This window comes from Dryobates pubescens, chromosome 32 (assembly GCF_014839835.1).
Source record: "Dryobates pubescens isolate bDryPub1 chromosome 32, bDryPub1.pri, whole genome shotgun sequence".
NCBI lineage: Eukaryota > Metazoa > Chordata > Aves > Piciformes > Picidae > Dryobates > Dryobates pubescens.
Window position 1 is genome coordinate 4,138,721 of NC_071643.1, and position 69,602 is coordinate 4,208,322.

At 51.3% G+C, this 69,602-nt stretch overlaps 1 protein-coding gene across 1 annotated transcript; it reads left to right on the plus strand.

The window, feature by feature from the left end:
* Positions 1 to 2,295: 2,295 nt before the first annotated feature.
* On the plus strand, positions 2,296 to 35,226 carry CCDC50 (coiled-coil domain containing 50). The gene is made up of 11 exons (XM_054175540.1): positions 2,296 to 2,368; positions 7,269 to 7,331; positions 10,407 to 10,530; positions 17,591 to 17,681; positions 20,334 to 20,442; positions 30,336 to 30,442; positions 30,979 to 31,023; positions 31,673 to 31,777; positions 32,629 to 32,708; positions 33,709 to 33,806; positions 34,734 to 35,226. Exons 1-11 carry the CDS (start codon positions 2,296 to 2,298, stop codon positions 34,751 to 34,753), a joined length of 915 nt encoding a protein of 304 aa, XP_054031515.1. The 3' UTR covers positions 34,754 to 35,226.
* Positions 35,227 to 69,602: the final 34,376 nt, after the last annotated feature.

The following is a 69,602-nucleotide window of genomic DNA, read 5'->3' on the forward strand; positions in this document are numbered from 1 at the left end:
CAGGATCCCTAAAACAAGCAAGCTCCCTCTTCCATGCTGCTACATGAAGTTTGCAGCCCCCCACTGCTGTGGAGGCCGATCCTTTCAGCCACACTTCTGCCCCCATCCTGCCCTGCTGGCGCATCTGCTGGTTCTGGCAGCAGCTGGGATTTCTTTTGCTGACATCTGTGGCAGAAGGACAAATCCCAGGCCTGCTCCCCACGGTGCTGGGGCAGACTGGCTTAATCAGACTATGGTAGGCTCGCTAATGTTTTGTGCTTCCCTGAGCTTGCCAATTGAAGCTGCACCCCTGCTGCTCGTTGGACTGTCCCATGGCTCACAGCCAGGGCTGGGGGATGGGAAGTCAAGCTGATCCACAGCAGTGAGTTGTTAATCTGACCTTTAATTTCTGGTTAAGGGATAAGGAAATAACTTGCTTTCCCTTTAAATGTGAAACCTCTTGGAGAGGAGGAGTGGTGACTCTCTGCTGTGTCACTGGGGCCATCCTGTTTCTCAGCACTACCCCAGTGCATGCAATACCTAGCAAGGAATGTGCTGGGCCCATGCTGAGGCTGGGCCAAGGGATGAGGTCTAGCACTGGTGAGGCTTTATTTCAGACCATGGCTGGGTGGTCCAGCTCTCCAGTTGCTCCACAGTGGCCTCGTTGGATGCATTGTCTGCAGGGATGGAGCATTGGTTTCTTTGGCCTCACTTGCAGCTGCAGTCGTGCTTGACTCATTGCCGTGGGTCTAGGCTGGAGGGAGTGCTCTGCACTTCCATCATCCCCAGACTTGTTGGGGAGCTGCAGGTGTGTATCTCCTGCAGGTGCAGGACATCTCTTGCCACCTGACCTGCTGACAGTGCAGCTTTGTCTTTGCAAAGGGATGTTCTCATCTTCCTTGGCACGTGGTGCTCGGGCTGGTGAGACTTGGGCACAACGTGCTCAGATGAGTTGGAGGAGGCCAGCCCTGCCAAGTTTCTGACAAAGGCAAAAGGTCTTCTTGTGCTGTCTGCCCTGCCAGCAGCTCCAGCAGCACAAAGCAAGGGCTGTGTGCTCGAGCTGCCCGTTGGTGGCTTTGTGAGAGCAGCTGAATGGGAGCAGAGGAGCAGCCAAGTGGCTTCTGCAGCAGCGCATGAATGAATCCAAACCTGTCAGCAAACCCAAGGCTTCCTGCAGCCCTGTCAGCCTCCTATGGAAGGTGTCTTCTGTGGGATGAGGCTGCTGTGGAGACCAGACACTGGGTGGCTTCCAGCATGTATATCATTACTAACTGGCCATCTTAGAATCATAGAAATGTTAGGGTTGGAAGGGTCCTCAAGGATCCTTAAGGACCCCCCCTGCCATGGGCAGGGACACCTCACACTACAGCAGGTTGCTCACAGCCACATCCAGCCTGGCCTTCAAAACCTCCAGGGATGATACCTCTACCACCTCCCTGGGCAACCTGTGCCAGTCTCTCACCACCCTCATGGGGAAGAACTTCTTCCTAACCTCCAATCTGAATCTGCTTATTTCTAGTGTTGTTCCATCCCCCCCAGTCCTATCACTCCCTGACACCTTCAAAAGTCCCTCCCCAGCTTTCTTGTATCCCCCTTAAGATATTGGAAGGCCACAATTAGGTCTCCTGGGAGCCTTCTCCACAGCAGAGCAGCTCCAGCCCTCTGTTCATCCTCGTGGCCCTTCTCTGGACACCTTCCAGCACCTCCAGATCGTTCTTTTAACAGGGGCTCCAGAACTGGGCCCTGTACTCCAGGTGGGCTCTCACCTCTCCCTCTCTCTGTACTGGATCTTGGTGGGATAATTATCACTGTTTTAAGACCCAGCCCCTGACTCATCCCTGGCTCTCCCCAGGGCATTATCCTTGCTTGCTTTGTCCCCATTTGTTTAGCTTTGGAGACCTGTGAACTGCTTCCAGCAGACCTCTGGAGGAGCAGCTGGAAGAAGCAGGCTCATCAATACAACACAACAGTGCAAGTTGCTTGGCCTTCTGATTTAAGGAATCTGCTCTTTCTCCTGCAAGTTTTTAGTGGCCCATCAATCAGAAAGGGTTAAACAACAATTGCTGCATTGTAGGGATGAAGCCCACCAGAGGAAATGGGACTTTTTTTGGGGGGGGGGGGGAGCTGCTGCAAGACTGCCAAGAGAAGAGCAGCAGTGCTCTCCCATGGCCCTCCCACTTTCTTGCCTGCGTGCCAAGCATGTTTCTGTCAACAGATTTCTTCCCAACCAGAGAAATGTGTCTGGTGTAGGTTGAATGGAGTAAAATAACCCAACAAACTCAAGTCCTTCCCTGCACATGTGCATCTCTGGGGAGGATGGAGCAAAAGTCTGCCGGCATCATCGTGACCAAGAGAGCGGAGCTGGAATGTCACAGGATCAGAGCAGGATGTGAGGAAAGCAGGGAGGGAGGGCTGGGATGCAGCTTCCTAAGGATTCCTTACTGCACTGATCTTTGTGCAAAAAAATAGCTCTGAAATGCTCTTCCTTGCCCTGTGCTGCCTGCCTTGTCTTGCTAGTAGAGCTGTTCAGGACTTGCTGAAGTCCAGGCAGACCACATCCGCAGCCTGCCCCACATCCACCAGGCAGTCACCTGGGCATAGAAGGAGATCAGGTTGGTCAGGCAGGACCTGCCCTTCCTGAATCCCTGCTGGCTGGACCTGAGCCCTTGGCCATCCTTCAGGTGCAGTTATTGCTGCCAGGATAATCTGCTCCATCACTTTCCCTGGCTCTGAGGTCAGGCTGCCAGGCCTGGAGTTTCCAGGTTCCTCCATCCGCCCCTTCTTGTGGCTGGGGATCACATTGGCCAGTTTCCAGTCATCTGGGTGAGCCAGGACTGGAGGAAAATGATAGAGAGCAGCTTGGCACATTCAGTGGAAAGCTGAGGGATTGTGGAGGTCAACCTCTGTTGGGTGGCTGGGGTCTGAGGAGGATTCTGCATGTTCTGCTTTTAATCCCAAGCTGTGTATTTGTGAATCCAGCTCCTCAGTCTGGTTCCCATCACTCAGTGTGGTCTGGGGCTTGTGTCACAGCCCCAGTGGTGATGGTGATGTAATTGCCCTCAGGGAGTTGTGTTGGATGTTGGTTTGGTATGTGTGTTTGTACATCTTTCCCTTGATTGTTATGATTTGCATTAAAGTAGTTTTGGTCTTCTTTTCCAGACTGTGAATCTCCCTCCCTTACTCCTGTTCCCTTCCCAAAGGGAAGGGAGAGGGATTAATAGAGAGCATCTGTCACTTGTCTAGTGGCTGACCCAGCTCTTGAGGCTGATGTAGTATTAGCAACCACAGAAATGAAATGTCTGTGGGCAAGAGCCCATAAAAATGTGTTAATGATCACCAAGCACCTGTGAGCAGTACTGCTACCTGCACCCCAGCTGGAGCTTGTCCAGATCTGTGGGAGCACCTCTGCTACAAGGACAGGCTGGGCTTGTTCAGCCTGGAGAGGAGAAGGCTCCAGGGAGACCTACCAGCAGCCTGCCAGTACCTGAAAGAGGCCTACAAGAAGGATGGGGAAAGTCTGTTTACAAAGGCCTGCAGTGACAGGACGAGGGACAATGGCTTTAAGCTGGAGAAGAGCAGGTTTAGATTGGATGTTAGGAATAAGTTCTTCACTATGAGGGTAATGGAACACTGGAACAGGTTGCCCAGGGAGGTGGTTGAGGCCCCATCCCTGGAAATACTCAAGGTGAGGCTGGACAGGGCTCTGTGTAGCCTGATCTAGTTGGGGAGGTCAGACTGGATGACCTGTGGAGGTCCCTTCCAGCCCAGACCACTCTGATTCCTGTATTTGCACACAGATGCCCTTCTGCAAGTGTTTCAGGGCTGTATGGTGTATTGTAGCCTCTTTCCTTCTATAAAAAGTTGCAGTTAAAAGAAAAAGACAACAAAAAAAAGCCTTAATTGCACCATCCAGGATTATCCAGCTGTAATCTTGATCCTCATCTCCACCCTGCTGCTGCTGCTTGCTCCCTTCCCTCCAGCCTTGAGGAGCTTCTGTGATCTGTAAGGCACCCTGCAATGCATAAAGACCTAAGTTGCATAAGCTCTATTGAATGCAACAGAGTTTCTGATGGGGAAAACTCTTAGTTCAGAAGATAGCTGGGCACTCCTCTAGATGGTTTGTGAAGCTGCCTTGGTGTTTCTTAATCTACATATTATCAATGGGTCACAAAATGGGCTGGGGTTGGAGCACCTCTGCTATGAGGACAGCCTGAGGGAGCTGGGGGTGTTCAGCCTGGAGAGGAGGAGACTCTGGGGGGACCTAATAGAGGCCTTCCAATACCTGAAGGGGACTACAAGAAGGAGGGAAAGGGACTGTTTCCAAAGACCTGTAGTGACAGGATGAGGGGCAATAGTTTCAAACTAGAGAGGGGTAGATTTAGGTTGGGTGTTAGGAGGAAGCTCTTTACCATGGTAGTGGAACACTGGAACAGGTTGCCCAGGGAGGTAGAATAGAATAGAATTAACCAGGTTGGAAAAGACCTTCGAGATCATCAAGTCCAACCTATCACCCAACACCATCTAAGCAACTAAACCATGGCACCAAGGGCCTCATCCAGGCTCTTCCTAAACACTTCCAGTGATGGTGACTCCACCACCTCCCTGGGCAGCACATTCCAATGGCCAATCTCTCTTTCTGGGAAGAACTTCTTCCTATCATCAGCCTAAACCACCCCTGGCACAGCTTGAGATTGTGTCCTCTTGTTCTGGTGCTGGTTGCCTGGGAGAAGAGACCAACCCCCACCTGGCTACAACCTCCCTTCAGGGAGTTGCAGAGAGCAAGAAGGTCTCCCCTGAGCCTCCTCTTCCCCAGGCTAAGCAACCCCAGCTCCCTCAGCCTCTCCTCACAGGGCTGTGCTCCAGACCCCTCCCCAGCTTTGTTGCCCTTCTCTGGACACCTTCCAGTTGAGTAGTTGAGGCCTCATCTCTGGAGATATTCAAAGTGAGGCTCAACAGGGCTCTGGGCAGCCTGATCCAGTGGAGGATGTCCCTGCTGGCTGCAGGGTGGTTGGACTGCATGACCTTTGGAGGCCCCTTCCCAACCCAGACCATTCAATGATTCTGTGATTCAGAAGGCAGGCTTGTGGGGCTGTGATTCATGAAGACCTCCTCATTTCCTGGTATTTCATAGTATCACAGTATCACCAAGGTTGGAAGAGGCCTCAAAGGTCATCAAGTCCAACCTGTCACCACAGACCTCATGACTAGACCATGGCACCAAGTGCATTTCCCACCCTTTGCAGTGCTGGAGGTGTTCTGCCTTCTCTTACTCTGAACCCTCTCATTTATGAGTTTCTTATCACTTCCCCTGGTAGTTTTGGTACTTTCTGGGAGTTTTGGGGTTACTTTCACTTTCTGCTGTAGATTGCTGCTGAGAGAAACCTTTGTCTTCCCCAGAGGTTTTTGCATGTGGAGTACATCAGGAGAGGTCTGTACCTCCTTCTGCAGCTCCAGAAGCACCTTGCAGCTCTCTGCTTTGTGTCGTGTGTTTCAAATGGGAGATCTTCCCCACCCTGGGTTCACAGGAAGCTGCTGAGCTTGTCACATTGAAGGGAAACCAAGTGACAGATGTCTCCAGTGTAAATTGTTCAGCACCCCTGCCTTTACCTGCCCTTGGAGCAGATGGGTTTCCTGTGTGTGGCAGCTCTGCAGAGTGAGTCCAAGTGCCGGGTGCTGCGCTTTGGCCACGGCAACCCCATGCAGAGCTACAGGCTGGGGTCAGAGTGGCTGAGAGCTGCCAGACAGAGAGGGACCTGGGGGTGATGATTGACACCTGCCTAAACATGAGCCAGCAGTGTGCCCAGGTGGCCAAGAGGGCCAATGGCATCTTGGCCTGTATTAGGAATAGTGTAGCCAGCAGGAGCAGGGAGGTCATTGTGCCCTGCACTCTGCATTGGTTAGGCCGCACCTTGAGTCCTGTGTCCAGTTCTGGGCCCCTCAGTTTAAGAAGGACATTGAGACACTTGAACATGTCCAGAGAAGGGCAACAACGCTGGGGAGAGGCCTTGAGCACAGCCCTGTGAGGAGAGGCTGAGGGAGCTGGGGTTGCTTAGCCTGGAGAAGAGAAGGCTCAGGGGTGACCTCATTGCCCTCTACAACTACCTGAAAGGTGGTTGTAGCCAGGTGGGGGTTGGTCTCTTCTCCCAGGCAACCAGCACCAGAACAAGAGGACACAGTCTCAAGCTGTGCCAGGGGAGGTTTAGACTCGAGGTGAGGAAAAAGTTCTTCACTGAGCGAGTCGTTCGTCATTGGGATGTGCTGCCCAGGGAGGTGGTGGAGTCACCGTCCCTGGAGGTGTTCGGGGGGAGATTGGATGTAGCACTTGGTGCCATGGTCTAGTTGTGAGGTCTGCTGGGACAGGTTGGACTTGATGATCCTTGGGGTCTCTTCCAACCTTGGTTATACTGTGAGACTGTGAGGCCTCATCCTGCAGCGTGGGGGCACAGGTCACTCTGTGCCCTTGGTTCACTGCGAAGCTGATGCGTCGCCAGCGCCGAGAGGCCGAGCCCTGCAGCTTGCCTTCTTGTTGCCCTCTTGTCTTTAACTTGCCTATCACAGCCAGTTAAAAATAAGCACTGATGTTTTTCTAGAGTGTGGGTAGAGCATTCCTTTGAAAGTTCAAGTGGGAAAGTGATAGGCATTGGCAAAACCCTGCTGCTTTCAGGCTGATGCTGAAGGCAGCTTGTTCCCTTCTCGTTTAGCTTGTCTCTGGGTCATCTTCAGAATCTTCTGAAGAAGCTGTGCTTTCCCCTGCCAGCTTTTCCCTGCAGTGGTTGATCCCATAGGTGGGGTCTAGCTACACATCCAGCACCTGCACTTGGAAAAAGTCAGTGGAGCTGACAAGAGACAACTGTAAAATGATCCCTGAGCTGGTTGAAATGCCCTGCAGTGAGAGCCCTGGAGCTCAGTCTGCTCAGCTCTGCAGAGGTGGTAATGTGCAGTGTGCCTTTGTGTGGAGAAGTTGCTATTCTTGGACTCTTTACCATGGCAAAGAAAGTCACAGTAAGCACAGATGCATGCTGTTGGTTCTGGGTGAACAAAGTCAGCATGGGCCTTAAAGACAGTGTAAGGGTGTTCAGAGGGGAGAGTGGAGAAAGCTTTCCATGAAGTGCAAAAATAGGCACAAGTGCAAGAGGGAAGGGGGAAAAAAATATGACACAAATCCAGGCCTTGGGTGGTAGGAAGTGTCTGAAGTCTCAGCATATTTATGCTGACAGCCTCTATAGCTCTCTTGCTGATTTGGTTTTGCTCTCAATGCTAACTCCTCTTTCCTTTGTCTCCCTGCTCAGTGTGTCGGGACTTTGCTGTTCTGGAAGATCACACCTTGGCTCATAACTTACAGGAGCAAGAGAGTAAGTAGCAAGGATCTCTGGAACAAAAGGAAGCAAATTTGGCCCAGCACACATCTGGCTTTATTTAGCTTTCCTAAGGAAAAATCCTGTCTGCTTTTATTTACATGAGCCCCCAGTGTGCACTTGCAGCCCAGAAAGCCAATCACATCCTGGGCTGCAGCAAGAGAAGGGTGGCCAGCAGGTCGAGGGAAGTGATTCTGCCCCTCTGCTCTGCTCTGGTGGACCTCACCTGGAGCACTGTGTCCAGTTCTGGAGCTTCTGTTACAGGAAGGATCTGGAGGTGCTGGAAGGTGTCCAGAGAAGGGCCACGAGGATGAGCAGAGGGCTGGAGCTGCTCTGCTATGGAGACAGCCTGAGAGAGCTGGGGTTGTGCAGGCTGGAGAAGAGAAGGCTCCCAGGAGACCTTCTTGTGGCCTTCCAGGATCTGCAGGGGGCTGCAAGAAAGCTGGGGAGGGACTTTTGAGGGTGTCAGGGAGGGATAGGACTGGGGGGGATGGAAGAATTTAGAAGTGGGTAGATTCAGATTGGATGTTAGGAAAAAGTTCTTCCCCATGAGGGTGATGAGAGACTGGCACAGGTTGCCCAGGGAGGTGGTAGAGGTACCATCCCTGGAGCTTTTGAAGGCCAGGCTGGATGTAGCTGTGAGCAACCTGACCTAGTGTGAGGTGTCCCTGCCCATGGCAGTGGGGTTGGAACTGGCTGAGCCTTGAGGTCCCTTCCAAACCCTAACAATTGTATGATTTCATTTGTTCTTTTTAATGGAATCTGGATTATTATTACTGTCTTCACTGTGCTTCATGCTACTCTGCATGCTGCCTCAGCTCATGTTCTAGCCTGGAGACAGCTGCACTTCAGGTTTCAATTATGTGCTCCCTTTTGGAGTGGAGTTTGTGCCATTTATGGCAAGTGCACGTAGGAGTGCACTTGAGGTTTTGGTGCTGTGCAAAGCTTTTAGAAATGACTGGCAATCTTGGGAGCTTCAAGTTTTATAGGCTGACTCGAGCTGCAACCAGCAGAGGTCTGTTTGTTTACTTCTTTCAGAATTACTAGCACCTGCCTTTTGAAAGGAGGCTTCCATTTAGGACCTTTTGAGGTGGAGCAGCTGTATGCTATAAGGATCACAGGATGTTAGGGGTTGGAAGGGAGCTCTGGAGATCTTCCAGTCCAGAGCAGGACCATAGAATCCAGCACAGCTCACACAGGAACACATCCAGACAGGGCTGGGAAGTCTCCAGAGAAGGAGACTCCACAACCTCTCTGGGACCCTTACAGTGAAGAAGTTCCTCCTCATGTTGAGGTGGAACCTCCTGTGCTGTAGTTCCCATACATTGCCCCTTGTCCTATCAAAAGCACAAGTGAGCAGAGCCTGTCCCTTCCTATTCGACTCCCAGCCCTCTAACATTTATTAGATCCCCTCTCCATCTTCTTCTCTCCAGACTAACCAGCCCCAGGGCTCTCAGCCTCTACTCACAAGGCAGTGCTCCAGTCCCTTCAGCATCCTTGTAGCCCTCTATTGGACTCTCTCCAGCAGATTCCTGTTCCTCTTGAACTGAGGAGCCCAGAACTGGATGCAGTATTCTAGGTGGGACCTCACTAGGGTAGAGTAGAGGAGGAGGAGAACCTCCCTGGCTCTGCTCCTCTGAATGCAGTCCAGGATCCCATTGGCCTTCTTGGCCACCAGGGCACATTGCTGACCCATGCAGAACTTGCTGGCCACCTGGACTCCCAGGTCCTTCTCTAGAGGGCTGCACTCCAGCAGATCACCTCCCAGCCTGTACTGCTGCAGTTTATTCTTCCTGCTCAGGTGCAGGACTCTGCCCTTATCCTTGTTGAACCTCATTAGGTTCCTCTCTGCCCAGCTCTCAGCCTGCCCAAGTCTCTGAATGGCTGCACAGCCTTCAGGTGTCTCAGCCAAGCCTCCCAGTTTGGTATTGTCAGCAAACTTGCTGTGCAGGCTCTGTCTGGCCCCTCATCAGTGTCATTGATGAAGATGTTGAACAGGACTGGTCCCAGCACTGATCCCTGGGGGACTCCACTAGTGACAGGTCTCCAGCTGGGCTTGGCACCATTGACTCTTTGCCCTGCTTACACAGCAGTTCCTAATCCATCTCACTGTGTGTTTTTTCTATCCCACACCTCCTGAGCTTGCTCACAGGGATCTTACAGGAGACAGTGTCAAAAAAAAGGCTTGCTAAGGTCAAGGTAGACTACATCCACTGCTCTCCCTGCATCTACCCAGTCAGTTATAGCATCATAGAATGCTCTCCTTAGGGAGAGAAAAAGTCCATCCAGGAGCTTCCAAGTGACTGGTGATTTTGAATTAATTAGTTTTCTTCTTTTTGCATGCCTCTCTGTTACTTTGTTTGCATTGCAGTTTCAGGTACAGTGGCCAATCTAATCTGCTTTGTTGGGGGCTCAGACCATTGGTGTCAGCCAGTGCTAAGTGCTAATACCGTGCCAGCTACAGCACCACGCATGCAGCTGGGGCTGGAGCTGTGCCCTTGCTGCTGGAACCTGAGAGCACTGAATCAAAGATGGCTTTCAGTTGCAGCTCATGGAGCTGCAGGCACTATCCATGTATGGGAAAGGACTTGCTGTAGTCCTCAGTTTCTAAATATAAAGGTAGGGAGATTCTGGGATGGATATGTTGAGAGGGAGAGGAATTCCCTCCGCTGGACGATCTTGAAGAGCAAATTAGGCAAGCAGCCATCAGAAGTGGTTTAGGTTCAGCTTAGACTTCCTGGCCTCTGGTGGTCCCTTCCAGACCCAATGTATTAAATCTAGGGTAATTTCCAGTGGCCAGCAAAGGAAATGCAGAGCCTGAAACCTGTGTGTGATTGTGATCTGCAGCTCTTGTTTTGGTAGCAGGCTCCATACACACAGCCCCCAGCCCCCTCAGTGCAGGCTGAAGCTGCTAGCTTCACTTCACTTCAGAACTTCCCCACCTTTGGAAATATTACATACTATTTCCCTGCCAAGAACTGGCCTGGAATCTCCCTCCCACTTGTTTTTTATCTTGCTTATACCACAAAGTTCTGATCTGGGGGCCTCTTATCTCTGTCTGTCTGTTTCCAGTTGAGCACCACTTGGCGACAAACGTTCAGCGTAATCGGCTGGTGCAGCATGACTTGAAGGTGGCCAAGAAGCTGCAAGAGGAGGAGGATCTGAAAGCACGTGCTCAGAAACACCAAAAGGACTTGTGAGTTTGTGTTGGAGCTGTTGAAATGCTGGCTGGGTTTGCTCAGAGCACTGAAGCCAGCTGCTTTGACTTGGTTGACTGGGGGGTTCAGGTCGATCAGCCTTTTGCTCTTGTTTCCTTTCTCCTTTGGGCTATCTGTTACCAGGGCTGGGCTGGCCACTAGACAAATGACACATGTTCTCTCTTAACTCCCCCCTCTTCCCAAGGTGAAGAGGAAGGGATGAGATGTCATCCAGAGGGACCTGAACAAGCTGGAGAGGTGTGGGCCCAGGTGAACCTCATGAGGTTCAACAAGAGCAAGTGCAGGGTCCTGCACCTGGGCCAGAACAATCTTCACTATCAGTACAGTGTGGGGGGAGGAGGTGATAGAAAGCAGCCCTGAGGAAAAGGACTTGGGAGTGCTGGTGGGGGGAGAAGCTGGACAGGAGCAGGCAGTGTAAGCTTGCAGCACAGAAGGCCAATGGCAGCCTGGGCTGCATCCAAAGCAGTGCTGTCAGCAGATCCAGAGAGCTGATTCTGGCACTTTGCTCTAGTGAGACCTCACCTGGAGTACTGTGTGCAGCTCTGGAGCCCTCAGCACAGGAAGGACCTGGACCTGATGGAGAGGGTCCAGAGGAGGGCCACAAAAATGATCATGGGGCTGGAGCACCTCTGCTACAAGGAGAGGCTGAGGGAGCTGGGGGTGTTCAGCCTGGAGAAGAGGAGGCTCAGGGGAGACCTTACTGCTCTGTACAACTACCTGAAGGGAGGTTGTAGCCAGGTGGGGGTTGGTCTCTTCTCCCAGGCAGCCTGTGACAGAAGGAGAGGACACAGTCTCAAGCTGTGCCAGGGGAGGTTTAGGCTGATGGTAGGAAGAAATTCTTCACAGACAGATTTGCCATTGGAATGTGCTGCCCAGGGAGGTGGTGGAGTCACCATCCCTGGAAGTGTTTAAGAGCAGACTGGATGAGCACTGCCTTCTGCAGGAGCTGTGGGAGGATGTGTAATGAATAATCCAGTTTGCATTGCAGGTCCCCTCAAGCATCACACATGACAGTTGCCACTGTGGCTTTCTGTGAGCTGTGGCTCCAAGATTAGGGAGGTGTTGCAGAAGTGCAGCATGGCAGTGCAGGGCAAAACAACCTGTGCTGCCCAGTCCGGATGTGACGTTGGTGGTTTGCTTTGGGTTGAGGGTTTTCTGGGTGCTGTTTGTTGCCTCCAGCTTAGTCTTTTGCAATGCAGAAGACACAGTACCAGTCAGGTTGTGTGACAGGGCTCAGTCAGATCCCAGTGATGAGACAGCAGGTTGGGGCTCCCTGCAAATGCAAGTTCTGCAGGACAGAATGCATCTCCCAGCAGCTTGTTTCCTGCTCTGTGATGCCACCCAGCCAGTACAGCCTGATGGTGGATCACAGACCCTGGGTGGCTCATCTGGCAGAGGCAGCAGTGGAGTAGAGCAGCTCTGCTTTGCAGATGTATGAGATACAGGACTGGCTTCAAAGGAGCTGCTCCTGAAAGATTTGAAGCTGGTGTGTGACAAACTGGCCACCCTCTGCAGTGCTCCCAGCATGTGCTGGCAGCACTGGGTTGGATCCATGTGTGTCTCTGAGCAGTCTGCTTTCCCTCAATGCTTTTGCCTTCATTGCCAATTAGAGATGTGAGCATGTAAGTGACAACAGCAGAATCAATTTTGTATGGTTCCTTTTGTTTCTGGGGGTGGCTTGCTGGGAGCTGGAAACAGTTTGCTGCTTGTGGGACTCTGTGAAATGGGATTGATGAACTTTGTGAGCCCAGTTACAGGCAGAGCTGCTGATGCAGAATGGTGTGTCAGCAGCACTTCTGCTCCTGAAAGCAAGAGAGGGGGGAGGAAACTGGACACATCCTTTTGTAATTGAATAGAATAAACCAGGTTGGAAGAGACCTTCAAGATCATTGTGTCCAACCCCTCAACCAATCCAACACCACCTAAACAACTAACCCATGGCACCAAGCACCCCATCCAGTCTCCTCCTGAACACCTCCAATGATGATGACTCCACCACCCCCCTGGGCAGCACATTCCAATGGCCAATCTCTCTTTCTGTGAAGAATTGCTTCCTAACATCCAGCCTAAACCTCCCCTGGTGCAGCTTGAGACTGTGTCCTCTTGTTCTGGTGCTGGCTGCCTGGGAGAAGAGACCAACCCCCACCTGGCTACAACCTCCCTTCAGGTAGTTGTAGAGAGTAATAAGGTCACCCCTGAGTCTCCTCTTCTCCAGGCTAAGCTCCCTCAGTCTCTCTTCACAGGGCTATGTTCCAAACCCCTCACCAATCTTGTTGCCCTTCTCTGGACTCATTCCAGCAAGTCAACCTCCTTCCTAACCTGAGGGGCCCAGAACTGGACACAGGACTCAAGGTGTGGCCTAAGCAGTGCAGTGTACAGGGGCAGAATGACCTCCCTGCTCCTGCTGGCCACACTGTTCCTGATGCAGGCCAGGATGCCCTTGGCCTCTTGGCTGCCTGGGCACACTGCACTGGATCATTTTAGTCACAGAATCACAGAATGTTAGGGATTGGAAAGGACCTCCAGAGATCATGGGGCCCAACCCCCCTGCCAGAGCAGGAGCACCTAGGGCAGGCCATGCAGGAACATGTCCTAATTGTGGCCTTCCAGTATCTGAAGGGGGCTCCAAGAAGGCTGGGGAGGGACTGCTCAGGATCTCAGGCAGTGATAGGACTAGGGGGAATGGAATGAAGCTGGAGGTGGGGAGAGTCAGGCTGGAGGTGAGGAGGAAGTTCTTCCCCATGAGAGTGGTGAAGCCCTGGAATGGGTTGTCCAGGGAGGTGGTTGGGGCCCTGTCTCTGGAGGTGTTTAAGCCCAGGCTGGCTGAGGCTCTGGCCAGCCTGATCTAGTGTGAGGTGTCCCTGCCCATGGCAGAGGGGTTGGAACTAGATGATGCTTGTGGTCCCTTCCAACCCTGACTGATACTATGATGTCCAGCTTAGCTTTGAAAGTCTGGAGAGAAGGAGACTCCACAACCCCTCTGGGCAGCCTGCTCCAGAGCTCCAGCACCCTCACAGTGAAGAAGTTTTTCCTCATGTTGAGGTGGAACTTCCTGTGGTCTAGCTTGTATCCATTATTCCTTGTCCTATCACCAGATGCCACTGAAAAGAGCCTGGCCCTTTCCTCTCAACACCCACCCCTCAGATATTAATAGACATTAATAAGATCTCCTCTCAGCCTTCTCTTCTCCAGACTAAGCAGTCCCAGGTCTCTCAGTCTTTTTTCACAGGGGAGATGATGAAGTCCCTTCAGCATCCTCACAGCTCTTTGTTGGACCCTCTCCAGCAGATCCCTGTCTTTCTTTGAATGCTTCCACTGTCTCCTTGTACAAGATCAGTGTGTTCTGGCTGCAGTGTTGCCCTCACTCTTGTTGCTTTCTGTATGGTCTAGGACAGTTTGACCCTGCAAGGCAATGGGAGGTGCAAAAGGGCAGAACTGGGTGGTCTTTAGAAAGAGGGCACACAGGCCATTCCTTTACAGGGCTGCTCTTTCTTCTCTAGTTCAAATCCTAGGTTCTCTCAGAAAGACTTTGTGAAGATAAATGAGAGAACAGAAAGAACTTTTCCCTTGTTAAGAGTTCAGGGAAGCACCAAGCCTTACTTTCATGTCAGGGGGACTGGAACTAGATGATCCTTGAGGCCCCTTCCAGCCCTGACAAATCTATGCTTCTATGATTTCAAAGCATCTTTTACACCTGCAGCCTGCACACTGCCAAGGATGGCAGCAAAGTTCTTTAACCTCTTTTCTTAAGCTCAGTCTAGTTGGGAAAGTATCTTATGTTGATTAACTACTCATGTCTCAGTATTTAATGGCCTCTGAGCAATAAACCCCCAAATCTAATCCTGTGTTGCTGTTGAGTAGTTCTTAGGGACTGACATGACATATTCCACGTTGTCCTGTGGAATCCTGCCTGTTGGCAGGAACAGTGTTCAGTCTGGAGAAGAGAAGGCTCTGAGGAGACCTTTGTAGCCTTCCAGTATCTGAAAGGGGCTACAAGAAAGCTGGGGAGGGACATTTTAGGGTGTCAGGGAGTGATAGGACTGGGGGGGCTGGAGCAAAACTAGGAGTGGGCAGATTCAGATTGGATGCTAGGAAGAAGTTCTTCCCTCTGAGGGTGGTGAGAGTCTGGCACAGGTTGCCCAGGGAGGTGGTGGAAGCCTCATCCCTGGAGGCTTTTAAGGCCAGGCTGGATGTGGCTGTGAGCAACCTGCTGTAGTGTGAGGTGTCCCTGCCCATGGCAGGGTTGTTGGGACTGGCTGAGCCTTGAGGTCCCTTCCAACCCTGACAATTCTATGATTGCTGCTTTTGCATCTCTGCTGCTGTGCTGTGCATGGAGCAGCAATGACCTTGCTGCTTAGGCTCTGAAGGATGATTAGCTGTTGCTGTGCCCTCTTTGCCTGCAATAAGATGTATTTTAAGCATTTAGCAAGTCAGTTGGTGCTGATGAACTTGGCACCCTCACTCTGTTCACAGGTGCTGGGGGAACTGGAGATGTGTGATGCCTTGATATGTCTGACCTTTAACTTATTTTCTACCTGGATTTGTGTCCTCTCAGACTGAGGTCATAGGAGATCCTCTATCTCAGGCCCCCTGCCAGCCTGCTCCCCAGGATTTGCATGTGCAGCTGTTGTTTTGCTGGGGACTGGTGTTCCCTGCTGGTGCCAGGTTTGCAAAGGTCCTTTTTTACATGCCAGGTTCCAGAGCTAGATGTGCTGCTGTCTGAGCTCATGTCCCTTTGAACAGATCTCTCTGTGGAGTCAAGTGAATGCAGCAGAGGCACGGTGCCAGGTTTTATTACCTGGCTGAAAGAAACTGATGTTTGACTTGTTGATAGCTCAGCCCTACAAACACTGACGTTCCTGAGTGCCTTCCAGGCTGTCTCTCCATGTGTGTCAGTTTATGGACAGTGTTTGCAAACCTGGTGGGCTGGGAAAGGGAAGGAACTGTCCTGTTGTGACACTGACTTGGGGGAAGGGGGTTTATAAATAACATGCAGTACCCAGTAGCAGGGTTTGACAAAAATGAAGAGCTTCCTTGCTGCTGCATCTTCCTTTTCCCTCCCTGTGACACAGTAGTTTTTTCTTGATGGCATTTGTCTTCTAAAGCCTCTCCCTTTGGTAGTGGCCCTCCTCACCCTAAACCATGTATCCATTTCTCTCATTCTTCTTTGCTTTCTGTAGAGAATAGAATAGAATTAACCAGGTTGGAAAAGACCTTCAAGATCATTGAGCCCAAGCTGTCACCCAACACCATCTGATCAACTAAACCATGGCACCAAGGGCCTCATCCAGTCTCCTCCTAAACACCTCCAGTGATGGTGACTCCACCACCCCCCTGGGCAGCACATTCCAATGGCCAATCTCTCTGTCTGGGAAGAACTTCTTCCTAACATCCAGCCTAAACTTCCCCTGGTGCAGCTTGAGACTGTGTCCTCTTGTTCTGGTGCTGGCTGCCTGGGAGAAGAGACCAACCCCCACCTGGCTACAACCTCCCTTCAGGGAGTTGGAGAGAGCAAGAAGGTGTTGGTGGATTTGCTCCTTCCCTTTCTTTTTTCCCTCTCTATTGGGAAGGAGGAGGGGGAAGCAGGGGAAGGGATTCTCAGCCTTGCCCTCATCTGAGCTTTTAAGTCCCAGTAGAGGCTCAAACCACCACACACCTTGAGTCCTGTGTCCAGTTCTGGGCCCCTCAGTTTAGGATGGATGTTGAGCTGCTGGAAGGTGTCCAGAGAAGGGCAACAAAGCTGGGGAGGGGTCTGGAGCACAGCCCTGTGAGGAGAGGCTGAAGGAGCTGGGGTTGCTTAGCCTCGAGAGGAGGAGGCTCAGGGGAGACCTTCTTGCTCTCTGCAACTCCCTGAAGGGAGGTTGTAGCCAGGTGGGGGTTGGTCTCTTCTCCCAGGCAGCCAGCAGCAGAACAAGAGGACAGAGTCTCAAGCTGTGCCAGGGGAGGTTCAGACTGGATGTTAGGAAGAAATTCTTCACAGAGAGTGATTGCCCATTGGAATGTGCTGCCCAGGGAGGTGGTGGAGTCACCAGCACTGGAAGTGTTTCAAAAGAGCCTGGATGAGGCCCTTGGTGCCATGGTTTAGTTGCTCAGATGGTGTTGGGTGGTAGGTTGGACTGACTTGATGACCTTGAAGGTCTTTTCCAACCTGGTTATTCCTGTATAATATTTCTTCTCAAGTCCCCCACTTCTTTTCTGGGTTGCCCTGAGGAACCCCTGGCCATAGTTCCAGCCTGCTTGCTGGGCAACAGGGCCTGTGGCTGAGTACAGCACAATTGCAGGTGCTCTCTATATGGCATTCCTGGGATGGGCCCTTCCCAGTCTGTCTGCACAGATGAAACACTCAGTCTGTGTCTCAATTACTCTGGTAATTGAGTGATCTCTTTGTCTGTCCCCAGTGAGCACACTATTGTATTGCTCTGGCACCTGCAGTGGGTGTTTGCTGCTCCCTCACCATCCCTCATTTTGATGTGTATTGCTCAGTTGCCTCCTGGCACTGGATCTGCTTTTCTGTCTTGTCCCACCTCAGTGTTATTTCTTACTTCTTGTTGAGCTGCCACCTCCAGCTTCCTCTTGGCCTGCATACTGTGCTTTGCTATCAGCATTTCTGCCCTTTCTCCTGTCTGGCTTTCCCATGGAGACCACTTCCCAGAAGTGCCTGCAAGAAGTGTTCCTCTAAACCCCTTCTTTGGCTCCAGGTGTACAAAAGCTCCCCAGAAGAATCTTGACTGTATAGAGACTCTTATGCAGTACCTTGGCTTGCCCCACCCTGAATCCTCCTTTCTTAGCAAACTGCCTAGGAATCTGTTTTCCTTTCCTTTGTTCTCTGAATGTTTTGGGACCTATTTGCTACATTTGGTCAGCAGTGAGTACAGAGAGTTCTGGGCCCTGGTGAGGATTCATAGGCTCTGAACTAACACCAAGTGGTAACTCTTCTGCGTGTGGCAGCTGGTTTTTCAGCTCTTTTTATCCCTTTCTGCAGGCTGACTGATGCCTTTGACTTCAGCTGCCTATAATCCTTGTCTCCTTGCCTTCTAGGGAGCGACAGGACTGTGAGATGGCTCAGGAAATCCAAGTGAAGTTGGTGTTTGAAGCGGAGCAGCGCCGCAGGCAAGAGGAGAAAGACGAGGTAACCTTTAAAGCTGCAGGGGTGGCAGGGCTATTTGTATCAGCCCTCTCAGTGCAGACATTTCTTGGTCATTAGCCACAGGAGCTGGCTTGCCTGGGGTGTCAGACCTTGTCCTCAGAGATCCTGGTATGCTCAGAGATTTTGGGGGGGTCCTGTTACAGGAATAGGATACAGTCCTCGAGCACAAGGTGCAAGGCTTGTTGATGCCAGTGGCCTTGCTAATGAAGAGGGCAAGTGGTGAGTGGGCTTATACAGAACCAGCTGGGAGAGACTTTCAAGCTCATCCAGTCAACCTTCAACCCAGCACTGAAGGGTCAACACCAAACCATGTCCCTAAGTGCTAGGATCACAGGCTGCTTAAACCCCTCCAGGGATGGTGACTCCAGCACTGCCCTGGGCAGAGCATTCCAATGTTTGAGAACCCTTTCACTGAAGAAATACTTCCTAGCATCCAGCCTCAACCTCCCCATGTGCAGCACGTGGCTGTGTTTCCTGGAAGAGCCTGAAAGAAGGATTAAGTTGTTTGTGTGAGACCTCATTTTCTTAAACCACTGAGTCCAGGCAGATGCTGAAAGGCTGCCCAGGTAGGTGTGGAAGCTCTTCCAAGAGGAGCTTATGGCAATGAGAGTGGAAGGAAGTCTCAAGGATTTGTGCTGCAGATGTGAAACTTCTGTCTCATTTCAATCAGGAAGGTGAAGGGGATACAATGCTACTCATGTTGGCTGTGGGGACTGCACCTTTCCTTCCTGCTTTAGGTAGGGGGCTACTGGCATGTCAGCAGCCTGACAACAGGGCCCTGCAACCTGTCAAACCATTGTGCTGACCATCTCCTGCTGGGCTAGTTATAGAATCACAGAATTGTTAGGGTTGATAGGGACCTCAAGGGTCAGCCAGTTCCAACCCCCCTGCCATGGGCAGGGACACCTCACACTAGGTCAGGTTGCTCACAGCCACATCCAGCCTGGCCTTAAAAATGTCTAGGGATGAGGCTTCCACCACCTCCCTGGGCAACCTGTGCCAGGCTCTCACCACCCTCGTGGGGAAGAACTTCTTCCTAACATCCAATCTGAATCTAACCACTTCTATTTTTTTTTCCATTCCCCCCCAGTCCTGTCACTCCCTGACACCCTCAAAAGTCCCTCCCCAGCTTTCTTGTAAGTCCCCTTCAGATCCTGGAAGGCCACAAGAAGGTCTCCTTGGAGCCTTCTCTTCTCCAGACTAAACAGCTCCAACTTCCACAGTCAGTCTTGTGTTTGTCACACTGCCCAGTGCCTGTGGTGGCTCTCTGGTCTCAGTAGTGGCTGGCAGTGTTATGCCAGTGCTGTGCTTGAGCAGAGCCAGTCTGGTGTGCAGGGATTTTCAAGGAAGTGCTAAGCCTGCCTGCTTACAAGCCCAGTTTGTAGGGAATGGTTTGTTTGGATTTGCAAGTCCTGAGCTGTCTCAGTCCTGGAGATAATGTGCTTAAGCCCATGTATTTATAGACTTACTGTACTTGCTAGAAGAGGTTAACCTTGTCAGGGAAGGAATCTTTTGGGGGTTTTTTTTTGTGGCAGCAAAGAACCTGTGGCATCCCCAGGTCCTCCCCAAAGCTGGTGACTGAGCAGATCTGTTTGGAGTCCTGAAATAATAGGTTGTGCTTGAGCACCCACCCATCCAATGTCCTTGAGTGCTAACTTTGCTCTGAAGGGTGTTCATTCTCAGTTTGCATTTCAGTGATGCCTTTCCTGCCTGCAGTGTCTGCTTTTGCTTGTGTGGCTCTATGAAAGTTCCTGAGGATTAGGGAGGCTTAAATGAATAGCATCCAAGAGCTAATATGCCCTGTCGGCGTCTTCCAGCTTCTCTTCTTCCCTTCAGACTGCAGCCACTGCATTGTAAACTTCTGGCCCCCAAAATGAGCAAGCCCCAGGGAGCTGTTTGCTGCTGCCAGGCCTTGTTGATCCATTAGTCATCTAGAAGGAAAACCAATTAGGAAAATAGAGTGCTGCTCTCTTTGATGGCACATCTACCAAAACTGTGACAGGAGATAAACAGCTGCAGTCCCTGCAGTGCTCCAGCCTTCTGCCCCTTCTGCTCTTCCTAAAGTCCCTTTCCATTTTCTTTTCCTTTAGCCTCTGTCAAATTGATGCATTTCCCTGCCTGGCACCCTGCAGTCCCTGTAAATTACAGCTAGGTTGAAGCAAGTTCATGACTTTGTCCTGGGAACTCCTTCCAGTCAGAAGTGTCTTCTACTGGGGATCGTCTGCCTCTGTGTTTTTTCTTTCCTTGGTGGAGCCCAGGGACAGGTCCAGCCCACTCCTGTGACTTCTGGTTCCTTGCTGAAAGCCTGTGGTTGCACATACATTCCCTTCTGCCATGCCTTGGCCATTAGAGCTTTGCAGGCTTGTGTGCCTGTGGGACAGGAACCAGCAAGTCTGCTCTGGGCTTGGAAGCTTAACAGTGGGGCTGGGGAAAGTTGGACATCGCTTTCTGAAGCGGCCCCTTGTGTCAGCCACTAAGTTGGAAGCTTCATCCAGCCCAGCAGCTGAATCTTGAGAATAACCCTGCTGTTGTTGCTGTCTGAAACATTAATCTACCAGGCTTTTTTGTAAGTGACTAAAGAATTTGGATGGGGGCATCTGGAGGTACAATGTCTGTTTTCTTCTCACTCTGCAGGACATTGCCCGTCTCCTACAACTGCAGGAAGAAAAGAAGCACAAGAAGCACTACCCAGAAACCCAGGGACACACAGTCTATGAAGACAGCTATTATGCAGAGGATGGAGGTATGTTTCTGAGAGAGAGAGAGAAAAACACAGCAATAGAGATGAACCTGGGGACCTGGCACCTTCATTTCAGAGGCTGCCTCTGAGTTCTGCAGCATTGCATCGGTTTCCAGGACCAGGGTTTCCAGGGCCAGGGTTTGACTATTCTAGGATCAGGAAATGTTAAAAACAAACAAAACCCCCCCAGAACCAGACAGACAACTCAATAAACCAATCAAAAACCCCAAACAAAAAACCCAAGCAAAAACCCCACCAAACCCAGTAGAGGATACAGTTTTACCCTTTTGGATGTCCCAGAAGATGGCCTAAAGGACAGAGCTAGGCCATGTGGTCTATGTATGTGCAAGCACACCCATTCTTGCATGTTTTAAAAGGGCTTGTGGGGAAAAAAAAATAGAAGTAGGTGATGGTACTGGTAAGCCACACTTGCTTCTGTGCAACACCCAGAGAGAGTGGGGGGAGAAATGCAGCTGTAATTCTACCCTTGCATTCGAAGAGAAACAGTTCTGTTTGCAGCTCATGGCTCCGTGCCTAAAGGAATAAGTGCTGCTTCATGGGAACAGCCCTTCAAAAATAACCCCTTGCAGGTATGTGTCCAAGCATTAAAATTAGCCCAACTGCTTTGACTTACTGAATAACAGCAAGGTCATCTCCCCAGAATGTCTCTGCTGCGATCATCTGGGCCTGTAGGTTGTGGAAGAGATAGGACCCACAGGGCTGTGTCCTGCTTGGTTGGCTTTTATGATTGAATGCAGGCCTTCTTTTAAGAGGAGGGAATCTGGGTGTGTTTAATTATGGAGCAATCTGGGAATGGCTTTGCTGGGCACTGGTGGTGGTTCTTCTGTTCTTGCTTTAAAAAAACCCCAAACCAATAAGCCTGTGGTGTGGAAGAGGCAAGCTGCTTCTGATTAGCAGATGGTGAAGATGAAGATCAAACCTCTTCTTTCTCAGTCTAACATCAATGCATTGGTGATGTTAAATGTCTTTTTCACTTGAGCTTCACACAAAGTATTTTGGGTTCAAGGATGGCCAAGAAAACAAAGCACAAAGTGCAAAACGGTAATGGAGTGGAGACTTCACGACCTCGAGTCCTGCTCCGTGTACAGAGCTGGAAAAGACTTTGATCTTGGACTTTTTTGGCCAACTCACAGTTCAGTTTTTCAGAATTAAATAGGACAAGTGCCTGAAAAAGCACAATAGAATAGAATAGAATTAACCAGGTTGAAAAACTGAGATCATCAAGTCCAACCTATCACCCAACACCGTCTGATCAACTAAACCATGGCATCAAGGGCCTCATCCAGGCTCTTCTTAAACACCTCCAGTGATGGTGACTCCACCATCTCCCTGGGCAGCACATTCCAATGCCCAATATCTCTTTCTGTGAAGAACTTCCTCACATCAGCCTAAACCTCCCCTGGTGCAGCTTGAGGCTGTGTCCTCTTGTTCTGGTGCTGGTTGCCTGGGAGAAGAGACCAACCCCCACCTGGCTACAACCTCCCTTCAGGTAGTTGTAGACCAGCAATAAGGTCTCCCCTGAGCCTCCTCTTCTCCAGGCTACAACCCCAGCTCCCTCAGTATAGGTAATAGTGTTGCTGTGCAGAGGTAACAGAACAGAATGGAGATTTTGTAACAGAGATCAGCTGAGCTGAGGCTGTGATGCAGATTCAGAGAGCAGAATATCTTGTGGGTCTTCCTGCAATCATCTGTAGTCATGAACACGAGGTAGAAGTGGTTTTGGCTGACCAGTCATAATAGTCCTGCTCTTGATCCATGCTTCTTAAAAACTAGGAAGGATTTTGATGACTGCATCTAGTCTGTTGATCTGGAAACTCATCAGCACTTGGGCACTGTTTGATTAGGCTCCAGCATCCTCAGTTTGTGTTGTGTTTATTGTCTGTGAATTTAAACACACACACACACACACAAAGCCCTTTCCTCTGTTTGGGTTTTAGTCTGCCTTGAGACTGAATAAGGAAGTATGCACATCCAGGAGGAATGTGGGTTGGGGCTGTTGCTTCAAAGCAATCTGAGCTCTTAGAGTGAAAAAAGTAACTGTGAAAAGAGGTGGAATTCTTCCCAGAAGTGTCTGTGCCACAAAAAACATTCCTGTAATTGCTCACTCCTTGCTGCTTGGGAGAGTTGCACCAGGACCTGAAGAGTGATTATGTGGTGGTGCTTGCTATGGAGTTGATGGCCCTGGGACACCACAATAGCAAATCTTCTGCTGGGGCTCTTTGGCATGCTTGTGTTACCTGCAGCAACCCTTGCCCAGTGTGCCCATGCTTTGCTCTCTGGTGATTTCTGTTCCTTGCTGCTGTATTTATTGAACTTTCCTTCATTAAAAAAAAACCTGACTGAAGTTTTAGACTTCTCTTAGTGTTGTTCAGAACTGGCTCTTGCTTTCAGGCTGTGTTCAGTAAGTCACTTAGACTGTTTCTTTGGCTATTTATAGTCTGGAAGTTGTGAATGATCTAAAACTGGACAAAAAAACCAACCCCAACCAGTTAACAAGGAACTGCTGAGGATTGCTCTTGCAGTCCTTGTGTCTTTGAAACTCATAGAATGGTTTGGGTTGGAAGGGATCTCCAAAGGTCATCTGAGCCCAATTTCCTCTGCAGTGATCAGGGCCATTCTCAACTACAGCTTGCCCAGAGCCCTGTAGAACCTCACCATGAATATCTCCATGGATGGGGCCTCAATTACCTCCCTGGGCAACCTGTTCCAGTGTCCCACCACCCTCACTGTGCAGAACTTGTTCCTAACATCCAATCTAAATCTACTCTTCTCCAGTTTGAAGCCGTTGCCCCTTGTCCTGTGACTGCAGGCCTTTGGAAACAAACTAAACCTGTTCTGGATAAAAGCCACACAGATTTCTTTTCAAGGCAGATTTTTTCTAGGCTATTTTTGCTGGCTCTGAAAGCTGTTGGTATTTCTTATCCTGACTGGAACAGTCATTGAAAGGTCCACTGAGGTTTGGTATGTGTTGGGTGGTTGTTTTGTTTTGGGTTGGGTTTGTTTGTTTGTTTTTGGTTTGGGGTTATTTTTGTGTGTGTGTGGTGGGGTTTTATTGTTGGCTCTTTGTTTTATTTTGTTTTTCATCCCCACCCCAGAATCCAAATGACTGCAAGGAAGGCAGAGCTGTTTATTAAAACAAAATGCACTTCATGTGCAGTGAAAGCTGTTGAATAGAATAGAATAGACCAGGTTGGAGGAGACCTTCAAGGTCATTGAGTCCAACCTATCATCCAACACCACCTAATCAACTAAACCATGCAACCAAGCACTCCATCAAGTCTTCTCCTAAACACCTCCAATGATGGTGACTCCACCACCTCCCTGGGCAGCACATTCCAATGGCCAATCACTCTCTGTGAAAAATTTCTTTCTAACATCCAGTCTGAACCTCCCCTGGCACAGCTTGAGACTGTGTCCTCTTCTTCTGGTGCTGGTTGCCTGGGAGAAGAGACCAACCCCCACCTGGCTACAACCTCCCTTCAGGGAGTTGTAGAGAGCAAGGAGGTCTCCCCTGAGCCTCCTCTTCTGCAGGCTAAGCAACCCCAGCTCCCTCAGCCTCTCCTCACAGGGCTGTGCTCCAAACCCCTCCCCAGCTTTGTTGCCTTTCTCTGGACACCTTCCAGCACCTCAACACCCTTCCTAAACCGAGGGGCCCAGAACTGGACACAGGACTCAAGATGTGGCCTAACCAGTGCTGAGCACAGGGGCAGAATGACCTCCCTGCTCCTGCTGGCCACACTGTTCCTGATGCAGGCCAGGATGCCATTGGCCTTCTTGGCCACCTGGGCACATTGCAGGCTCATGTTCAGCCTACTATCAACCAGTACCCCCCAGGTCCCTCTCTGCCTGGCTGTTCTCAGCCACTCTGACCCCAGCATGTAGCACTTGAGACATTACAGAAAACATCTCAGCAGTGGAGCAGAGTCTTACACTGCTGGGCTGGGGGGCGGTTTCTGGTCCAGCTCTGTCTGAAATCAGCCTCTGCTGCAAGGAACTTTTTTGTTTCTTCAGAACTACACTTTCATTCTGAAAAGCTGCTGCAGAGCAAAACCAGTTCACCCAGGGCAATGGGGTTTTTTTTTCTTAGCAGTGGGTTGACTGGAAAATAATTTGGTCAGCAGTTTGGAGCCAGGCAGACTGCTGCCTCCTCAGAACTGTGGCAGTTTTATTACTGAAACTAAAAGCAAAGAGAGTTTCCACCTGCTTTCTGGAAAGCATGGAGGAAGCAAACCTGCCAGGCTGCTGAGTAAGGGGCTTTTCTAGCTGCATTGCTGAGGTCAGGAGCCTGGATTTGGTGAAATCTTAGCCTGCCCTTAAATAACTATAACCCTGTCTGCAGTCAGAGCCTTAACTTCCCTTTAGGCAATGCATAAGTGCGGGCCCTGAAGCTTCTAGGCCTGCGACAGCTACATGAGAGCCTGTGGTGGAAGACAGTTGGATGCTGCAGCTCATCTATGGTCTTGTTCTTGCTTTAAAGAGAGTAGTGGATAAAATTAATGGAAAAAATCCCCTCCTGCTTTTCTTTCTCTTCTGCTTCATCTGGATCTTTTCCCCACTGGGGGAGGCTGCTTGCAGAAGGAACTTGTGCCTGAACCCAGGGCAAGACACTGGTGCTCGTAAACCAGGATCCAAACTGACCCTCTGCTTGGCCCCTTCCTTGCCCTACATCTCACCCCTCCCACGCTGCCTCCCAGCTTTACCTGCACCTTGTGTCCCCCTTTGCAAACCTTTCTCTGGTGGCTTCAGTAGCTGTGACAGTGTCACTAGGAGATGAGCTGCTCTGCTGTCTGTTTTTCAGCCCTGATGGCATAATTTTGAAGTGCTTCATCTCTGTATTGGCTTGTGCTTGTCTTAGGAGGTGCTTGCACACACTTTTGGGCTGGGCTGCCATTTCACCCTGTGCCCTGCTGCCAGCCTTACATTCCTGCTGCTCTCCTTTCTGACCCCCCTCATGCTCCGCCTGCGTTTCCAGCCTCTCTTTACATCACGCTCCCTCATCTGCTTCCTGGCCTTGCTGAACCATCATTAACCCTTGTGCCACTAACCTGCACCTTGTTTGTCCCCCCCCATTGCTCAGAGCACCGCTGGGGCCAGCCCAGAGAGCAGGTTTGTGAGCGCCACAGAGGCGGTAGTGGTGAGAGGGGCGTGCGGCGGCGGCGACAGCACCGGGAGGAGGCCTTGCTGGCACCCGGCGAAGCCTCCGGACACAGACGCTGCCCTGCGGAGCACCCTCCCAAGTCCCCTCAAGCAAGCAAGGCCAGCAATGGCCATCCACAGGAATGGAAATCAGCCAGCCAGGGAAGGTCCAGGAGACACCCCAGCCCTGACCTGGAAGAGGAGGCTGAGCACAGTGCCTCTGACTGCAGCAATAGCTGGGAGCAGCAGGAGAGGAGAGCAGCCTGCAGGGAGAAGGCCTGGAGACCTCACAGTCTTGACCTGGAGTCAGAGCGCGGACTCTCAGAGCAGGGGCGGCAGAGCAGAAAGCCAAAGAGGCAAGGCAGAGAGAAGAAGCTTCCTGCCCTGGAGGTGGAACTGGAGGCTGAGCAGGAGGCCTGGCAGCGGGGCAGCAGCCAGCTGGCACGCTTGGGAAAGCACAGACCTCGCCCTCGCGGCCACTCCTCGCACCGGGTGGCGCACGACCAGGATCTCCACGGTGCAGACTCTAGAGACAGTCATAGGAGGGGTGAGGAGAGAGACTGCAAAAGGACAGGACACAGGAAACCTTCTCCCTCCCTCCATGCTGTGTCCCAGGGAAAGGTTGGAGGCTACCAGCGAGACTCAGGTAACCAAGTGCTGGGGAAGGTGTGCGTCCACGTGGAGATGGACCTTTGTGTGCCCCCTCCTAGCACCCACAGTTTGGGAGCTTTGTTTGAAGATGCTTATCCAATAGCTCTCTACAGTGGCCAGAGTGAATCCTGCCTGGTTTTCTCCCTTAGGTAGTTGAGATTTTTCTTGTCCACTAATATCCTTGCTCTGTTTCTTTCCTGATGTGGCCCATGGCATCAGTGAGATGGGACTTATGGAAGTGGTGTTCTCAGTGTCCTGTGTGTTTCAAAAGAAACCAACCAGCCAAAAAACCTAATAAACTCAGGGAGTCACAGAATGTTAGGGCTTGGAAGGGACCTGCAGTGATTATCCAGTCCAAACCCCCTGCCAGAGCAGGAGCACCCAGGGCAGGTCACACAGGAACACATCCAGGTGGGTTTTGACTGTCTCCAGAGAAGGAGACTCCACAACCTCTTTGGGCAGCCCCTTCCAGTGGTTTGTCTCCTTCCCAGTGAAAAAGTGTTTCCTTATGTTCACATGGAACCTCCTTTCCTTCAGCTTCCACCCCTTGTCCTATCACTGGGCATCTCTGAGCAGAGCCTGGCTCTGGCCTCCTGACACTCACCCTTCACACCTGTATAAACGTGAATGAGATGACCCCTCAGGCTCCTCTGCTCCAAGCTCAAGAGCCCCAGCTCCCTCAGCCTCTCCTCAGCAGGGAGATGCTCCACTGCCTTAATCATCAAGCCCCCAGACTTCTGTTTTGCTTGATAAATTTAATGCTGTGGTGCACTTCCACAAGAAAAAGAACAACTCAGCCCACTGAAACCCAAGTGTTAGGCTAGCACTTGTGGTTTTGTTGATGTGGGATGCAGGGCAATATAATCCCTTCACTTCAGGCAGAGTTCAGCAGTAGCTGTCTGCCTGGGCTCTGTTTGGAAGCTGGGGTTCTAGTCAAATGCTGTGCAAGGGGTTTTTTCTCAGAGCCATGTACCTGGGTCTTAAAGCCCCAGACCCTTCTTTCAGCTTTTAAAACCACAGTGGGAGTGTGGGTGAGCTGTGTCTTTGTGAAAGAAGCTTGGAGACTTGGATCTATGTCTGTGACAGCACAGGAAATTTGTGCTTTAAGCCATCTGTTGGTCTTCTGTTGGGTAAGGTGGGACTCATAGAATGGTTTGGGATGGAAGGGACCTCCAAAAGTCATCCAGTCCAACCCATCTGCAGTCAGCAGGGATATTCTCCACTAGATCAGGTTGCTCAGAGCCTTGTCTAGCCTGACACTGAGTATCTCCAAGGATAGGGCCTCAACCACCACCCTGGGCAACCTGTTGCAGTGTTCCTCCACCCTCATGGTAAAGAGCTTGTTCCTAACATGCAATCTAAGTCTCCTCTTGTCTCATTTCAAACCATTGCATGTATGTCTTTGGAGATGCTGGGAGAGCTGTTATTTGTCTTCAGCATGCAGTAGATCTTTACAGAAGTGCAAAGTGTTAATTAGGTCTTTATACAATCTAATAAGGTGTGGATCCAAATGAGTCAAAGTAGCCAGAAGGTCACATCCTTTTCCTGTGGGCCTTGGTCATGATGGGCTTCCTCCTCCCCTGAGTGCAGGCAGGGGTGAAGTGGAAGTAACAGTTGTTATTGTCCTCTGAGCAGATGAAGCCTGGCACCAGTCAGTGTGTGAAGAAAGTTCAGCCTCAGGCTGGTCAGCAAACAATTCCTGGAAACTGACTTTCATTCACAGAGGCAGTGGTGTATGGGAGCCTGTCAGCCCTGTTGTTCATTCCTGGGTGGTATAACAGTGGTTACCTTGACCTTGGAAGCACTCTGTGCAATTTAACTGTGGCCAACCCTGTGCCAGGGTCCTTCACAACTTGGATTGCTTGCACCATGGGGAAAGGCCAGGTCATACTTCTCAGTGGTGGCATGTTGTGATTAAATTGTGCTTTTATTGCTTGTTGGGGGTTTTTTATCACAAGAGAGGTGTTAACTGCCTAAGGACATTGATCAGTTGACTGACACAAAAACCCCCAACCAAAACCAACAACCAGAAAACCATCCAAAGGCAAGAAAATAAAGCCAAGCCCAGCCCAACCCAACCCCTCTTGTAGCACCTGGAGAGGAATAGCATAGAATAGAATAAACCAGGTTGGAAGAGACCTTCAAGATCATCATGTCCAACCTATCATCCAACACCACCTAACCAACTAACCCATGGCACCAAGCATCCTGTCAAGCCTCGCCCTGAACACCCCCAGCAACGGCGACCCCACCACCTCCTGGGGCAGCCCATTCCAATGGGCAATCACTCTCTCTGTGTAAAACTTCCTCCTAACCTCCAGCCTAAACCTCCCCTGGCACAGCCTGAGACTGTGTCCTCTTGTTCTGGTGCTGGTTGCCTGGGAGAAGAGACCAACCCCCACCTGGCTACAACCTCCCTTCAGGGAGTTGGAGAGAGCAAGAAGGTCTCCCCTGAGCCTCCTCTTCTCCAGGCTAAGCAACCCCAGCTCCCTCAGCCTCTCCTCACAGGGCTGTGCTCCAAACCCTCCCCAGCTTTGTTGCCCTTCTCTGGACACCTTCCAGCAGCTCAACCTCCTTCCTAAACTGAGGGGCCCAGAACTGGACACAGGACTCAAGGTGTGGTCTAACCAGTGCTGAGCACAGGGCAGAATGACCTCCCTGCTCCTGCTGGCCACACTGTTCCTGGTGCAGGCCAGGATGCCATTGGCCTTCTTGGCCACCTGGCCACACTGCAGGCTCATGTTCAGCCTACTATCAACCACTACCCCCAGGTCCCTCTCTGCCTGGCTGCTCTCAGCCACTCTGCCCCCAGCCTGTAGCACTGCCTGGGGTTGTTGTGGCCAATGTGCAGAACCTGGCACTTGGATGTGTTCAATCTCCTGCCCTTGGCCTCTGCCCATCTGTCCAGCCTGTTGAGGTCCCTCTGCAGAGCCTCTCTACCCTCCAGCAGATCAACTCCTGCCCCCAGCTTGGTGTCACCTGCAAATTTATTGCTGATGGACTCAATGCCCTCATCCAGATCATCAATAAAGATGTTAAAGAGCATGGGGCCCAGGAGAGAGTTTTATTCTGGGTTAACCCACGAAGCCTTTGGCCCTCTGCAGTTTGAATCCTTGTTGGAATTTGCTGGCATTCTGTCAACAGATGCACAAGAAACTTTTTGAGGTCAGTTGGTTACTTCCTGGTTTGCCCCCACTTTGGTCTTGCCTGCTGGGAAGCAAACTGTGAGGTGACCCAGTAAAGTGGAACAGGCATTTATAATAGATGTGCAGATGGTGTTAGCTGGAGGTATGAAAGCTTTGAGTGACATCTGTGTTGAGTTTGAGGTGGAAGAGAGGCAGGTGGATATCCAGAGCGTTTGTGTGCTTGGGACATCAAGCAGAAAGCCCATTGAGGGGTCTGAGATGTTTCAACAGACTGCAGGTGGAAGGAGAAGTGCAAATAGGCTGTGGAGGAACTCAAACTGCATCATTTCAAATCACTTGGGGATGTTTAAAGTTCGAAATAAGCAGGTAAAACTTTCTGCTCAAAGCTAGATCTGAACCTCACATGAGTTTCAAAAAGGCTTCCTTAGCTGTTTCCTCACTGAGAGTTGTAACATTCATGGGTCAGCCCGTGGAAGAAATGCTCAGGAGCTTCACAGGAGTCTTTGCCAAGCAGCTTTTGCAGCCCATGCTGCTCCAGAGGTATGTTCAGAGACTGCAGATGTTGGGCTGCTCTTTGCTGCCCAGTGTTTCAGTGCCAGCTGTGGGATAATTGTGGTTCCTCTTCTAGCATCACTGTGTCAGCAAGGGGTGCTTCAAGGGATGTGGCCTCTTCTGCCATGTAGCTGTCTTTGTCATGGTGTATCACATGTTTCTCTGTGCACAGAGAAGCCTCTCTAAGCTGCATGCTGCACCTCAGCTGAAGGTCCTCTCAAAGCAGCCGTCTGGCAGCTATCCTGTCATGGACTCTGCCCCTCCTGAGTGGGGATTTTCCAGTTGGCTTTTGGGGAGATGCTGGGGATTTCCTTACCAACACCCTTGGGAAATGGGTGAGTTGATTGTGTGCTTTGGGTTTTTTTTTTCCCCCCCTCCACAATTCTGTAGGCACCAGGTTGAGAGGGTCACAGCAAGCCGTGTATGATAAACCCCAGAGCGAACAGGAGCTAACTGACGCAGAGATTGCTCGGAAGCTGCAGGAGGAAGAGCTTCTGGTAAGTAGAGAAAAAGGCTTTAGACAAGTCCAAGGAACTGGCCAGCAATGACAGCTTTAATTTGGAAACCTTTCCTACATGTTTTACTGATTTAAAACATAAGACCTTGTCACTCTGCAGTCTGCTGCTCACCCTTGCCTCCTATAGAAACACCCGGAAGGGAAATGATTGAAGCAGAGTGATAGGAATGCTTCCAGGCAGGTAAAGATGATCTGTAATCCCTGTGGTCAGCCCAGAAGAGAGAGAAACTCTTGCCTGGTTTTGAAAGGGAAGGCAGGAGGGTGGGCAGTGCCTTGTTGTGTGGCCTGGCAGATAGATGAGAGCAAGACTGGGCTGTAAAGCTGACAAGACAGTTTTGGTGCTGGGTTGTGAGGGAAGTGTTAAGCCAGCCAAGTATGTTTGGGGAGCGTGGTAGAGTGTGCTTGTGTGGACACCTGCTTGCCTTACCCAGTAGAGTGAATAATTTGGAGGGGTTTCTGTCTTTCTTTAATTTTTTCCTTGTTTTTCCTTCCCTCCTGTTTTTTTTTTTCCCCCAGGCTAGTGAGGCAGATCAGAAGGCAGCTCAAGTAGCTCAAGATGAGGTGAGCAAGAAGTCAAATGTTTGCAGTATTCCTTTACTTGCAGAAAGTGGCAAACCCCACTTGTCCCCTCTGACCCTCTAGCTGTTTGTTTCCTGCCTTGCAGGGAGAGCTCTGGGTTCCAGTGGGGTTTTTCCTAGCTGGTTTTCATTTGTGTGCTCCAGCTGGCCAAGGAAAGTGGTGTCCTGCCTGCTGCAGCCATGGCAGAGGAAGGAAGTTCATGGCTCTGAAAGTGCCATCTCTTGTGACTGAGCCCCAAGGGCTGTTACCAGAGATGCTGCAAAGTGAACCCCCTCACTGAAGGAAAAGGGATGAAGGGGAGGAAGAGGAAGGATGTTCCTGGCTCTGAAAGTGCCATCTCTTGTAACTGAGCCCCAAGGGCTGTTACCAGAGATGCTGCAAAGTGAACCCCCTCGCTGAAGGAAAGGGGATGAAGGGGTGAAAGGCTCTGCAAATGCAGCTCTGGCAAACCCAGAGGTCCACTGAGCATGCTGCATGTCATCAGCCTTAATTCTCCTCTGTCACTTGTTCTGGGTGACATCTTGGCTTTGCAACTTCCCCATCCAGCAGCTGTCCTTAGGAGAGGTTTTAGATAGCTGAGCACACAAGAGCAGTAAGCCCATCTGACTTGGCTCTGCCTTCTCCCTTCTAGGAGATTGCCCGACTCTTAATGGCTGAGGAGAAAAAGGCTTTCAAGAAAGGAAAGGAGAGAGAAAAGTCTTCCTTGGAAAAGAGGAGACATGATCAAGACTGGAAGGTACAGCAGGTGTTCCAGAGGGATGTGAGGGTGTATGGTGAGAGCAAAAGAAACGGTGCAGGCTTGTGCATCCACGGGGTCTGGCTGCCTGTTACTCAGCTGTGTCCTAAGTCTTTTGGAGTGACCTGGCTAGATGCCCTTTGGCTTCAGCCTCAAGCAAGGTAAGCCTTGGGCTCTGGCCTTTGAGAATGGTGCTGGATGCCACAGCACCTTGTGGCCTCCTTCATCTGCTGTCAGTCCTCCTGATGTAGGACCTTCCCTCTGCTGAAAGGGAAGCAGTAGGAGCAGGAGCTGGCTCTGTTTGTGCGCTGCAGGTGTAAGGGCAATGCAGCTGCTCCAGTGTCACTTTGTCTCATGATTAAATAATGACAGCACTGACTGTATCAAGCCTAGGTTTTTGCATGAGTAGCACTGCAGAGGCTTGGCTAGCTGATGTGACAGAAAACAGATTCATTGTCTGCAGTGGTAAGGTGCTAAAAGGAGCATTACGTTAGCCTTGGGGCCGCTTGGAGGTGGCTCTGATGTTTTCAACCTCCTTACTGTGGTAGCAGAGCACAGCTGAGTGCAGCCAGTGCCTTGTGCTGAGCCCAGCCATGTGCACAGCCATTGCACTCTGACTGCATTCCACCCCAGCCTCAGGATGGGTCCCAGAGTGCTGTCTCAGAGCAGGGTCTAGCGCTTCGTTTCCTGGAAACTAGTCCTGCTGCTGCTGCCACCATTCACATCTGACTGCAGTCAGTTATGTGTATAAACTGAGCACAGAAGGTCTGCATGGAGCTGTGGCAGCCTCAGAGCACTGGGTGCTGACCTGCAAGGCACACAGGTGAGCTGCTTTCCCTTCTTCCCATCAGCGTGATGCAAGCGAGTCCACGTGCTCAAGGGCAAAAGAAGGGCCTGAAACGCAGCGGCACAAAGGCGACAGGTCTGCGAGGTGAGCTTGAGATGGGCAAATGCAGGTGGGAAGCTGCTCAGAAGCTGTATCCCAGGGTGGTGACCAGTCTGACCCACCCACAGGGGGCTTGGTGGACAGCAGAGGTTTTAGCACTGAAAAGAGGTGGAGGGCAGCGAGCTGGTGAGGTGTTTGGAGCCGTGCGTCATTGGCTGCGCTCGTGGCATTTGTCCCGATCGGTCTCCCTTGCCTGGTGCTGGCAGGGATTGATGACTCTGTGCAGTGACATTTGTTAAATGGCAAAGAAACATGGAGAGGGTTAAAACACTTCTGGGGATGTGAAACCAAATGTCATCCCTGGGCAGGAAGGAGTAATCACAATGTATTTGCACAGCTGCTCCCTTGGGTACCTGCTCCCCAGTCAAGCCCTGTGCGCTCTTCTTGTTGCTGAGTGTGGATGGCCCTCTGCAAGCATTGTGCTTCGGGGTGCCTCAGCCCAGAGCTGATGCAGATGTGCTGTTTCTGATTCTCTTGGTACCCTGGCCAAATGCTCCTCATAAGGGACTGAACCCTGGAAGTGATCCCTGGTGGCTTTGATTTCCAGTGGAGATAATGACCCTAGAAATTCTTGGTGGGTTTGCAAAAGGAGCAAGTGAGCTGTGCAGGTGGAGACCGAGAGAGATCTGATTAAAGTACTCTGGGATGAAAACCAGACAAGCATTAAACACTCTAAAATATTGCTCTCTTGAGGGAGAGTGCATCAGGCTTTCATCCTGATAGTTCTTTGTCTCCTGACAACTTGAACCCATGATTAAATGAGAGGGGTCCATCAGAAGCTGTAAGCACTGTGCATTCCTCCTCTGCAGAAACAGTAGTGAGCTGAGCTTAGAGGGGCTGCTCTGCATGGGGAAGGTCCAGGCCAAGTACAGTTTTCATCAGACAAAGAAGGCCAGGCCAGGCAGCTGAGATGTTGGGTTCCCCATGCTGTTATGCCTTTGAGTGTTTGTTTTTCCCTCCAACACTTTTTCCCTGTGCTTGGCAGATCACAGCCTCACGTGGATGACTTCGACCGTGCTCGGTATTACACAAGCCAGCCCAGCCCTTCACGCCAGATCCCCAAACCTGAGTTCTCTCCTAAAGGTAGGGAGGGTCAAGCCCATGGCTGCCTCAAGCACTTGAGGTGTTGTAGGCAGTTTTCCTCAAATAAACAGCCTGCAGCATATGATACTGGAAAGAAGGAGGGGACAGTGTTGCCTCAGCAGGCAGATAGTCACTGCTGAGTTGTACTTGCTGAGCATCTTGCAAGCTGAGAGATGAAAAAGCTGAATTGCTTTGCCTTGAGTTTGTCAAACCGCTCTCTGCCTGTCCTCTGTGATCTCTTAATGATGAATGACTGTAACTCCAGGCAGTAAATGAAGAGGAAATAACGTGGAGACGATGACGTGATGGAGTTTAGGTGACTCACTAGGATCCAACAATCCAATACCAGACAAAACCTGGCAGTGTCACCTAATGGGTGGATGGGAACAGGCTTGTTTTGTTCCTGCAGCATCTCAGCAGTGCTTTCTTGGCTTGTTTCCTCAAGTCACTTGGCACAAGAGTTGTGTGGTTAGGGTCACCCCTTTCCAGTTCTTCAAACGAGAATGCCAGTTGCCTGTGGTATTTGTCAGAGTCTCTGGGGCGGGAGGTGGGCAGCCAGAGCTGGACAAAGTCACTCTGGTTTAGGAAGAAGTTTTGCACTTAGGAAGAGGTTGTGCACCATGAGGCCAGTGGAGGCCCCATCCCTGGGGATATTTAAGGTGAGGCAGCCTGATCTACTTGAGGATGTGCCTGCTGACTGCAGAGGGGGTTGGACTGGATGACCTTTGGAGGTCCCTTCCAACCCAGACCTTTCTGTAAGTTTCTTCCAGCTGATTGTGACTTAAATGGCAAATGCCAAAATTTCAGCTTTGGGAAACCTGTGTTTGGTCTGCATCAGACACACTGGAAAGCCTCATGTCTGCAGGTCTCATCTTTCTTTCATCACCAGGATCTATTCTTACAGACTTTCTTTGTTTTCCTTTCCAGGTTCCCGTAGGAAGCAGTAAGCTGTGCTAAGCCTTTGCTTTGGTACTGACTCTTCTGTAGCAAACATTGCTGGAATTGCCAGGCAACTTTCTTGATTCCTTACACAATGGGAGGTCCACCTTCCTCTCCCAGGATCTCCTCTTAGGTGTCATCATATTAAGGAGCATTGTTTGGTTCAATTTGTTCCCCACAGGTGATGGCTGAAGCAGGACAGTGCAATCTAGCCGCCGCTGAGCTGTGTAAATCAACCAGCTGGGTTTAACAGCTCCCTTTGACCTTCTTTCCAGGCTTGCCTTTTAATTTTTAAGCTTAGGCTGGAGCTTTGACAAAAAAGGGTTTAAAAAGATGCAACAGAGTGGAAGTGCAAGTCCTTTCCACATTAGCATGGCCTAGCAAAGAGTTCGAAGAGGAAGTCTGGAGAAGAGAAGGCTCTGAGGAGACCTTCTTGTGGCCTTCCAGTATCTGAAGGGGGCTACAAGACAGCTGGGGAGGGACTTTTTTAGGGTGTCAGCAGTGATAGGACTGGGGGAAATGGAGCAAAACTAGAAAGTGGATAGATTCAGATTGGATGTTAGGAAGAAGTTCTTCCCCATGAGGGTGGTGAGACACTGGAACAGGTTGCCCAGGGAGCCTCATTCCTCAAAAGTTTTTAAGGCCAGGCTGGATGTGGCTCTGAGCAACCTGATCCAGTGTGAGGTGTCCCTGCCCATGGCAGTGGGGTTGGATCTAGATGATCCTTGAGGTCCCTTCCAACCCTGACAATTCTATGATTCTATGAAATGTGTCCTTCTTGCATTGGGCAAGGCAGCTGAGGCAGCCTGACAGTCAGGCTAGCTCGCAGGAAGGAGAGAGGAGCACACACCAGCAAAAGGCTGAGAAAGAAATTGCCTGTAGAAGAATGCTTCTGAACTGCTGTATTTCTTTCTAGGGCTTTACAGCAGTCTGGGCAGAGTGTGTAACTAGGTTTTTAGCTCCTGGAGTTAGTATAGAACAGTGCAGAGGGAATAGTTTCAAGTGCAATTGTTCCTCGTGTGCATGCCTTTGAAGGCGTGCCAGGGAGCTGATGAAGCTGTGAGTTGTGGGTTGGGAAGGGTCATACAAACATCTTAAATGCCTGAAGGGACCTCTGTGGTCACCTGGCTTTGAGCTTCAGGGTGGTTGAAGCCAAGGGATTCCACTGAAGCAAAGAAAGAACTCTGACTTCTAGCTGATTACAGCAACTTGGGGCTGAGCCTGCAGATCTCTTGGAGATGTGTCTGGAGGAAGGCCATATGGGCACTGACTCCAAAAATCCACAGTTTCTGCTAACTCTGAGCTAGGTGCAGAGTGCCAAACAGTCCCCATGGTGTCTGCTGCTCCCTTTTCCCCCTTCACTCTGAAGACATTTTTTCTCCTGTACAAATAGGAAGCATTTTCCCTTGGCCTCCCCATTCCAATTCTTCTATCTTTGTGTGTGTCTGACATTTTTTTTTCAGGTGCATTTTTAAGTTGCAAAGCTGAGCATCTGGGCTCTGGCTTGGAGTCTGTTCAGCCAGCACAGGCTAGTTACTCATTTGGCAGTCCAGTTGCTGGCAGCAGGCTGGGCTGTGTTGCCCCTGCAGAGCAGCTGCCTCAGTGCCCAGCACTGAGTCTGTCCCACCAAGCTCTTTGTCTTTTTCTGGTAGCTGCAACTCCACTGCTGGCTTTGCTGAGGAGGGAAGGTAGAGCTGTGACTCTGCTTGTCCTCACCACCAGTCTGCCTGGGGAAGGAGCCTTGACAGCTCTGTAGAGCTTTGTGAAGAGCATGTGCTGGTGTGAAGCATTGAGAGGAGATTGGAAGAGATTATGGCTCTCTGCTCTTGCGCTAATAGAATCAATAAGGTTGGAAAAGACCTCAAAGATCAAGTCCAACCTGTCACCCAACACCTCATGACTACTAAACCATGGCACCAAGTGCCATGTCCAGTCTCCTCTTGAACACCTCCAGGGATTCAAGCCCCAAGGGAGCTGTAAGGCTGTAGCCTTGGCTGTTGTCCTTGGTCAACAGATCTCTAGGAAGACAAAGCAACTCCTTTTTCTCACAAGCTGCAAGAGCATGTTTAATAGTACATGAGCCCTTGCCTTGGCCAACAGCTCCCATATCTTGCCCCAGCTGGGAGGCTGGTAGCAGTTCCCTTGCTGTGAAGAACCAGATAACCCCTGGGAGGCCTCTGCTCCAGGCATGCACTAGACAAAAAGTGTGTAAGGACTTTGTGCAGTGGCAGCAACATGTTCACAGGCTCACAGGGTGTTAGGGCTTGGAAGGGACCTCTGGACTTTGAGTCCAACCCCCCTGCCAAAGCAGGAGCATAGAATCTAGCACAGGTTGTACAGGAACACATCCAGACAGGGCTTGAAAGTCTCCAGAGGAAGGAGGCTCCACAGCCTCTCTGGGCAGCCTATTCCAGGGCTCTGTGACCCTCACAGTGAAGAAGTTCTTCCTCAAGTTTAGGTGGAACCTGTGCTGTAGTTTCCATCCATTGCCCCTTGTCTCTCACAGGGCACAGTGAGCAGAGGCTGTACCTGCCTTCCTGACAACCCAGCCCTCAGATATTGATAGCCATTGATCAGATCCCCTCTCAGTCTTCTCCTCTCCAGACTGAACAGCCCCAGGGCTCTCAGCCTCTCCTCCCCAGGCAGGGCTGCAGTCCCTTCATCACCCTTGTAGCTCTCCGTTGGACTCTCTCCAGCAGATCCCTGCCCCTCTTGAAGTGGGGAGCCCAGAACTGGATGCCATATTCCAGGTGGGGGTCTCACCCTTGCTTCCAGACTGAGAGCTTGCTCACCTGCAGGAACCCTTATGTGACTTGCAAGCTCTCATTCGCTCGCTGCTGCTTCTCAGGAGATCTCCCAGCCGGCGCCTAGATTTCACTGTCCTTGCCTCGTGCCCTCCTCTCTGTCCATCTCTGCCCATTCACAAGTGTTAATGCTGGTTTGAAAGTTCCAGGGGGGGGGAAAAAAAAATCCACAAAGAACACCACAGACTGTACTATTCTTCTTTTTGAAGTTGTTGTTATTGTTTGCTGACTCGGGCCTGTGTGGCAACTTCACCTGCAGTGGCTTTATTTTGTACAAGTTTATTTTTGTATTTCATGTCACAGTCTAAATTTCTACTGCTGAAAATGTGCTTTGCTCCTTGCCTTTCTTCTTTCTTTCTTTTTTTTTGCTCCTTCCCCTCTTAATTTTTTTGCTCCTTCCCTTCCCCTCTTAATTTTTTCTGCTCCTTTCCCTCCTAATTTTTTCTGCTCCTTCCTCTCCCCTCTCAGTTTCTTTGCTCCTTCCTCTCCCCTCTCAGTTTCTTTGCTCCTTCCTCTCCCCTCTCAGTATTTCTTTGCTCCTTCCCCTCCCCTCTCAATTTCTTTGCTCCTTCCCCTCCCCTCTCAATTTCTTTGCTCCTTCCCTTCCCCTCTCAATTTCTTTGCTCCTTCCCTTCCCCTTTCAGTATTTCTTTACTCCTTCCCCTCCCCTCTCAATTTCTTTGCTCCTTCCCCTCCCCTCTCAATTTCTTTGCTCCTTCCCCTCCCCTCTCAATTTCTTTGCTCCTTCCTCTCCCCTCTCAATTTCTTTGCTCCTTCCTCTCCCCTCTCAATTTCTTTGCTCCTTCCTCTCCCCTCTCAATTTCTTTGCTCCTTCCCCTCCCCTCTCAATTTCTTTGCTCCTTCCCTTCCCCTCTCAGTATTTCTTTGCTTCCTTCCCTTCCTCTCTCAGTATTTCTTTGCTCTTTCCCTTCCCCTCTCAGTATCTCTTTGCTCCTTTCCCTCCCCCTCTCAGTATCTCTTTGCTCCTTCCCTTCCCCTCTCAATTTTTTGGCTCCTTCCCTTTTTCCCTTTTCCATTGCCATCAGACTGTATTTATTGTTGTTGAAATGGATGCTTGCTGAGGTGTTTTGGGTTTTTCTTACCTACTAATGCTTCCACAAATCCCCCAGCCCAAGCCCTGCTGCTTGTGTCATCTGGTGCACTTGTGGGAGCTGGACAGGGCAAAATCCTGCCAAATCAGAAGGGGGTTGGTTTGTAGTCACTGTGCACAGGGGGACCAGGGGGACCCTCTGCACAAGGCAAGGGAGAACAGCCAACTTTGATGGTCTGTCTTGCACTGCACTTGGCTGATCTAACTTCTGTCCCACTCTGATCAGAAAAGTCATCAAGCCCCTATGGCCTGCTGGCATTTGGAGAAACACAGGGGAATGCTTGGGTGTATCTGAGACTGAACTGAAAGGGTGCAGCTGCAGGGTATTGAGTTCTTCTCAATGGGAACCACCAAGGCTGTGGTGGAATTTGTGGCCTTTGCCAAGACCATGACTCTCCTGCCCAGCTGACCTCGGCCCATGCATCTCTCTGTGCTGGTGAACAGCCTTGGTGTTCCATTGGGTATTGGCCTTATGGAATGGATCAAGCAGGATCCCTTCAAAAAGCTTGGAAGTGGAATCTTCAGCCACCCAATAGGAGTTCAAGACTCTCAGGGCCCCACAGTGATGACTAGCATGTTCCTCTGCTACAGCCTGAAGGCTCCAGGTGAGCTTCATCTGGTTAACATCAAGCTGGTGACTTCAGTGGCAGTGAGTGGAAATGATAGAAGAGGAAACTCCAGTTGATTTATATCTGGAAGCTGGGTAGAGTCTGAAGAACATTTCAGTGCCTACTCTGTGGAGCTGCAGGTTCTCCTTAATGGCCTCCTCAGGCTAGCCAAACCCTCCAGCCATGGCACCAAGAGATGAGAGCCCAAGGGAAGGATCCCAGGAGTGTCTGCTGCTTCCCTGGATGCCTCCAGGGAATGCTGGTTGCTTTGTGGACTGCTTTGCCCTGTATCTTCCCTTAGCCCTTACATTTTTATTCTTACTCTCTACCCTGATCAATTTGCTGTCCCTTTTAAGTGTTTCTGCTGTTTGATTTTCTTCCCATAGCCCTTGTGCAAAGGGTGGCCCTGAGGAAGGCTCTGTTGGAAGGGGCTAACACCTATTGAGGGAGGCAGAAAATGCTACGGGTGGTAGCTGAGGAAAGCAGGTAGTAAACGGGGCACAAGTAGAGCAGTTGTACCTCTGATAGAGGTTCAGCTCAGGCAGCCAGCAAGTGACAGAACTCCTAAGGCATCTGGACTTGGAACATTTTGTAACCACTTTCAGAAGGAGATTGAAGTCAACAAGAGCTGGGTTAAGGTTGTGGATGAGCTGGGTTAAGGTTGTGGATGAGCCAGGAGCTGCTTCACCTGGGGGCTCAGCAGCCACGGTTCTGCCGAGCGCCAGGAAGGTGCAGCTTGAGCAGGGAAGATGCACGTGTCCTGCTGGGAGGGGGCACAATGAAGTCGATGGGAGGAACCAAGTGGAGCAAGATTTCCTTTCTGTGGCAGAAAAATGTGGAAGTGACTTCCCTTTTGTCCTTGTTTTCTCTTGCCAAGCGTCGGCAGCTTTGCCGACGGCTTTGCTTTCGGTTCAATAGCACAGCGGAGCCCTTCCCGGGGCGCTCCGGGGCTCGGCCTCCCTTTGGGCCTGCCTGTTAAGAAGGCAACACGTGGCAAATTCATCCCCATGGACTCCTGGCACTTCCTGATCTCCATGGTAGGCACATCTCACCAGCAGGAGCTCTGGCCACCTCCTCACCTCCGTCCCAAGCACAAGGAACGGCCTGCAGCAGGGAGGTGGGGGCGGACCCAAGCGATCGTGCCTTACGTGCGGGGATGCTCGACGTCTTCAGCGGGCTGGGCAGAGTCACCTGGCCAGCAAACACTGTCTCAGCGGGGACTGTGCAGTGGGAGGTGTTTGTGGTGGTGTGGCTAGATCCAACAGGTTAATCTCACCTGGTTTGCCTTGTTGAAGAACTCCATGGGTTTGGGCGTAGCGGGGTGGGGAAATAACCGGCTGGCAGGGGATAGATGTTGAGTTTCCTCTGCTGGGGAGGGAGGAAGGGGCAGGAGTTACCAATGCTGCAATCTGCTTCAGTCTGTCAAAGGGATCTTGTATGTACAGTATTTTTGTATCTCTGCATTCCCACCTGTCAGGAGCTGAATCAGGATTAATAACAGGGGGGTGGGGGAGGGGGTGGGGAAGGGAGTGGGGGTTTATTTTGACAGTGCTAGACCTTTGTGCATTGTTGTCTTGTGCCAAATTACAGCCACTGTTGCATCCTGGTGTCTTCAGTCGGTTTGTTGCTGTTGGGCTATGTGCATATTCTCAGTTCCTGTTAAACCTGTGTGCAAGCTGACTGCAGACTGCTGGTTTAGATACAAAGGGGAGCGCTTGGAGACAGTGTGAGGATTCCCCGACGTGGTTTACACTGTTGTGACGCAGCCAGTCCATGAAACTCACTGCTTCTCCCTCAGAATGATCTCCTAGGTGTCTGTCACCCCCAGAGACCGCTCCTGCCGTTCCTCCAGGCAGCACTGACACTGCCAGGCCGGGTGAGGTGCAGCAGGAAACAAAGCACAGCTTTGTTGCAGCAGGGAGGGTGCTGCAGCAGGAATGCTCCTCTCTTTGAGCTTTACTCTGCCCCCTATCCATGCCTAGTCTAGGGACAGTTAGTTTTGTCCCAGTCCTGAGGCACTGAGTGCTTAGTTCTGCAGTTGCTTTGGGAGGTGGGTGTGGGATCCAGCCCTGAGGCACAGAGGTGCCCCCTCACACCACCTGTACCCCGGGCAGCCTCTCCGTTCTCATTGTGGGGTACAGGCATAGCCCTCTACAGACCCCAGTTTCATACAATCATAGAAGGCTTTAGATTGGAAGGGACCTCCAAAGGTCATCCAGTCCAACCTGCCTGCAGGGAGCAGGGACATCCTCCCACTAGATCAGGTTGCTCAGAGCCTTGTCAAGGCTGGCCTGGGCTATCTCCAGGGCTGGGGCCTCACCCACCTCCCTGGGCACTCTGCACTCTTTCAAACAGGTGCTGTGGCACCTCTCTGGCTGTGCTGCACACAAGTGCCACTTGCACTGCTGTGCCCAGGACAGGTTTTTTGTGTTGAGAAGCTGGGCTGTCCTCAGCTTCTGGGCTGGAGATGTTAGCCAACTCCTCCCTGTGGGCAGTACAGGGCAGGGCTGTGCAGCTTGGGCTCTTGCAGGAGAGTCCCAGAGAGGACAGTGGCACACACAAAAGGGGTTTGGGTTTTTTCCCCCTGCTTCCCAGTGAAGAAGTTCCACTGTATCAGTGTTTGCTCTTAACTAGACTCCGTGGTGTGTCTCCAGCTGCAGTCCAGTCAAACTGCCTCAGAGAGCTGCCTGCAGTTGGCTCATTCAGCTCTTCAGGAGGAACTTTCAGCCTGTTGAATCTCCATGCTACCTGTGCTGGCTTAAGTCAAAAGGCTTTTAAGGTCCTCAGAGCTGCAAGTGTGCCCTGTGCTGCAACAGCTAATCCTTAAACTGCACAAGGATAATAACCTCTCTATGCAAGCCTAGGGTTTGGTTCCCACCTCCCCACCACCACCACCACTATTTTTGACTGTTCACACTCTTCATTTTCACCAGGTTTGGCATAGACCTTCTGAATGACATTTAACCAAAGTATCATGTCTGTCTGTCTGTCTTGTCTGTGTGTGTAGAGCATGCTTTGCTTCATACTCCTGGGTTGTCACTGAATGTAAAGGGAACATTGCCTTGCCCCATTCTGTTCAATAAACCTCTGTGTTTTGTTACCCACCACATCTCTTCTGTCCCTCCTTGTGCTTTTCTGGTGACACTGAAGAGCAGGGGGACAAAAAAACCAACCAACCAACCAACCAACCTGAAGCTCTCAGCTGCTTCAACCTGGAATTGAGTTCTTCCATTCTAATAGATGTAGCAGAACAGCAGAATTTGTAGTTGACCATGTTGTAGCCAGAGAGATGGGGAGGGGAAACAAAACCCAAACAACCTCTGTACTATCTTGGAAAGGATCTGGACTGTTTCAGTGCTGGAGACTGTGATGCTGAAAAATAAAGCAGTGTAATTGCTTGCAAGGGTAGGATACTTTTTCTTCCCCCCACCCCTCATCCCCCCTTTTAATTTCTTCTTTCTCTTTTTCTTCTCTTTTCTCTCTAATTTTTTTCTTCCCCCCCCTTTCTCTCTTCCCCCCCCTTTCTCTCTTCCCCCCCCTTTCTCTCTTCCCCCCCCTTTCTCTCTTCCCCCCCCTTTCTCTCTTCCCCCCCCTTTCTCTCTTCCCCCCCCTTTCTCTCTTCCCCCCCCTTTCTCTCTTCCCCCCCCTTTCTCTCTTCCCCCCCCTTCTCTCTTCCCCCCCCTTTCTCTCTTCCCCCCTTCTCTCTCTCTCTCTTCCCCCCTTCTCTCTCTCTCTCTTCCCCCTTCTCTCTCTCTTCCCCCCCTCTCTCTCTCTCTTCCCCCCTTCTCTCTCTCTCTTCCCCCCGTCTCTCTCTCTCTCTCCCCCCCTTTCCCTCTCTCTCTCTCTCCCCCCCTTTCCCTCTCTCTCTCTCCCCCCCTTTCCCTCTCTCTCTCTCCCCCCCTTTCCCTCTCTCTCCCTCCCCCCCTTTCCCTCTCTCTCTCCCCCACCCTTCCACTCTCTATCCCTCCCCCCCCTTTCCCTCTCTCTCTCTCCCCCCCTTTCCCTCTATCTCTTCCCCCCCTTTCCCTCTCTCTCTCTCCCCCCCTTTCCCTCTCTCTCTTCCCCCCTTTCCCTCTCTCTCTTCCCCCCTTTCCCTCTCTCTCTTCCCCCCTTTCCCTCTCTCTCTTCCCCCTTTCCCTCTCTCTCTTCCCCCCTTTCCCTCTCTCTCTTCCCCCCTTTCCCTCTCTCTCTTCCCCCCTTTCCCTCTCTCTCTTCCCCCCTTTCCCTCTCTCTCTTCCCCCCTTTCCCTCTCTCTCTTCCCCCCTTTCCCTCTCTCTCTTCCCCCCTTTCCCTCTCTCTCTTCCCCCCTTTCCCTCTCTCTCTTCCCCCCTTTCCCTCTCTCTCTTCCCCCCTTTCCCTCTCTCTCTTCCCCCCTTTCCCTCTCTCTCTTCCCCCCTTTCCCTCTCTCTCTTCCCCCCTTTCCCTCTCTCTCTTCCCCCCTTTCCTCTCTCTCTCTTCCCCCCTTTCCTCTCTCTCTCTTCCCCCCTTTCCTCTCTCTCTCTCCCCCCTTCTCTCTCTCTCTCCCCCCCTTCTCTCTCTCTCTCCCCCCCTTCTCTCTCTCTCTCTCCCCCCCCTTCTCTCTCTCTCTCTCCCCCCCTTTCCCTCTCTCTCTTCCCCCTTTCCCTCTCTCTCTTCCCCCTTTCCCTCTCTCTCTCCCCCCCCTCCCCCTTTTCCTCTCTCTCTTCCCCCCCCCCCCCCCCCCCCCTTTCTCCTTGGAGTTTCCCAAGATCACCTCCCACTTGCAGTGCAAACCTGGCAGATGCCCTCTGCCTGCTTGACTGGCTTCAACCAAAGACCTTAGCTGAGGATGCAGCCACCTGCAGCTCAAACCATGAGCAGGCAGGAACCCATTTCCACATCATGAATTCAGCTGGTGCCTGAACATGCTAAAATAAAGGGGAGGTTGCTAAATATAAACTTGGATCTTGAGGCCAGGCTGTAAACTTTGCCGAAGTGTTTATTTACTCCTTTCTCCCTGCTTGCCAAGTATAACCACTGCCCAGGGGAGCAGGGAGCCTTTGCACACACCACAGGGTGCCCCCAAGCCGTGCTGCCACAGGCCAGGGGCTGGGGTCTGCAGGTGAGTGCTCATGGCTCCAGGCAAGTTCAGCTTTGGGCTTGATTTTGGGCTATGTCACAGCTTTCAAATGCCTTTACATCATCTAACTCCTGCCAGCTCCCCTCCCAGAGTCCCTTAGGTGTTAGCAAAGAAATGGAGGTAGGAAGCAGGAGACAGTTTTCACAGTATCCTTTCCCCTGCCCCTGCTTTTGCCTTAGTAGCAGCTTCCCTGCCCTGCTTTCTTCCCCTGTCCCCCCAAATGGACATCCTAACTCTGCCTCCCAGTGACTCACCTCATGGCCTTTTGAGAGCAGGCTTCAACTGGATGCAATTAGCCCCTGGTTGGTGCTGGGGCTCTCAGCCCCACCACATGATCTCTATTTCTGTATAAACAGCATGAAGCCACGTCACAGGGCAGGTTGTCTCCTGGCTGGACCAGATTTGGCTGGTGTCTCATCTCTGTTAGCCCATGGTTGACATACACAGCACCCAGTAACGAGCCAGGGGGCCACGTGTGTGTCTCCATGGGCAGGGGCTGTGCCGAGCTGAGTGGTGCAGGAGCACACCAGTGACCCCTTGCCTGGACTCAGCACTTACCCAAGGAGGACTTCACCTTGCTGCCTTCCTCCCCACTTCATCCTCCCCAGGTACTGACAGTCTCCAGAGGAAGATCACAGAGCCACAGAATGTTAGGGGTTGGAAGGGAGCTCCAGAGATGATGGGGTCCAACCCCTCCTGCCAGAGCAGGAGCACCGAGGGCAGGCCACACAGGAACACATCCAGGTTGGCTTTGAAAGTCTCCCGAGCATGGAGACTCCACAACCTCTCTGGGCAGCCTGCTCCAGTGTTTTGTCACCCTCACAGTGCAGACAGCATGGCTATGCCTGAGCATGTCACAGGAGGGGATTTGGGCAGTGTGAGCTTTGTCCCAGTGAGGCTGGGATTTGGAGTTTTAATAGCAACAGATACAAGAGTTTGGGGTTTACCAGGGCATAGTGGTGTCTGGGGAGAAGACAAGGTGTCCAGCTGCACAAGGCTTACCACTGGCCCTGCTCACCAACAGCCATGCCACAAGCTGCCAAAGAAGTGGTGCTCAAGCCTGCCCAGGAACACTCAAACCCTACTCAAGCACTCCACTTGCATGTTTTTATTTACTTGCTCCTTACTCACAGCTGATGAACCACTAAAGGCCAGCCTGGAGTGGTGAAGTTCAGGAGCATCTCTACCATAAAGTGTGCAGGTAGTTCTGGAGGAAGAGATTGCTTGCAGGCTCCTCTCTGAGGGTAAAGGGAGGCACCTACAGCAAGGGCTTCTCAGTGTATTTCCCAGTCTGCTGGCAACCCCAGCTAGCTCATCCTACCGGGAAAGTCCTCAGCTGTAGTCCCAACACAAGTCCCAGGCACAGACAGGATTGGCCCTGTTGCCCCAAGGAGCCTGGTAGAGACAGTGCAGAGCATCCCACAGGAAAAGGAGATGTGTCCTTGTAGTGCCTGAGGCAGAGCAGCCCCACGTGTGCCCCAAGTATGTCCATGCCAGCTGCATCCTGTTGACATTCCCAAGGCATAAGAGGGAGCAAAAGCAGCAGTACAGGCAACTGAGATGGGCAGGGCTCTGTTTTCCAGGCAAAACTGACATGTCCCAAGAGCAGCAGCAGACTGAGTCCTCCTGGTGCTTGCTCTTGGGAGAACTTCAGCCACCTCTCCTGATGCCAGGAGTTAATTCAGCTGTGCAAATGTTCAAGCTAATGCTAGCTTGCTTCATCCCTAAGGGTGCTGAAACAGCCAACTAAAGCTGATCCCTCCTAGTGCTGCTCTTCTTCATCTTCTGCTCTTTTAGCTGTGAACAGTTCCCTCGTGGGCTCTGGCTGGCAGCAATAGCTCCCATCAGAAGCAGGTAGGCCAGGAAGGGACAGCTTTGCTTTCCTGTGGGAGAGACTCTGGAAGCTGCTGCTGCCTGCCTGAAATTAAGCCTTGCTGCTGGACAGGACCCCAGCACCAGAGGCCATAACGCCAAAGTGGCTTTCTGTTCATCTGAGAACTTCCTGCTTTCCCTAACTATTCCTCCAATTTGCTGAGGTGCAGGTGTGCAAATAGAGCACATATTCCATGGGAGAGAAAGAGGTCAGACCCCAGGAATAAGGGAAGATTTCTGCACTTTGGATACCCAGCCCTGTGACCCAGCCCAACACACCTGAACTCTTAACAGCAGGCACTCAAAGTGAGCTACTCCACCTCAAACCAGGAGGCCTGGAAGTTCTTGCAGACATAAACCAGCACATAAATATTAAAGGAATGGAATGGAATGGAATGGAACGGAACGGAATAGAATAGAATAGAATAGAATAGAATAGAATAGAATAGAATAGAATAGAATAGAATAGAATAGAATAGAATTTACCAGGTTGGAAGAGACTTTTGAGATCATCAAGTCCAACCTATCATCCAGCACCATCTAATCAACTAACCCATGGCACCAAGCCCCCTACCAAGTCTCCTCCTAAACACCTCCAGGGATGGTGACTCCACCACCTCCCCAGGCAGCACATTCCAATGGGCAATCACTCTCTCTGTGTAGAACTTCTTCCTAACATCCAGCCTAAACCTCCCCCTGGCACAGCTTGAGACTGTGTCCTCTTGTTCTGGTGCTGGCTGCCTGGGAGAAGAGACCAACCCCCACCTGGCTACAACCTCCCTTCAGGGAGTTGCAGAGAGCAAGAAGGTCTCCCCTGAGCCTCCTCTTCTGCAGGCTAAGCAACCCCAGCTCCCTCAGCCTCTCCTCCCAGGGCTGTGCTCCAGACCCCTCCCCAGCTTTGTTGCCCTTCTCTGGACACCTTCCAGCAGCTCAACCTCTTTCCTAAACTGAGGGGCCCAGAACTGGACACAGGACTCAAGGTGTGGTCTCAGCAGTGCTGAGCACAGGGCAGAATGACCTCCCTGCTCCTGCTGGCCACACTGTTCCTGATCCAGGCCAGGATGCCCTTGGCCTTCTTGGCCACCTGGGCACACTGCAGGCTCATGTTCAGCCTACCATTGACCAGTGCCCCCAGGTCCCTCTCTGCCTGGCTGCTCTCAGCCACTCTGACCCCAGCCTGTAGCACTGCCTGGGGTTGTTGTGACCAGTGTGTAGAACCTGGCACTTGGCTGTGTTTTAGTTGGTTCCTGGGATATCTATGAAGGCAGTGAGGGCTAATTCCTTACATCTTACTCCGTGGGTACCATGCAGCACAAAGACTGAAAGCAGCACTGATCACCCTGGGACCTTAATGGGTGCAGAGCATCACCTCCATGCAGAGTGGGGCTCAGGGCTGCAGCAGTGCAATGCATCCTGCCAGCATGGCACACACATTTTTTTGCACCCAACTGCTTTTACTTCCAGGTGAAGCTCCATCACAGCTGAAACTGATGCTATTGAACCACGAGATAGGGCCCCCAGCTCCCATGGAAGTGTTTTGATACCTCCACCCTGCACTTAACTGGAGAAGAGAAGGCTGCAGACAGACCTAATAGCAGCCTTCCAGTAGGTGATGTGGGCTACAAGAAGGCTGTAGTGGGACTGTTTACAAAGGCCTGCAGTGATAGGACCAGGAAATTAGAGAAGAGCAGATTTAGATTGGATGCTAGGAACAAGTTTTTACCATGAGGGTGCTGGAAGACTGGAACAGGTTGCCCAGGGAGGTGGTTGGGGCCCCAGCCCTGGAGATATTCAAGGTGAGGCTGGACAAGGCTCGGAACGACCTGTCCTAGCAGAGGATGTCCCTGCTCGCCGCTTGCTTTCCGTTCCGAGCTGCTCTGCCCCGGTGGCAGCGTCTGCGCGGGGCCGCGGAGCAGCAGGTTTGGTGCCGTGGCGCCCTCTAGTGGCCGAGCTCAGAAGAGCAACCCCCTCGCAGCCGCCCCGCTGGCAGAGCCGGAGCCGCAGGTCACGACAGACTGGAGCTGGCTAGCGGGGTGCTGGCACCCCACAACAGGCAGCAGCCGAGCCGTGGGCTCCCCTCTCGCAGATGTTCCTCCTGCAGGGACTGCTCAAGCCGCAGGAGCCGCGGCCAGCAGCCCTGCCTGCCAGGTGTGCTGAAGAAGGACTCACACCTGCAAGAGGCGTGGGGCTGCAAAGCCCTGCAGAGCCCTCAGGGTGAAAACGTGCAAGTGAGCTGTGCTCGATGGAGTCATTCGAAGCCCCGCAGAAGGCAGAGCACCTGGCAAACTGGGAATCACTTCACACAGCTAGCAGAGGTCAGTTCTGTGCGGTACTGGTTACAGACAGATCTCCCAGTCGGAGACCTGTACCCTTGCCTTGTTCCTTCCAGCACACTGCAGCTGGGAATGGTCAGCAGGGAGGAATTCTCCTCTAGGCTGGCCAGCAATCTTTGGACCTCAAGGATCAGCCAGTTCAAGCCCCCTGCCACGGGCAGGGACACCTCACACTACAGCAGGTTGCTCACAGCCACATCCAGCCTGGCTGCAAACACCTCCAGGGATGAGGCTTCCACCACCTCCCTGGGCAACCTGCTCCAGTCTCTCACCACCCTCATGGGGAAGAATTTCTTCCTCACATCCAACCTGAATCTCCCCACTTCTAGTTTTGCTCCATTCCCCCCAGTCCTATCACTCCCTGACATCCTTAAAGGTCCCTCCCCAGCTTTCTTGGAGCCCCCTTCAGATACTGGAAGGCCACAAGAAGGTCTCCTTGGTGCCTTCTCCTCTCCAGACTGCACAACCCCAACTCTCTCAGTCTGTCCTCACAGCAGAGCAGCTCCAGCCCTCTGCTCATCCTTGTGGCCCTTCTCTGGACACTTTCCAGCATGTCCAGATCCTTCCTGTAATAGAGGCTCCCGAACTGGATGGAGTACTTCAGGTGTGGTCCCACCAGAGCAGAGCAGAGGGGGAGAATCCCCTCCCTGGCCCTGCTGGCTGTGCTTCTCTTGCTGCAGCCCAGGCTCTGCTTGGCTCTCTGGGCTGCAGGTGCTCACTGCTGGCTCCTGTTGAGCTTCTCATCCCCCAGCACCCCCAAGTCCTTTTCTTCAGGGCTGCTCTCAAGCCAGTCACTGCCCAGCCTATTTCTGCTGTGCGTGAAGGCAGAACAAGTGTGCAGATTATCAGGAGCTTCCCTTGCAGGAGTCACTCACATTTCACCATGCTGATGCTGTGCAAACCTGAAGCAGGAAACCAATTCTTACCCCAAACTGTGTGAGGTATGCAGGTAAGGAGAGGCAGCTCTAGGAATGGCATCTTCCTAATGACAGCTTTTTCTGCTGTTCCCTGTCCCTGAAATGATGTTTCTGGCTGCAGAAGGAGAGCTCTCTCTGTTTCTCTGAATCCCATGGACCTAAGCACTTCACTGTTCTTTTATCTGGCCCTTCTCCTTCTTTTTGCAGTGTTTATCCTTTACAGCTTAATTGGGATCTGTGGCACTGAAGGCTGCTTGCTGCTTAAAGGGCATTAGAGACTTGCACTGAAATATTTATGTCCAGTGCATTACTTCATTAAGGAAATGATGTGAAATGAATGAAGATTGAATTATGCCCCAAATGCCTTATCAAACTGGATACTGACTGATTACTTAATGCTCCTCCTGATGCTTGATGCATTTGAGGGCTTGTGTGGCCTTTAATTTTTCATGGGCCAAGCTGTGTCTCACAGCAGCCCAAGTCTGTTGGCTAATGGCCTTTCCTTGTAACAAAAGGATGCAATTCCCTTCTCTGCTGTTGTTCCTTTGACATACATGGTGTTCTCATGGTCTATGAATTGAGGTGTCAGAGTGTGTTTTGTGCTTGAGAATGTCATTGAGGTCACAGCATCACAGAATGTTAGTGGCTGAGCACACTTCCCAGTTCAGTGCCAAGTCAGAGTGCAGAGCTGTGGCAGAAAATGCAAGGGGTCAGGAGAGATGTGTCCACTTCCCAGTTCAGTGCCAACTGAGAGTGCAGAGCTGTGGCAGAAAAAGCAAGGGGTCAGGAGAGATGTGTCCACTTCCCAGTTCAGTGCCAGCTCAGAGTGCAGAGCTGTGGCAGAAAATGCAAGGGGTCAGGAGAGCTGAGCACATTCCCAGTTCAGTGCCAACTGAGAGTGCAGAGCTGTGGCAGAAAATGCAAGGGGTCAGGAGAGCTGAGCACACTTCCCAGTTCAGTGCCAACTGAGAGTGCAGAGCTGTGGCAGAAAATGCAAGGGGTCAGGAGAGATGTGTTCACTTCCCAGTTCAGTGCCAACTGAGAGTGCAGAGCTGTGGCAGAAAAAGCAAGGGGTCAGGAGAGATGTGTCCACTTCCCAGTTCAGTGCCAGCTCAGAGTGCAGAGCTGTGGCAGAAAATGCAAGGGGTCAGGAGAGCTGAGCACATTCCCAGTTCAGTGCCAACTGAGAGTGCAGAGCTGTGGCAGAAAATGCAAGGGGTCAGGAGAGCTGAGCACACTTCCCAGTTCAGTGCCAACTGAGAGTGCAGAGCTGTGGCAGAAAATGCAAGGGGTCAGGAGAGATGTGTTCACTTCCCAGTTCAGTGCCAACTGAGAGTGCAGAGCTGTGGCAGAAAAAGCAAGGGGTCAGGAGAGATGTGTCCACTTCCCAGTTCAGTGCCAGCTCAGAGTGCAGAGCTGTGGCAGAAAATGCAAGGGGTCAGGAGAGCTGAGCACATTCCCAGTTCAGTGCCAAGTCAGAGTGCAGAGCTGTGGCAGAAAATACAAGGGGTCAGGAGAGCTGAGCACACTTCCCAGTTCAGTGCCAAGTCAGAGTGCAGAGCTGTGGCAGAAAATGCAAGGGGTCAGGAGAGCTGAGCACACTTCCCAGTTCAGTGCCAAGTCAGAGTGCAGAGCTGTGGCAGAAAATGCAAGGGGTCAGGAGAGCTGAGCACACTTCCCAGTTCAGTGCCAAGTCAGAGTGCAGAGCTGTGGCAGAAAATGCAAGGGGTCAGGAGAGCTGAGCACACTTCCCAGTTCAGTGCCAAGTCAGAGTGCAGAGCTGTGGCAGAAAATGCAAGGGGTCAGGAGAGCTGAGCACACTTCCCAGTTCAGTGCCAAGTCAGAGTGCAGAGCTGTGGCAGAAAATGCAAGGGGTCAGGAGAGCTGAGCACACTTCCCAGTTCAGTGCCAAGTCAGAGTGCAGAGCTGTGGCAGAAAATGCAAGGGGTCAGGAGAGCTGAGCACACTTCCCAGTTCAGTGCCAAGTCAGAGTGCAGAGCTGTGGCAGAAAATGCAAGGGGTCAGGAGAGATGTGTTCACTTCCCACTTCAGTGCCAGCTCAGAGTGCAGAGCTGTGGCAGAAAATGCAAGGGGTCAGGAGAGATGTGTCCACTTCCCAGTTCAGTGCCAGCTCAGAGTGCAGAGCTGTGGCAGAAAATGCAAGGGGTCAGGAGAGCTGAGCACACTTCCCAGTTCAGTGCCAAGTCAGAGTGCAGAGCTGTGGCAGAAAATACAAGGGGTCAGGAGAGCTGAGCACACTTCCCAGTTCAGTGCAAACTCAAGAGTTCAGGGTTGTGGCAGGACTCAAGTTGCCAGCAAAGGACTTGAGTTGTGGGGTAGGAGGTGCCTGTTACCCAGCAAGGAATAGGAAACATTTTGCCAGTTCCAGACCTCTCTGGAGAAACCTGGTGTTTTGGAAGTGTAAAATTTGCAAGATCCCACTTTAGGCTGTTCACCAGGAAATGGGATGTGTGTGCCTAGCTCAGGCTGGCATCTGCTGTCACAGCTTGAGGAGATTAGATAACCTCCAGGCAGCATCCACTGCACTGATGTGCCAGTGTTCTGCATCTGAAATGTAGGTGGTTAGCAAGCTGAAAGCCTGGGATTCAGCCTGTCTGCTCCCTGAGGTACCAAGCCATGTCTCCACTGTGCCAGGAGAGTGTGCTGGCTACACAAGTTTAGTATGATAGACTGCTTTTCCAGGCTCTGCTGCTCAAGCTCTGCTGCTTTGTGATGAGCTGAGCTCCCAGGGCCAAGTGAACGGCACAACAGGGAGCCTTAAGGTGTCCCTGAGGAAGAGGGGAGGCCTGGATCAGTCCTGCTTCTGCAGTGATTTAATGCTGGCATTGGATTAAAGCCTGAAATATTCTTGCTGCAGGGAGCCAGGCTTGGTACTTTCAGGGTAGAATCATAGAATCACAGAATTGTTGAGGTTGGAAGGGACCTCAGGGATCATCTAATTCCAACCCCACTGCCACGGGCAAGGACACCTCACACTAGAACAGGTTGCTCACAGCCACAAGGCACACAGTCCTGAGGGAGTCTCACCTCAAGCAGAAGGCTTTCATTGCTGTTCCTGTGCCTTCTAAGGCTCTTTCAGGCACTGTGTCCATCTGGGTGGTGGCAAGGAGTAAACCAGGGCACCAAATGCCAAAGGAGTATGCAGCAGACAGGCAGCAAGGAACTCTCATGGAAAGTAATCAGAAGGAGACTGCCATGGTCTAGTAGTCATGAGGTCTTGGGTGACAGGGTGGACTTGATGATCTTTGAGGTCTTTTCCAACCTTGTTGATTCTATGATTCTATGGTTTAGGGGTGAAGTTTGTAGAGTAGGGTTCTGGGTTGGGTGATCCTGAGGGTCTCTTCCAACCTGAATGTTGCTGTGATCCTGAGGCACAGGGGAGTCGAGCTTACTGTGGAGTGAGGCACTGAGGGGAAAAGGAGACCAGAGCAAAAGACAAGGAAATTAGCTCTTTTATTGTGTTCCTTCCAGAGCCAGGTGGGGTAAAAAAACAACCCCTTTGCTTTGCCTTCCTGGGGAAAAGGGAATATCTCCTCCCTGTCTGGCAACGCGACGGAAACCCGGAGCCAGCCATCTGACTCCTGCCAGCTTGAGGCTTCTCACAGGAGCAAATGAGGCACCCTGGGTTTTCAAAGTCAAAAAGAGGAGCTGGGGTTTGTGGCCAAAGTTCTTAATAAATGAAACAAATAACCAGAGTGTTCTCCTGGGCTGTGAATGCAGAGGTTGCCTCATCAGGCAGCAATTCCCCACCCGGCACCACCGCTCCGCAGACAATCGGAATTTAGCCTCCTGACCAAAAAATTGATTTGGAAGATTAATTGTCCCCTGAAGCACAGTTTTAGACCAGTCTGAAACACAGAGAGGACAATTGTCCTCTGGGTTTAATAGAGCTGCCTCTTTGATATTCACAGAGCTAGAGCAGCTAGATGAGTTTCTGTCCTGACTTAAGGCGGATGTGAAGGAGGCAGTTTCGGAATGGTCAGCAAGGGGACAGCCATCTATCCTGGGCTGAGGGTAACACCAAACCAACTTTGGCTTTCAGAAAGCCTCCAGTTTTGGGCAGCTCAACACAAGAGAGATGTGGAGGTGCTGGGGGCAGTGCAGAGGAGGCCAAGGAAGCTGTGAAAGGCCTGGATAATAAATTTGAGGAAGAGTGACTGAAGGAGCTGGGGATGGTTAGTGTGAAGAAGGGGAGGCTGAGGGGAGACCTCATTGCTCTCTACAACTACCTGAAAGGAGGTTGTGGAGAGGTTGGTGCTGGTCTCTTCTCACAGGTAATAAGTGATAGAACAAGAGGGAATGGCCTCAAGATGCAATTGAGTAGGTTTAGGCTGGACATTAGGAAACATTTTTTCCCAGCAAGAATGGTGAGACCTTGGCACAGGCTGCCCAGGGAGGTGGTGGAGTCTCCTGGATGTGTTCCTGTGTGATCTCCTCTGGGTGATCCTGCTCTGGCAGGGGGTTGGACTGGATGACCTTTCAAGGTTCCTTCCAGACCCTGACATCCTGTGCTTCTGTGATCCCCTGCAGAGGGGCAGGATCTGTGTGAAGAGGGGTGGTATGGACAAACCATTTGATCTTCAGGGGATAATCTAGGAGGTTTTTTTTTGTTTAGGTATTTCCCCCCCCTAGGGCTATAATAAAAAGAGGGAAAGCAAGAATAAAATGGAATAACAGTCAGTGAAGAAAAGGAAACAAAACTTCTTGCTGGGCTGTGAACAGCCCAACTTCGCTTAAAGGGAGATGCTCCACGGTTGCCTCCAACCTTCTCCAGCAAAATCTGCAGTCCCTGTCCGTGTGCAATTAGAGGATTCGGCCGCTTGATGTCTCTGTGGGTTGCGGGGAGCGGCGGATAAATAGAGGTCAAGCTGGAGCGGGGAGCTGGGTGGAAGCAGCGGCGGCAGCAGGCTTGCTCCTCAGAGATGAGGCTTGAGGGAGCAGCACGCCAGTTCCCAGGCCCTGCTTGTTTCTTTTAATGAGCTTCAGGCTTTCAAAGGAGCTGGAAAGCCAGGAGGATTTGGATGACAGGCATCCACGGGGAGCTGCTGAGGATGTGCACCCATCAGTGCTGCAGTATGAAATATGCCACAGAGGCATGAGACAGGAGTCCTGGCCAGCCCACAGCCCTCTCTGCCTCCCCACTAGGTGACATCCAATGGCACAAAGGGGCCAAGATGCCAGAATCTTGCAGAGTCTTCAGGCAGGGGAAGATGAGACCGAAATCCTCACCTGCTGTTAGCTGGTGGGGAATTGCCATGTGCTGCTGAAACCACAGGATGAGTCATGAGGACATTTAGGGCATTCCCATCGCTTGGCAGGTGTGCCAGGCTGCCCTCTGAGCCTCACCACCCTGCAACGTTCAGATCCTCACACTGAGAATTCAGGTGGGACAGAGCCCTGTTAAAAGAAGGATCTGGAGGTGCTGGAAGGTGTCCAGAGAAGGGCCACGAGGATGAGCAGAGGGCTGGAGCTGCTCTGCTGGGGAAACAGACTGAGAATGGGGACTGTTCAGTCTGGAGAAGAGAAGGCTCCCAGGAGACCTAATGGTGCCCTGCCAGCACCTGAAGGGGGCTCCAAGAAAGCTGGTTAGGGACTTTTTAGAGTGTCAGGTAGTGATAGGACTGGGGGGAATGGAGCAAAACTAGAAGTGGGAAGATTTAGATTGGATGTTAGGAAGAAGTTCTTTGCCATGAGGGTGGTGAGAGATTGGCACAGGTCGCCCAGGGAGGTGGTGGAAGCCTCATGCCCGGAGGTTTTGAAGGCCAGGCTGGATGTGGCTGTGAGCAACCTGCTGCAGTGTGAGGTGTCCCTGCCCATGGCAGGGGGCTTGGAACTGGCTGATCCCTGAGGCCCCTTCCAGCCCTGACAATTCTGTGATTCTATGCTATGCTCCTTTCAGTCTGACATCATCACAGTCCTGAAGATCATATTCACCACAAGCTTCTGGTTATGGATGATGAAGATTAGTTTTTGCAGGAGCCAGCTTGTGATATCTCTGTGCCTCTCTGGAGATATTCTGACCCACCTGGATGAGTTCCTGTGTGATCTGGTATAGGTGACCCTGCTCTGCCAGGGGCTTGGACTAGATGATCTCTCAAGGTCCCTTCCAACCCCTAACATTCTGTGATTAGGTCATGGAGAGATGTTTGGGGCTGAGGTGGCTTTGAGCACAGATAAACTGGATGTGATTACAGCCACAACTGCACATGGAAGTGCCTCAGGAAAAGAAGTGGCCCATGGTAATCTCTGCTGCTGGTGGTGAGCTTTACTCTGGTAGCATCAGCGAGGGGATCCAGGTGTGCTGTGTTAAATGCTGTGCATGTGGAGAGCTGGCTTTCTTTCCAGTACTTTTCTGGTCCTCAAGAGTTTGAAGCCTTGCTTCTGCAAAGCCAGATCTGCCTGGATACAGGCTTGCATGGTGATTCAGCAGGACTGGTGCTGCTCCCTAGGAATGTAAAGAGCCCTATCTAAATCAGGTACCACAAAGGAAATGGAACTGCCTTTTCCCAATACACACCCCAAAAGCTCTGCTGCATTTCCTTTCAAACAAGCAGTTTGAACTCACTGCAAGGGTTTTCAGTTGGGACTTTCAATCAAGCTTCTGCCTGCAGTTGTACCCAAGCACCTTTCCCAGAGCCACTTCAGAGGGAGGGAGGAGAGCTTTGTGGTGGGGGGGAAAAAGGTGCCTGAGAAAGCATCTCCAGCAAAACAGCTTCCCCTGAGCAGCTTCCCAGCCTCGTGGCACTTGAGCAACGTTGCACACAAGGCTCACGCTGCAATTTTCCCTTGCTTGTGTGGGAAGATAAGCTTGAAACCTTTCAATCTATCTGCTAAGCTGCAATTTATGAGCTACAAATGGCTGAGCCTTAGAGGGGAATACCAGATTTGAGCCAAGACTCTGGCACTCTGCCTCTGGAGGCAGAGAGCAGCGGAGCAACGAACTGCCTTTGGGTGGAACGTGTGGGTTTAGAGAGGTGACAAGAAGCCCCCTCGGGAAGCGGCGTGGTGGGGTCTGTGCTGCAGATCGAAGCCGCTTGGCAAGCTCAGAAGTGGTGGATTTAAAGTGAAGGAGCAAGGGGAAATTATCTGGGAAACACACAGGGAAAAACCCAAAGGTTTCTGGGCCCACATACTCTGCTCCTGTGCAGTTCCACAAGAGGGGAAACAACCCATCAGGAATCTGTTTGTTAAGCAGCTGCTGTGTGGCCGGCTGTGGCTTGTTCATTCAACTCAGCTGAGGACAGAGCAGCTTCCTCCAGAGTGCTCACTGATTGCTGGCCTGGAAATCAGTCCTGGAATGGTGTCCAGTCAGTAATGTATGCAACTGCTAGGAGTCTGCTCCTCAGATGGCTTCTATTAACATAACTTTAATTCTCCACTTTTGACAGAAGTAATTGATGCCTCGAGTTTCTTCAGGAGCCTTTATTAGGCTTCAAGTCCAGCTTCTGGGGAGAGATCAAGGCCTTTTCCCCTCACCAGTGATTGCTTCAGTAGTTATCTTTGAGGCTGGAGCTGGTTTAATTTTCTCAGGAGCTGGACTGGGAAAATGGAACAGGTCTTGGCAGGTATCAATTCCTAAAGCCTTTTATCTTCTCCCAGGGAAGTGTGGTTGAGACTTAGTTACACAGAGAAGTAGGGATAGGATGGCATCCCTAAGTGGGTGCAGGTACCTGCAGCCTCAGTCAGTACTTCTAGCAGATGTTAAGAGAGCTTGACTGCACTACTGAAGAGTAAAGAAGCTTGGCTGGGGGAGCTGGGGTTGTTTAGCCTGGAGGAGGCTCAGGGGAGACCTTATTGCTGTCTACAGCTACCTGAAAGGAGGCTGTAGACAGCTGGGGGTTGGTCTCTTCTCCCAGGCAACCAGCAGCAGAGCAAGAGGACACAGTCTCAAGCTGCACCAGGGGAAGTTTAGGCTGGAGGTGAGGAGAAAGTTCTTCCCAGAAAGAGTGATTGGCCATTGGAATGTGCTGCCCAGGGAGGTGGTGAACACCATCCCTGAAGGTGTTCAAAAAAGGCTTGGATGTGGCACTTGGAGCCATGGTTTAGTTGTCAGGAGGTGTTAGGCATTAGGTAACAGGTTGGACTTGGTGATCTCTGAGGTCTTTTCCAACCTGGTTGATTCTGTGATGTCTGATGCAGCAGCTGCTCTAGTAGCTGCTGTGGGCTCTCTCACTAGGTTTGGTAGCTGTGATTTCTTGCAGTAACCATCTGCTGCCCTGCCACCTCTCTATTTTTCCCCAGTTAGGAACCAAGGCAGTTGTCTGTGGTAATTTATGGCCTGGCAGAGATCTAGATAGGAAGGAAGAGTGCTTTGAGAATTTAGGACAGGAAGTACCATGGAGAAGATGATCAAGAGCTGTCTATTAAGCATAAAAGGTAGGGTAAACTCCCCATCTACAAACTGTTTTATTAAAGATGATCATCATTAATGCAAAACACTGAGTTAAATATTGCATAAGCCACTGAGTAACAGTGGGGGGGACACCCAGTTCTGGCTTTGTGTGGAGTGAAACCACATGAGCACATTCTTGCCAGTACTGGAAAACTCCTGAAAACATGCTTCTGCCATAGAACCATAGAATTGTTAGGGCTGAAAGGGGCCTCAAGGATCATCTGGTTCCAACCCCACTGCCATGGGCAGGGACACCTCACACTAGATGGACCAGAGCCACATCCAGCCTGGCCTTCGAAACCTCCAGGGATGAGGCTTCCAGCACCTCCCTGGGCAACCTGTGCCAGGCTCTCACCACCCTCATGGGGAAGAGCTTCTTCCTAACATCCAATCTGAATCTACCCACTTCTGGTTTTGTTCCATTCCCCCCAGTCCTATCCCTCCCTGACACCCTCAAAAGTCCCTCCCCAGCTTTCCTGTAGCCCCCATAAGATTCTGGAAGGCCATGATCATCATGTCTTCTCATCCATCCCTGGGGACAAGGGCAGTAGACTCTGCTGCCATGAGCAAAATCCTAGCCCTTCTCCACTTGGACTACTGAGCCAGCCCCTTCACATCTCCTTTTTCAAAGGCAGGTTATTAATCCTTGGCCATATCTCTCACCAGAACATGATGAGGATGGGAATATCCTAGGAGCTGGTACTCTGCCCTAAGAATGTAGGGCAGGATCCACATACAATCTCCTGTTGGTCAACCTAGAAGGTCCCTAAACCTCCCATGGCACCAGGATTGTCACCTGGGCTCCATCTGTGCTGGTTTTCCTCCCCATTCAGTGTCTCTTGTGAGGAGTGACTGAAGGAGCTGGGGATGGTTAGTTTGGAAAAGAGGAGGCTGAGGGGAGACCTCATTGCAATCTACAGCTACCTGAAAGGACCTTGTGGAGAGGCTGCTGCTGGTCTCTTCCCACAGGTAATTAGTGATAGAACAAGAGGGAATGGCCTCAAGCTGCAACAGGGGAGGTTTAGACTGGAGATTAGGGGGGCAAAAACGAACAGCAAGAGTGATCAGACACTGGAACAGGCTGCCCAGGGAGGTGTTGGAGTCACCAACCCTGGATGTGTTTAAAGGTGGTGTGAGTGTGGTGCTTGGGGACGTGGTTGAGGGATGAACCTTGTGGAGTAGGGTTCTGGGCTGGACTTGGTGATGCTGAGGGCCTTTTCCAACCTGAATGTTTCTGTGATTCTGTCTGACATGGATGTGGGAATAACACTGATCTCCTGCACACCCAGTCCTTGGCTCTGCTGAGGACAGAGTGCAGTCACGGTGGTGTGCAGCCTGTCACATGTAGACTCACTTGCTTTAACCTATTTTATTATGTCTTTAGGAGGTGAAGCACATTCCTTCTCCCTCTTTGGCTGAAAGGCTTGCCCTGGGGTCAGCCAGGCTGTCTCACTCTGTGTTTGAAGACAGTCACATTTATTTCTAGAGCTGTTTTGCAGGAGCATAAGGGTTTACCAGTGTGGTGTCCTGGAAAGCTCTGCTAATATAGAGCCTACATCCATTACACTGCCTAAAGAAGTCTTCCTTGGGTGGCTTATTTTGTTCTGCCCCTTCTCTCCAGCTCTGTATAAAACAAATTACCTTGGCAAAAGTCAAAGCAACACTCTGAAGCTTTCCTGGATGTCTGCCCACAAATGCTCCCTAGTTATCTGTTGAGGGTTGAGGAGGGCTCCTGAAATCCTGTGGAGTAGCTTTGGCTGTGTCTGGCTCAAAGGTGAAATCCTGTGGGGTAGCTTTGGCTGTGTTTGGCTCAAGGGTGAAATCCTGTGGGGTAGCTTTGGCTGTGTCTGGCTCAAAGGTGAAATCCTGTGGGGTAGCTTTGGCTGTGTCTGGCTCAAGGGTGAAATCCTGTGGGGTAGCTTTGGCTGTGTTTGGCTCAAGGGTGAAATCCTGTGGGGTAGCTTTGGCTGTGTCTGGCTCAAGGGTGAAATCCTGTGGGGTAGCTTTGGCTGTGTCTGGCTCAAGGGTGAAATCCTGTGGGGTAGCTTTGGCTGTGTCTGGCTCAAGGGTGAAATCCTGTGGGGTAGCTTTGGCTGTGTCTGGCTCAAGGGTGAAATCCTGTGGGGTAGCTTTGGCTGTGTCTGGCTCAAGGGTGAAATCCTGTGGGGTAGCTTTGGCTGTGTCTGGCTCAAGGGTGAAATCCTGTGGGGTAGCTTTGGCTGTGTCTGGCTCAAGGGTGCAGCACTTCCCCTAGATGCTGCTCACAGAGCAATGCTTTCAGCCACTGAGCTGTGTGGGTGGTGGTTTCCCAGGCTGTGGTGCTTGAGCAGTGGCAGCAGGCAGCTCAGGGAGCAATGGAGTCAACGCTGACCTAGCTGCCTTCTGCTTGCCAATGGCAAACTGTACTGGAAAGCTCTCAAGGCTCTTGTTCTTCATTCACATTGCCAGGCAGGTCTCCAAGTGCACAGAGAGGGCCCAAGAACAACTGAAATCATTAAGATAAAGAGGGAGGAGAGGGAAGCTCTGTTTAATGGGATGGAGCAAGCAAGATGAGCGTTGGAGATTTCTACCCTGAGGCCAGAGAGGAGCTGGCAGTCCCTTTGCTGAGCTCAGGGACTTGCTGGATGCCATGGGAGGTGGGAGCCATGAGAGGGGGTTCAATGCCTATGTGCCTTGTTGTTTTCAAACAATGAGGTGTCCAGAAGACAAATCCTAGCCTAAAGCTAACTGTGCCTTAAAGCATCTGAGACAGGGAGAGTCCCCATCCCTGGAGGTGTTCAAGAGGGGATTGGATGTGGCACTTGGTGCCATGGTTTAGTAGTCATGAGGTGTTGGGTGACAGGTTGGACTTGATGATCTTTGAGGTATCTTCCAACCTTATTGATTCTGTGATTCTATGACCTCCTCTAGTGCTGCTGGAGGAGTCCTGAGGCTGAAGTTATGCTGTTTCTCTGTTGGCCTTGAGCCCTTCGGTCCACGTGTGAATTTATTCTGCAGGCTGTGCAGATCTTTGCTCAAAGCAAAGTGAGAACACAAGTGGTGGGAAAAGTTGATTTGCTCTGGGACTGCTGGGACTGGGCCTTGAGGAGTTGGGTGCCTTTATCAAGAAGGGGCAAGATGAGGTCTGCTGAGCAGCTGAATGTTTCTGGTATGTGGTTGTCTCAGAGAACTGCTGCATGGCAAACTGCAGTTTGCCACAGGAGAAGTGGCCTGGGCTGTAGGAGATGCTCTGCAGGCACCTTGGGTAACACATTTGCTGTGTGGACAGTCAGGACCTGGTAACCCAAAGCAGCTTCTTCCAGTCTGATTTTTCTTTCCCCCTCCTCTCTCTATTAACAAAGCTGGAGCATCAAGCAATGAAACTTCTAGCTGAAGGGAACAGGTAAAGTTTAGTAAAGCTTTATTGGCTGAGCAGAGAGCAATATTACTGTCCTCTACAGAAAGGAGAGTTGGAAGGAGCAGAGGCACATTGCTGCTAAGGCTGTCCATGCAGTGGCTGCTTTGCCACACACAGACATCCCTCTCCCAGGGCAGGCCAACCATGCAGTCTTCCCCTCATCCCTGTCCAGGTACTGCCAACCCCCAGCTATGGCAGTGGTGACTCCTTTGTTGTGACTACAAAACCCATGGGAGCCTCCAGGTGAATACTCAGCCTGTATTGAGCTGTGCATGCTGCTAGCCCTGCCCAGGCTGTGCCAGCATGGGCTTGTCCTTGTCCACATAGTCCCTGGGGAATCAGCAGCTCTGGCTGAGAGACTCTAGGTGCTGAAAAGCTGTCTGGCAGAAAAGTACCTGGGGGTTCTAATGGACAAGCAGCTGAATAGGAGCCAGCAGTGTGCCCAGGTGGCCAAAAGAACCAAAGGCATCCTGGCTGGGATTAGAAATGCTGTGTCCAGCAGGAGCAGGGAGGGGATTGTCCCCTGGTACTCAGCTCTGGGGAAACCACACCTTGAGTATTGTGTCCAGTTTTGGGTACCTCAGATCAAGAGAGACTTGGAGGTGCTGGAGGCAGTGCAGAGCAGGGCAAGGAAGCTGTGAGGGGTCTAGAGAATAAATTTGAGGAAGAGTGACTGAAGGAGCTGGGGATGGTTAGTTGGAAGAAGAGGAAGCTGAGGGGAGACCTCATTGCTCTCTACAACTACCTGAAAGGAGGTTGTGGAGAGGTTGGTGCTGGTCTCTTCTCACAGGTAATAAGTGATAGAACAAGAGGGAATGGCCTCAAGATGCAATTGAGTAGGTTTAGGCTGGACATTAGGAAACATTTTTTCCCAGCAAGAATGGTGAGACCTTGGCACAGGCTGCCCAGGGAGGTGGTGGAGTCACCAAGCCTGGATGTGTTTAAAGGTGGTTTGGATGTGGTTCTTGGGGCTGTGGTTTAGGGGTGACCCTTGCAGAGCAGGGTGATAGGACAAGAACAAGGATAGAACAAGAGGGAATGGCCTCAAGCTGTGACTGGGGAGGTTTAGACTAGATATTGGGAGACAATTTTTCCCAGTGAGAGTGGTCAGGGATTGGAATGTGCTGCCCAGAGAGGTGGCTGGGTGACCACCCCTGGATGTGTTTCAGGGTGGTTTGGATGTGGTGCTTGGAGCTATGCTTTAGTGGTGAGCCTCATGGGTTGGACTTGGTGATGCTGAGAGCCTTCCAACCTGAATGTTTCTGTGATTTCTGTGAAGATGGGGATGGAGTTGCTTGAAAAGGGTGGGGATATTAGAAAAGTTTGGCTTCTACATCTGGCTGGAAGTCACTGGGACTCAGCAAGCCACTGCTGGGGACTCTCCAAACACCGCTCCTCCCTTTGGCCCATGCTGTCACTCCTTGGTTTTTAACCCAGTAACTCTGCCTCGCTGGCTAGTTGTGCTGTGTGGCAGCGTCTCCAGAGAGTTTGGCCCATTGACTTTTGAGTGAAGAGGAGTTCCAGCTGATAAAGCAGATTTTATCCCCTGCACTGTTCTTTCCTTGCCACAGTCAGCACCGTGTGACAAGCCATGTGTGATATTAAGCAGGTGCTCATTAAAGGTTAGATATAATGTTCTGCATCTCTTCATCTGCCCACTCTCCTCCTTTCTCCCAAAGCACCATTCCAGTTTGTGTGGCTCTTGACAGTTTTCCCAAGCTCTCTGCAGCCCTTACACTGATTAATCCTCGCAGCCCACCACACATATGCTCTAATTAATTAGCCCTCATTTACTTAACTCGTCCTGTCTCATTAAATAGGAATCGGATGTGTGTTTGGGAACTTAAACGAGAAACCTAACTGGGGAGTTACACAAATCATGAAGGCAAAAGCTGTTAATAGTAGCTGGAGGCTGCAAAAAATTCAAATGCCAAGGTATTTAAGTGGGGGAAAAAAAATATGTTGTGGTGTCAGTGAGCAGAGTCAGACAATTAGCTGTTCCCATAAATGCCTGTGTTGTCATAGCCTTGAAGTCATCCCCCACTCCCTGTGGTTGCCATAGTGATCCTGAATCTGCTTCCCCATAACGTCTGTCCGTAGACTTTGTTCTGCTAGTTGAGTTTTTCCACCCTTGCAGAAGCTCTGGGAGCTGGCAGCTTGTCTGAGAGTTGCTCAGGTCTGGAGGGTGCTGGTGCAGATGTGAAAATGCTGATGCTTAGATCTGTGGCAGGCACAGGGCAGCCTTCTGCGTTGTAACCCACCCAGAAAAGCAGTGGTGGGGCTGGGAGCTGTGCCGTGCTCTTCAGAGCATCATTGAATTGTGAGGGTTGGGAGGGACCTCAAGGATCATTTATATCCAACCCCCCTGCCGTGGGCAGGGACACCTCACACTACAGCAGGTTGCTCCAGCTTGGCCTTCAAAACCTCCAGGGATGTGGCTTCCACCTCCTCCCTGGGCAACCTGTGCCAGTGTCTCACCACCCTCATGGCAAAGAGCTTTTTCCTAACATCCAACCTGAATCTACCCACTCCTAGTTTTGCTCCATGCTCCCCACTCCTATCACTACCTGACACTCTAAAAATTCCCTAACCAGCTCTCTTCAGATCCTGGAAGGCCACAAGAAGGTCTCCTTGGAGCCTTCTCTTCTCCAGACCGAACATCCCCAACTCTCTCAGTCTGTCTCCATAGCAGAGCATCTCCAGCCCTCTGCTCATCCTTGTGGTCCTTCTTTGGACACTTCCCAGCATATCCAGAACCTTCTTGTAATAGGGGCACCAGAACTGCTGACCAGAGTGGAGCAGAGGGGGAGAATCCCCTCCCTGGCCCTGCTGGCTATGCTTCTCTTGCTGCAGCCCAGGCTCTGGTTGGCTTTCTGGGCTGCAGGTGCTCACTGCTGGCTCATGTTGAGCTTCTCATCCCCCAGCACCCCCAAGTCCTTTTCTTCAGGGCTGCTCTCAAGCCAGTCCCTGACAGTTTTCTTGACAGCTCTGTCTGGAGGCTGTCATTGGCAGGAAGGGGCAAAACTGAACCTGCCTGAAAAGCCATTACAGACCAGCACTCCTGGTGAGGACACAGCATTTACTGCTGTGTGCTGATCAAACCTAATTTGGATGAACTGCACAGCTCCCTGCAGTCACTCAAGGGCTTAACTGCCATGGGTGTCAGTTGGAGCTGAAGCCCCCCCTGAGGGTCTGGGCTGTTTTGCCCAGGTATAATTCTCTTGGTTGCATCTCTTCTTGCTGCAGCCTCAAGTACTAAACAGTTAAACACGTTCTGTCTGCCACCCAAGAGGCAATCACAGCTCAGTGATGACTGAAGTGTTTTCCTGAGAATAAATTTGTCAATTAAAGGATGAAGAGTTAGAGGGAGTTTTTACAGGGTTGAGTGCCATTTGTGTCTGGAAAGGTGGCTAGAAAGGAAGTGCTATTTGGACACCTGATATGTGGGTGAAGCCCTCCACTTTCCATTGTAGCTACAGAACATTATTGTTTGAAGTCTTGTGGATTATTTCACCTTTTCTACCTGGATGAGGGCATTGAGTCCATCAGCAGTAAATTTGCAGATGACACCAAGCTGGGGGCAGGAGTTGATCTGCTGGAGGGTAGAGAGGCTCTGCAGAGGGACCTCGACAGGCTGGGCAGATGGGCAGAGCCCAAGGACAGGAGATTAAACACATCCAAGTGCCAGGTTCTGCACACTGGCCACAACAACCCCAGGCAGTGCTACAGGCTGGGGGCAGAGTGGCTGAGAGCAGCCAGGCAGAGGGGGACCTGGGGGTGCTGGTCGATGGGAGGCTGAACATGAGCCTGCAGTGTGCCCAGGCAGCCAAGAGGGCCAATGGCATCCTGGCCTGCATCAGGAACAGTGTGGCCAGCAGGAGCAGGGAGGTCGTTCTGCCCTGTGCTTAGCACTGTTTAGGCCACACCTTGAGTCCTGTGTCCAGTTCTGGGCTCCTCAGTTTAGGAAGGAGGTTGACTTGCTGGAATGAGTCCAGAGAAGAGCAACGAAGTTGGTGAGGGGCTTGGGACACAGCCCTGTGAGGAGAGACTGGGGGAGCTGGGGTTGCTTAGCCTGGAGAAGAGGAGGCTCAGGGGTGACCTTATTACTCTCTACAACTACCTGAAGGGAGGTTATAGACAGGCAGATGTTGGTCTCTTCTCCCAGGCAGCCAGCACCAGAACACTGCTGGCTCCTGTTGAGCTTCTCCTCCCCCAGCACCTCCAAGTCCTTTTCTTCAGGGCTGTTCTCAAGCCAGTCACTGCCCAGCCTCTATCAGTGCTTGGGAATGCTTGGTTTCTACATGGCCATCACAGCTCTGAAGCTTTGTTTGACTGCTGTGCTTTTGAATTAAGAAGAGGTTACCATGCACCAACAAGGACTTGGTGATGTCTAATCTTGTAACTAGAAACACTTCTCCTTACAAGCTATGTGTTAGCTGCTTCTCCTGAAGAGGTGTCAGGGCTTTGACGTTCACTCTAGGTCTCCTGCTTCCTTTGGCTTTTCTTTATCAAGAAAATTCTTGCAAGCTGTGTACAAACTCTTCATGCAACCCCTGATGCCTTGAGGGAGCTTTTCTTTACATGTTTGTCCAAGGAAAGGCTGAGGCTGCTGGGGCTCCTTAGCTTGGAGAGGAGGAGACTGAGAGGTGACCTCATTGATGCTTATAAAGATGTGCAGGGCAGTGTCAGGAGGATGGAGCCAGGCTCTGCTCAGAGCTTCCCAACAATAGGCCAAGGGGTGCAAGCTGGAGCAGAGGAGGTTCCATGGGAACAGGAGGAAAAGCTTTTTCACTGTGAGAGTAACCAAGCCCTGGAGCAGGCTGCCCAGAGTGAGGTTGTGGAGTCTCCTTCTCTGCAGACAGTCAAAACCCACCTGGATGTGTTCCTGTGTGACCTGCCCTGGGTGCTCCTGCTCTGGCAGGGCGCTCAGGCTGGATGATCTCTCAAGGTCCCTTCTGTGGTTCTGTGAGTCACCCCACTTTGTTTTCTTGGTGTCACACATGAAAGGGACAAAGCTCCTCATTTTTCAGGGTAAGCAAGAGTTAGAAGGAGCAGAACTGTGTTGTGTTGCTCAAGGCAGCAGACTGGTTTGAGGACACACATAGGGAACAAGCAGGTACTGTGTGCTGTAGTAACACTTTAGAGCAAGCTCTGCTCAGCAGTGTGATGAGGAGTACATGGCATGACACCAAAGGAACTACTGGAACCAGAAGTATGACTACATTCTGAGGAGGCTGTTGTAAACACTGCCTTCACTTGAAGCTTTTAGAGCAGTAATTCTTCTTTCTCTTCTGTTTCTATCAGACTGTAGAAAGCCTTCAGTGACTTTATTTCCTGAACTTGTTTTTTTTTCCCTCCCAGCAATCTTTTATCTTGTCCCCACCCCAAATCTTACAGGCATCTAAGAATAAACATGCTGGATCTAGCCCAGTGTCTCATTTCCAGCAGCACACAGGCAAGCATAGTAGTAGTTTTCCAAATATTCTAGCTCCCAGCAGTTTGCAGTGCAGGGCTCTCATAAATCAAAGGCAGGCTCTGCCTTTGTACATTTTTCTTCAGTGAAATTTCCCCAGTTTTTAGCCTGCCTCAACTCCTGCCATCCACAGCATTCAGAACAAGAATTTCCTTAGCTGCAGCACACCTTGGCGACAAACCACCTCCTTCAGATGGCTTTGAAGCTGCTTTTATGGGATGGTGTGACAGCCCTTAGCTCTGATTTGGAGAGAGTGCCTGTGCAGTATGTACCTCTTCCCTTTCTCCATGCCACTCTGGATTTTATGGGTATGTTTTTATACTCCCCTTAACTGTCTCTTTTCAGGACTCCAGAAACCTAATCTATTTAGACTGGTACCACTGCAACTATCTTTGACAGCTACCTCAGGCTGAAGATATGGGTGTGTGGAACTGCCAGTCAAAAATCTCGCTGGCTTGTCCTTAACTTGAGCTAACAGGCTTACTGAAATCAATGCCAACCCCAGGGAATGCAGCTTTGGTTAACTGTGGTCTGACCATTCAGACCAGTCGGAGGCTATGTGAATATCACAGCACCACAGAAACATTCAGGTTAGAACAGACCCTCAGGATCACCAAGTCCAACCCAGAACCCTGCTCTACAAGGGTCACCCCTACACCAGAGCCCCAAGCACCACGTCCAAACCACCTTGAAACACATCCAGGGGTGGTCACTCAACCACCTCCCTGGGCAGCACATTCCAATCCCTGACCACTCTTGCTGGGAAAAGATTTTTCCTACTGTCCAGTCTAAACCTACCCAGTCACAGCTTGGGGCCATTCCCTCTTGTTCTACCACTAAATATCTGTGAGAGGAGACCAGCACCAACCTCTACACAACCTCCTTTCAAGTAGTTGTAGACAACAATGAGGTCTCCCTTCAGCCTCCCCTTCTTCCAACTAACCATCCCCAGCTCCTTCAGTCACTCTTCATTAGATTTATTCTCCAGGCCTCTCACAGCTTCCTTGCCCTCCTCTGCCCTGGCTCCAGCACCTCCACATCTCTCTGCTATTGAGGTGCCCAAAACTGGACACAATACTCAAGGTGTGGCCTCCCCAGAGCTGAGTACCAGGAGACCATCCCCTCCCTGCTCCTGCTGGACACAGCATTTCTAATCCCAGCCAGGATGCCTTTGGCTTTCTTGGCCACCTGGGCACACTGCTGCCTCATTTTCAACTGCTTGTCCATTAGCACCCCCAGGTCCCTTTCTGCCAGACAGCTTTCCAGCCACACTGCCCCAAGCCTGTAGAGTTGCTTGGGGTTGTTGTGACCCAAGTGCAGGACCTGGCACTTGGCCTTGTTGAAGCTCCTCCTGTTAACGTTGGCCATGGATCCAATCTACCCAAATCCCTCTGTAGAGCCTCCCTACCCTGGTGCAGATCAACACTCCCTCCTAACTTGGTGTCATCTGTGAACTCACTGCTGACACACTCTTTGTCATCATCAAAGTCCTCAATAAAGATGTTAAACAGGAGTGGTCCCAAGACTGAGCCCTGAGGAACACCACTGGTGACTGGCTGCCAGCTGGGTTTAATGATGGCATGCAAGGGGTTTTTTGGGATGTTGTTTTTGTGATAGGTGAGTATCACAGTCTCACAGTGTAACTAAGGTTGGAAGAGACCCCAAGGATCATCAAGTCCAACCTGTCCCAACAGACCTCACGACTAGACCATGGCACCAAGTGCCACATCCAGTCTCCCCTTGAACACCTCCAGGGATGGTGACTCCACCACCTCCCTGGGCAGCACATCCCAATGGCAAAGGACTCGCTCAGTGAAGAACTTTTTCCTCTCTTCGAGTCTAAACCTCCCCTGGCACAGCTTGAGACTGTGTCCTCTTGTTCTGGTGCTGGTTGCCTGGGAGAAGATACCAACCCCTTCCTGTCCACAACCACCTTTCAGGTAGTTGTAGAGAGCAATGAGGTCTCCCCTGAGCCTCCTCTTCTCCAGGCTAAGCAACCCCAGCTCCCTCAGCCTCTCCTCACAGGGCTGTGCTCAAGGCCTCTCCTCACAGGGCTGTGCTCCAGACCCCTCCCCAGCCTTGTTGCCCTTCTCTGGACACCTTCAAGTGTCTCAATGTCCTTCTTAAACTGAGGGGCCCAGAACTGGACACAGTACACAGTTGGGGGGGGGGGGGAGGGGAAGAGAAAAGAAGGAGGGAGGGGTGGGGCAAGGCATTTTCCTGCTTTATTGCAGACCTTTTGGGTAGATTGCTAGCAGGCAACATCCCAGCTGTAAGAAGTGATGGAAAAGGCTACTTCTTCCAGCGCTGAAAAGAACGTAGGAGGATTGATTTTGCTGTTGCGTTCAGGAGGGCAACGTGGGCTTGCAAGAGAGGCAGACCACGGTAAGATGTTAGACAAGTCCTGCTGGTGCTTTTTAATTTTCACTTTGATAGCTAAGGATAATTCAGTTTGCTCCAGCTGGGAATGTGTCTAGTGAAAAGGATGAAAAGTTGCATTAAAAGAGCTCTGGAGGCAGTTGCAAACGGAGTAAGCCTTGCCTGAGAGGATGCTCATTGTTGGGCAGCTGCAAGTGAGCTGCTGCCTGTTCCCATCTCCTGTAGCATTTCAGAATCCTTCCCTGTGATTCAGCAGTTCATTACAGAACTTACTGCATCAGACAGATGATTAACTTATCTTGAATAAAGCTACTCTAGAGCTGTCTTGAGGACTCTTGCCTCTTTCTGCAAGATGCTGTTCCTCTTGGGCAGCTACAACAGCACAGAGTCCTCAGGACAACCTGCACTGGGGGTAGTCTTAGTTCTTAATATCTTGTTTCTTAAATGTCAGC

Bases quoted from the DNA above. Each gene is read 5' to 3' on its own strand.
- CCDC50 (XM_054175540.1), top strand. From the start codon at position 2,296: ATGGAGCAAAAGTCTGCCGGCATCATCGTGACCAAGAGAGCGGAGCTG. The intron at 17,682-20,333 runs GTAACCTTTAAA...CTCACTCTGCAG, and splicing joins GGCAAGAGGAGAAAGACGAG to GACATTGCCCGTCTCCTACA. The intron at 33,807-34,733 runs GTAGGGAGGGTC...TTTCCTTTCCAG, and splicing joins ACCTGAGTTCTCTCCTAAAG to GTTCCCGTAGGAAGCAGTAA.